The sequence below is a fragment of the Macadamia integrifolia genome, unplaced genomic scaffold, assembly GCF_013358625.1.
Source record: "Macadamia integrifolia cultivar HAES 741 unplaced genomic scaffold, SCU_Mint_v3 scaffold151, whole genome shotgun sequence".
Lineage (NCBI taxonomy): Eukaryota > Viridiplantae > Streptophyta > Magnoliopsida > Proteales > Proteaceae > Macadamia > Macadamia integrifolia.
In genome coordinates, this window is record NW_024868240.1 from 549,036 (window position 1) to 621,124 (window position 72,089).

The following is a 72,089-nucleotide window of genomic DNA, read 5'->3' on the forward strand; positions in this document are numbered from 1 at the left end:
CCGATCTGCTAGCCGTTAGATATAGAAGGCTCCCAATCATGCCTCTATATCTAGTAACATCCTCAGAAATACCGTCTTCATCTTTGGTCAGTTTCAAGGATGAGCTCATCGAAGTGTCTGAAGACTTTTGACTGTTGATGTCAAATTTCTTTAGAAGCTCCTTAGTGTATTTACTTTGATTTATCAAAATTCCATTATCAGATTGTTTTATTTGAAGTCCAAGGAAGAAGTTTAATTCTCCCATCACACTCATTTCAAATTCATTGCTCATTATGCTACTGAACTCAGTACACATAGTCTCATTAGATGAGCCAAAGATGATATCATCCACATAAATCTGAACTGTGAGTTTGTCATCCTTCAAGTTCTTCATGAACAGGGTAGTGTTAATCCTCCCCCTTGAGAAGCCACTTTCTATTAAGAAGGTGCTTAATCTCTCATACCAAGCTCTAGGAGCTTGTTTGAGGTCATAAAAGGCTTTCTCAAGTCTAAACACATGGTTTGGAAACTTTGGATTTTCAAAACTAGGGGGTTGAGCTACATACACTTCCTCTTGAATATAACCATTCAAGAAGATACTTTTTATATCCATTTGATACAATTTAAAGTTCTTATGGCATGCAAAAGCTAGTACCATTCTAATGGATTCTAGTCTTGCTATAGGGGCAAAGGTTTCATCATAGTCAATTCCTTCCTGTTGGTTATATCCTTTAGCAACTTGTCTGGCTTTGTTCATTACAATATTACTATCTTCATCCAGTTTATTCCGAAAGACCCACTTGGCACCAATGATGGTGTGGTGGTCAAGTTTTGGAACTAGTTCCCAAACCTTACTTTTTCCAAACTGGTGAAGCTCTTCTTGTATGACAACAATCCAGTCACTATCCTTAAGTGCTTCTTCTATATTCTTGGGTTCAATCTTGGAGATAAATGCAGTGTGGTTGCATATCTGATAAGATTTAGATCTGATTTGGATTCCTTGGTCCAAATCACCTATTATAGCATCTAAGGGATGGTTCCTATGGGGTATGAAGTCCCTAGGTAAAGATTCTATTTTTTCAATAGAAACATCTTTTCCCTTAGGTTCTTCAAGAGAAATAACATCCACTTTGTTCTTTAAAACATTAATAGCAACATCATCATCATCATCAACAAGAGGCTCATACATAGTATTAGGCAAAGATTCATCAAATCTAACATTCATAGATTCTTCAACCATTAGAGATCTTTTGTTAAAGACTCTATATGCTCTACTGTTGAGGGAGTATCCTAAGAATATTCCTTCATCAGATTTTGCATCAAACTTTCCATGGTGGTCTTTAGCGTTTAGGATGAAACACTTACAACCAAACACCTAAAGTAATCTACCTTAGGTAGTTTACCAAAATATAACTCATAGGGGGTTTTGAAAAGTAAGGGTCTAAGAATAATTCTATTAAGCACATAACAAGTAGTATTAACGGCTTCAACCCATAAGGATTTGGGTAAGGAGTACTCATTGAGTATAGTCCTAGTCGTCTCTTGTAGTGACTTGTTTTTTCTTTCAATAACCTCATTAGATTGAGGTGTCCTAGGAGCGGAGAAGTTATGGCCAATGCCATGTTTGTTGCAATATACATCAAATTGATATATATTATCAAACTCTCCTCTATGGTCACTCCTAATAGAGGTTACTGTACAACCCTTTTAATTTTGTAATCTGTTGCATAAGGTTACAAACTCATCAAATGTCATTTTTATTTCTAAGAAAGATAGTCCAAGTAAATCTTGAGTAGTCACCCACAATAACAAAAGTATATAATTTACCATTTAAACTAGAAACATTGATAGGACCAAACAAATCCAAGTGAAGGAGTTCCAAAGGCCTTGAGGAAGAAACAATGTTCATAGCCTTATGGGATACCTTGGTTTGTTTGCCCTTTTGACATGCATCATAGAAATTATCTTTATTGAACTTGATCTTAGGAAGATTTCTAACAAGGGCCTTGGATGCAATTGTTTGGATTAACTTGACATTTACATGTCCAAGTCTTCTATGCCATAATAAAGACTCACTATGGTTAGAAACCAAGCAAGTATTCAAGGGGCTTGTTTCCTCTAGCATGCATACATATACATTGTTCTTCCTAGATATTTTTAGGATTAGATCATTATTTGCATCTCTCTACATAGCAGTGAGATACATCAAAACCTAAATTATAACCTATTCCACATGATTGACTCACGCTAAGTAGGTTATAGTTTAGGTTTACGACATAGTATACATTTGAGGTAGAAATACCACCAAACTTGATCTTCCCAGTTCTAGCAATTTTTCCTCTGCTGTCATCTCCAAATGAGACCCATCCTCCATCGTAGTTCCGTAGGTTTGAGAATAAGTTTCTATTGGATGCCATGTGCTTGGAGCATCCACTGTCAATCACCCACTCGACTTATTCTTTATTCTTCAAGCAAACCTACAACAAAAGATCAATTGTATATTCGTCCCCATAATCTCATGGGTCCATCATTGTTAGTGTCAAATGTCCCTATTGGGACCCAAGTGGTCTTGTATCTTTTAGGTCTCTGATTTTGTCTTTTAGATGACCTTGGATTCCTTTGAGTCCTCTGAGATTCATATGATCCATAAGACCCTTGAGGTGTATAGGACCTTTAAGGTTTGTAGGTCCTTTGGGATTGGTATTTCTCATAAGGTCTATATGACTCTTGAGGGTAGGTTCTTTGGGGATGCCTATAGGACCTTTCAATAGAGTATCCCCTTTGAGGTTAGGGTCTATATTTAGGTCTAGGTTCCTCCTAAGGCCTATATTTCCTTCTTTGAGGTGTGTAGTAGTAGGCATGGTTTACCTTGGTCCTTGGTCTCTCATTTTAAGAGGTTGTGGATTTTATCTTCTTGGTATTACATTGAGTTGAATGCTCTGTTTTGTTACAGAGGCCACACTTGACATAGGATGTGGATGCTTGATTACCTTCACTCCTTGGATTCTCCTTCTGCTTTTCTTTTCTCCTTGATGGGTTTTGTCTATAACCCAGTCCTTCTCTTTCATTAGGAAATTTCCTTTGAGATCCAAGTGGGTTATCAAGGTTCTTTTATCCTTGGCTAAAGTTGCAAAGAGTAGAGTTTAACTTTGAGTTCTCTTCCTCAAATTCACTCACTTTGGAGGTCAAGGCATCCACTCTCTTATTAAGTGTGTCAACTTCTTTTTCTAGTTTGTGTTTTTTCATTTCTAATTTAAGACTCTCTTTATATAAGTCCTCAAAGGCTTCTTGAAGTCCTTCGTTAGAATCATTTTCTAGAGTTTCAATTTGAGTTTGACGGTTTACCTCTTGTTTTTCATCTCTAAGAGTCATCAAGGCTAGGTTGGTAATTTCTTCTTCTGAATCACTCTTTTCTTCATCACTTGAATCAAATGTGGCAGCTATGCTTTCTTCTTTATCTTATGTGGGCATTCAGTTCTGAAGTAGCCATGTTTCCTACAATAAAAACATAATAGATCTTTTTTGTCAGACGAAGATTCTTTAGTTTTGTTTTTAACCTTACCTTTTTCACCATAGGATTTGTCTCCATAGGTTTTTCCTTTATATGGAATTCTTCCCTTCTTCTTGAGAAACTTGTTGCATTTCCTTGTGATGAGCAATATCTTATTTTCTATGTCGAAGTCTTCCTCATCATCATCATCACTTACCTCTTCAATGCTTTGAGAGGATTTTAGTTCTATGGTCTTGCTCCTGACTTCTAAAATTTACTTATCAGCTTGCAGCTCAACTTCATGGGTTTGTAAAGAACCCAACAAGTAGTCGAGGGGGACCCTTGTGAGGTCCTTTGCTTCTTCAATTACAGTTTTCTTAGGTCTCCATGTATTTGGTAGAGATCTTAGTATTATTCTCACTTTTTTAATAGTAGTGTAGGTCTTTCCTAGACTCTTAAGACTATTTACAATGTTGGTAAAGCGTGTAAACATCTCAGAGATGGTTTCACTTTTATACATCGTAAATGATTCATAATTTGAAATTAATTTGTCTACTTTTCTTTCCTTTACTTCCTCTCTGCCTTCATGAGTAACTACGAGCATGTCCCAAATTTCTTTGGCTGATTCACATACTGTGACTCAGTTGAATTCTTCTTCGTTGAGAGCGCACTAGAGGAAGGTGATTGCCCTAAAATTGTATTGGATGAGGGTAACATCATCGGCCATCCATTCCTTTTCTTCCTTGGGTACCATCTTCCCTTCAACTTCTTTGGTAATGACGTAAGATCCTTCTTCTATGGCTCTCCATATGAAGATGTTATGACAGCACACAAAGTTCTTAAATCTGCATTTTTAAAAGGAGAAATTTGTTCCATTAAAGTAAGGGAGTCTTGAGGCATTTATGCCCCTTGGTGGTCCTTGGGATGTGGCCATGGTCTTTGACTCACGTTAAGACTAAAATAGTCCTAAAACTTTGAGCTTCCACTCTGATACCAATTGAAATAACCTAAATGGGGTGAATAGGTTATGCTAGTGAAATTTAAAATCTTTTCAAATTTCTCAAGTGTGATTGTAAAAATAAATGAAGAATAAAAAAAAACAATCACACTGCACCAAGATTTATAGTGGTTCGACTCAACTTGAGTCTAGTCCACTCCTTACAAGTTTCACTTGTAAGGTATTCCACTAGCTCTCCCTTTCAATATAGCAAGTAGGGAAGAAAACCTTTACGAAATCTTGTTTAGGACAAGAGTATCCTTATAATCTCTTTTAAGGCAGAGAGACACCTTTTACAATCCTATTTAACGGTGGAGAGACACCTAGCTCTTTTAAGAATAAAAGGATCCTTACATAATCCTAATTACAATCTAGAAAAATATAAAAGCAACAATTTAAATAAGTGGAATAGAATTGTTCGAGTTTATCTCGTGCGGTGCATGCAAAATGAATATGCAAAGTGAATGATTGAATGCACCTTTTGTAGTCTCCCTTGAGTATAGAAAGGTGAAGGAAACTTTACTACAATCTTGAGTTCTTGAAGAACGTGTTTGACTTCAGTCCGTGAACTCAATAAAATAACAGTTAATCCTCACAAATGACTTTGATATGATTGCTAAGAGATTTCTTAATTGTTAATTATTAAAGTCATTAGTGGGGTATTTATATAGGCAGAGACTAGGCTTAATTAAGGTAAAAAAATCACCCAACTTGGAAGGAGAATAATCTCTAACGGATAGAAATTTTCTCAATCGGCAGTTGCCGCTTCCAAGTCCAATTGTACAAAAGTAACTATTAGACTCAAAATATAGCTGTTATATAGCCGTTGGGGGTGTTTAGAGGTGAATCAACAGTTATCGTTTCCATCTGGTAGTTGTTGGATGCCCTCTATAGGCTAAATCAGAGAGGACCATTTGATCAGAAATTGATTTGGCAAATCGGTTCAATTTCTGGTTAAATCCGACAGTTGTCAATGCCATCTCGTAATTTTTGGATGGTCTTTGTTACCATTCTCCGATAAAAATACTACTCACAGAGACCAGGGGGTAGTTGCCGCTTCGATCTGATAGTTGCCGGTTGGTCTCTGTTTTATGTTTTGACTGCCCAACAGTCACACAAAGAGTGTCCAATGCCTTAGGTTGTTTCTTATGTCTTTTCTAACACTAAAATGCATAGTGCAGTGCGTGTTAGTGTGTGTAAATTACAACCTAATCTAGAGGTCTTCAAGTCTTGAACTCTTCAAGTCTTCTAATCTTCAATTGTTCAAGTCTTCTAGTCATCAATTCTTTAAGTCTTCAACTTTTCAATCATGTAACTAGAGTCTTCCTTTCAATCACTTTATGCCATATCATGTTTGAGCTTCAATGGGTGTACGCTTATATCCTGAAATCAAGTGTCTTGGTTGTGGGCCTTTACATGACACTAGAAAGTTAGCTATTAAAGCATTACTAGTTTGTTATCATCAAAACCATTACGGAGAGGGATATTCATAACAATAGGAACAAAAATATTGAGATTGATAGACATTTCATCAAAGAGAAGCTTGACCAAGGGACTTTCTACATTCCCTTTATTAGTAATGCAAATCAGTTAGCTGATGTGTTTATGAAGATTGTTCATTGTAAGGCATTTCATCCTATCGTCTCCATATTGGGCATGTATGATATATTTGCACCAACTTGAGGGGGAGTGTTAAGATGACTATAGTTAGTTTTATTCTTACCTTAGTTAAGTTTTATTAGTTACTATTTACTATAGTAAATCTTTCGAATAAGGAAGCTTAGTCAGCGTATCTTGTAGATAGGGACGCTTAGTCAGCGTGATCCTACTTCCCTTATTTGATTTATTGTATTCTTCTTATAAATAAGAAATACTGTCATTACTGACAAGTCAAATCATTCTCTAAATCTTTGATTCTCAACTAATAAGCCTATTGGTAATTAAGAGTTGAATTCTAAATGACTCACTTTGATAAATTTTTGACTTCTCATCTACCAATCATTCCCTTTTGGCTAATGAGTCATTCACATCATCATAGACTTTGTCCATGACTTTCTATACAAGTGTCTTAGTGTAGTAGGCATTACATTTTGTCACCCTTGATGATGACCTTGAGGATGACTATGATCTCGGTATCTCTCTCTCTATGAGTTTTTTGTCCCCCACCTTTGCGTTAACATTTTTGGCATTGTTGGAAAATCAGGATTTTCAACTCCACTCGCTCTCCTTGCAACATGACAAGTCGAGCGGGTCATACCTGGTCATAAAATTTTTAAGAGGGGAACTTTGATCACCACTATAATGTCTTCAACCATTAATTAATTACAAACAATCTACAGACAGTCTAGGATGGGGTGGATTCACAATTGAGTCTTGTGACTTGGGAGGAACTTGTCACCTGTCAAGCAGAGGCCTTTTGTAACTGAGCAATTTAGCAAGGGTAGAATAATCAAGAGAGCTCCAACGGACTAATGGGCTTGAAGATGGGAATCGTTTCCTACAACTCTCTTATCCCCTTCTCCTCCAACCTTAATAGCCCCAATAATACAAATACTCACTTCCCAATCCCTCCTTCCCTGACATGGGTTCAGTTTGGGATCATCTCTCTTATTCTCCTTCAATCTATAATGACAGAACTAGCAAATCTGTTGCAACTCAGTCCAATTTCGATTGCTCCCTACCAAGGACCAGATTTTGGGGTTTTAGACAACGTTCTCTGTAATGGCTGACTTATGCAAGGTTCTTTGACAAAACCCCCTGTTACCATCACCCTGCTTCAGGCACTCATCAACTCTAACATTGAAATCCTCCCCTTTGAGTCTATTCTCAATGTACAGAGTACGGGAAGTAGTGAATCATGACTCACGATTTGAAGTTCGACTATTATTGGACTAAGTATGCATTTTTATAAGACTTGACGAGTAACCTATGACTCGGGTATAAAAAACAATTCTTGTGTGACCCAGTTCAACTTGGGCTGAGTCTGTTCATTTTTTAATACTAGTCGAGTTTACATGACTCTTGACCAGGTTTTGTATTTTTTTTTAACTTGACTCGATCAACTCGCCCGAGTTAGAACCTGGTTTACCAACAATAGTTTCTAGACCCTCTAGGGTGTGTTTTGATGCATAACTTGGGACGTAATTCCTCTCATATACAATTATATAATTTTACCACATGTTCCTAGAATCAAAAATTAAACAATAATAAATCAACAATGATCACTCAAAGAAGACAAAAGATTGAAGAGTTTCGAAGGCCCAAAGAACACTTTGAAGATCCGAAGAATACTTTGGATCTTATGAAGATCCGAAGAACACTTTAGATCTTATGTAGATCTCTCCAAAGACTTAAAAATCCTCAAGGGGGGAAAGGGGAGGAGAGATGGCAGAGCTTCTCTCTCTAGGCTGCTCACTTAGAGGATTGGATGTTGTGGTGTTGTGTTGTGTGTTGTGAAAAACCAAAGGGAGGGGGTATTTATAAGATTCTTGAACCAATGGGGAGAGAAAGGGAATTCCCTTGGCCAATGGTAGAAAAAAGTGGTTCTTTTGAGCCAATGGGGATGAAAAAAAAAATTTGGGCCAATGGGGTGGGAGATGGTTTTTTGGACTAATAGGAAGAGTGAGTCTTTTTTTTGGGCCAATGAGGTGAGAATGTTCCTTTTTGGGCCAATAAGAGGTTGCGGAGTAGGATATGCTAGTTGGACAAGGTAGGGTGCACAAGTAGGTGAAGAGAAAATTTCTTCACCCATCGGGTTGGCAAAACATGTATTCTGACCATTGACGGTGGCACACAAGGTTGGGCTGGGGTGTTTGATATATGTATGGGTGTGCGAGGGGGCCGACCGTGGTGCACTGCACATGGCAGGCATGGGTGCGAAAGGGATGGCTGGCAACAGGTGCATGGGGGTGGCACAATAGGGGCACATGGCATGGCATAAGAGGGCACGCAGCATGGCACGTAGGGGCGCAAGCTAGCATGGCAGGCGTACAGGGGCGCAGCATGGCACACAAGGGTGCATGGTATAGAATGCAAGGGCGCAGCCTGGCACGGTAGGGATGCATGAAATGGCAGGCGGGGACGTAGGTTGGCACTGCAGGGATGCACGTGGGATGGCAAAATGGGGGCGCAAGGCATGGCAGGTGGGGGCACGTGGCATGGCACGTTGGGGCACACAGGCTAGCACGACGGGTGCCTGCGGCATGGCATGTAGGGGCGTGCGACACGGCACATGGGGGCATGCAATATGACACGACACGGAATGTAGGGTCACGTGATATGGCACTACAGGCGTATACGATATGGCACACGGGGGCACGCAGGTTAGCGGGCGGGTGTGCGGCATATAGGGCTAGCCTACTAGCGAAAAAATATAATTTTCTAGGGAAGATTACGGGAGATATGACCGTCCAATTTTGATGTACTATATATCCTTGGATTCGTATTTTTGAGTACTATCAATCCATATGGTCATCCTGACCAAATTCCTTCGTATATAAAAAGCCAAAATTAGACCCTCTTTTCCCCTGCACGGGATTTCTGAGGTTTTTTAGGTAGGGAATGTTTATGGTTTCCTTAATCCATTATCATCTCTATCGATCAGAATCAAGAAGTCATGTCCAAGATCCGTAATTCATCATAGTCAAAGGAGGTGACAAAATTGGGTGTCTACAGAATGCCCCTCTTTGGCCGAGGCCTGTGCCAAAGACCGAAGGGCAAAGAAAAGAACGACCACATTTTGTCACCCGGAGCATATACTGCCGTCATTTTGTTTATTAATGATGGAGTTGAAAAATACAACAAGTAATGTCTTTTAACTACTTTGGAGTTTGAGACTTACCTGGGCTACCGATTTACAGGAACAAAATTCATTGCTCTTTTAATCCTGCAAAAGACGTTAGTATTTAATCTTTGTCTTTTTTCCTTTATTGGGCTTCCATGTGCCAGTCCAAGGAAATCTTTGATGAGATCGGGACACTCGGAGCCTATTCAAAGAGATTGGGCCACTTGGGGTCGGGTAAATGCAATTGGGCCACCTAGGGTTGGTTTAATGAAATTGGGCCACCTGGGGTCAGGTAAATGCAATTGGACCAACTAAGGCCAATTCAATGAAATTGAGCTACCTGGGGCTAGTCAATGTAATTGGTCCACCTGGGGCCAGGTCAATGAAATTGGGCCACCTGGGGCCAGGTCAATGAAATTGGGCCACCTGGGGCCAGGTCAATGAAATTGGGCCACCTGGGGCCGGGTCAATGAAATTGGGCCACCTGGGGCCGGTTCAATGAAATTGGAATCCTTCATTTAAGCCCTTGAATCTTGAAAACTTGGCTCTCGATTTAGAATCTTTGAACTTTGATTTTTTGACTTTGATTTGGAATTTGAGCTTTGATTCTTTTGACTTTAATTTCATCTTCCACTTTTACCTACCAATTTCACCTTCCATTTTCATGTGTTTTTATCTACCAAGTAGATTTTATTTTCCATGTGATTTTAATTTTTACCTACCATAAAAAATATTTTGAATTTTTTTTTTGGTGGTAAGAACTTTTGAATTGCACCTTGGAATTAGAATCTCAAAAAAAAAAAAAAAAAAAAAAAAAAAATTGGAGGACGAATATTCTAACCAGAAAATGGTCCCCCCCTCCTATTCACTCACTATTCCGAGTTTGTTGAGTTGGCAACGATTTGTGATTGAGTGAGCTCAGGTTTTGGAATCTTCTCGAAGATCTGAACCTTTTTGCATTTTTTCGGGTTACTTGGAATTTTTACCGAAGATCTTCAAATTTTCCTTTGAAGTTCTTCATCTTCCTTTTGAAGATCTTCATAGTTCTTGAGGAAGGAGTCATTTATAGAATTTGACATCTTTTTGGGTTGCTTCGTAAATTATGAAACTTCCTAGGATTCTTTGTGATTTTAGAAAATATGGCTGAGAGAAGAAAGAGAAAGACTTGTGGAGAGGTCCAGTTGGATGGTTGTAGTAACTCTTCTCAAGGGGATTAGGGCCTTGCGGACTGGTACTCCTGACAAACACTTCACAACACTCGGAATCATGTCTGTAACTCAGTATGGGGTTCATGGGTAAGTCCTTGTATTTTATTATTATTATTGTATATATTTTTTTAATTTTTTTATTCATTCATTATTGTTTTGCTTTCTCCTATCATTCATTTTTTATCATTTATTATTATTTAAAAAAAAAAGTATGATGGGGAAGTACCATTGACCTTGGCAAGATATGGTCATCCTAATACATCTCGGGATTGGTACAGGATGCTCCCCTATATAGTGAGGAAGATGGTTAACTCATCATACCTGAGTCGATTGGCTTCCATAGAGACTAGGAAGTTCAGTCCTACATTGGCAGAGGCCCTAATGGAGCAGTGGTGGCTGAGTACTTACTTCTTCCATATTCCTATCGATGAGATTACTATCATGCCCTTGTGCTTCTATGCCTTAATAGGTGCACCATTTGGGGGGAGGCCCTTGACCCTTCTTGAGACTCTAACAGTTGGGGAGTTTATGGACTTGACAAGCATAAACATCTGGGGTGATCAGAGATATATCCGTTTTGGCGAGATCACTGCTCGTTGGTGGAGGATCAGCTTGGGGGTAAACCTTGGTAAACTGGCACAGGTGACCCGTTCTTTCCTTTTGTTCACCATGTGTCAATGCCTCTTTGGTGACCTCTAGGGTAGGATAGACATTCACATGGTTGCCTTCTTCTAGAATCTCCAGGACGTGGACACCTGGGATTGGGCGGGGCTGGTTATGCATATTTGCTGCGGTCTCTGGATCTGTTATCATATAAGGACCGAGGTATCAAGGGAGTGGGCTACATCCTCCAAGTAATCTCTTATTTTTGTACTCATTTCTTTTCATTTGGTTCATTTTTTCACTTTGATTTTTTAAATCAGCCCTGGTGCTATGAGCATCTGGAAATTATGGCTCCCATACTGAAGGACCCTCAAGCATTGCCCTTTCCCATAGCTATGAGATGGGGAAATAGTCGAGTACGCAAGGTCCAGTGCTATCCTCCAAGGACTATCACCCATTCCCTCTTGAATGTCTTGTAGAGGTAAGCCATGCTTTGTCATTAAATTTTCTTATGTCCTGTGCTGTACTTATTTTTTCTTGAATTTACAGGTCACTTAGCGACCATTCCATCCTCTCATGTTCCCGGACCTTGATGAAGTTACTCGGGCTAGATACTTATCAGAGAATCGAGTCCTATTCAGGGGGACATGAGGCCATGCCTGGTATTTAGGAGAGAGGGTCATACCCCAATGGTCTGATACTGATGCATGGTTCTCTCCTTGTCTTTCTCCACCAACCATGCATTGTCCAAAGTGCATTCCTGAGGACCAAATCGAGAGACTTGCCAATGGAATATGGGATGATTCATTCCTTGAGTCAAATTGGGATTACAAGACTTTCCTTGAGGAAGAGACTATTTGCACCCCTCTTGTTCCTGACGGTCCAGGGGTATGTTGCTCTTCCTTAAGTATCACCTTTAGTCTTCAATTCCTTTTAGCCTTGATCAATGATCTTTCAGGGGAGAACACGGCCTGTAGACCTTTCTACCATTCAATCACATGTTAGTGCTATTGGTCCATCCCAAGCCGAACCTTCTACTAGTGCGGGTGGATCCCTTAGGATAGCCACTATTCCATTTCACAGCTTCCTAGGTTGGCCATATCCCAACACAACCAATCCCAGCATCCCCCATCTTTCGAAGTAGAGGACAGACATAGATGCTTCTCTCGGGCTACCTATTCCATATGATTATGTGAATATCCAATCATCTGTCGTTTGCTTAGCTTTCGACCTTCCTTGGCTGATATGTTCCTTCTCAAGTGTCTCCAGAGGTTTATACCGAGATTCAGAGGAAGCATCAGGGCTTGTGTGAGGTGGTGATCGACAAGGTACTTTTCCCCTTCTCTCTTCTTTTTCTTCTTTTTTTCTTACCCTTTTCTTGACCATCTCTCATATTCCTTAGGATGGAAGGATTGTTGCCTTAGAGGACCAAGTCAACTTCTATCAGTAGGAGAACACTCAACTACAAGCACAGATTCAAGATCTAACCCGAAGGTTGGCGGATTCGGGATTGACACCCACGGATTCCTCGCCATTTTATGAGGCATCTCTGAGTATGGTTTAGATGAGGAATTTGACTCTTAGGGATCTGTTCCTATAGTTCCTGCAAGCACAAACACATATACATCTCTTTTTTTCTTTTTCCCTCCCCCTGTATATTCACTTTTTTTTTTTTTTTTTTTTTAGCATTTTTAGGAATGAAAACCAATCTTTGGCGCAAAGAAAATTTCTTTTTATTTATGGTTTGGAATGTTTAGGCATAATTAATTTCTCAACTCAAGTCTTCAATAGAACAATCGGGGTAATATGAAAATCCAAATATTTCCTAATTTTACTACTAAGTGAATTACAAGAAAATAACTTTTCTACAATAAACGGGATAGATAGGTAACAATATAAGTAGACAATTCTTGGTATGGGTAAAAGTTCACCAACTCCTTGGGATCATCTGCTTTCAGTCTATACTGTTTGCTAATGTAAGTGGGCAAGTAAAAAGACGTATGAGTAAATCCCATCAACTTGATGCAATTGTATCCAGGGGTCTTCATTAGAAAATCATCCTGTGGCCTCCCTGGGCATCTCCATATAATGTCCTTAGTAGTTCTTCCTTGTAGGTATTCCTCCCAATCAACAATGTGTTTGAATTCTAAGACTTCCCTTTTGTCTTGGTAGCAAAGAGCTCTGGGTTGGCATTCTTTTGATGGCCTAGTCAACCTAAGTTTCATAAGGAGCCAAATTTGAAAAATTATAGGACTTCCTTGATACCAATCAAGTCCAAATCTATGGCTATGGCTCATGTCATCAAATCCCTTGAGCAATTCTGTAAGGACCGTAGGGATGATATCACCTCCTTAGATGGAGATAAACATATTACGATCTTTGTTGATAAACATATTACGATCTTTGTTGATGGATTCCTCCCAATGATAGATACTAAATGAAGAGCCTGGCTACCTTCAGAATGTCGATCTTCCCATATCTAATGAATTGCTTCACTTCCTCCTCATTCCATCCGAAGAAATCCTAAATTTCCTTTGAGTAATCTTTCTTCAAAGAAGGTTGTATTAACCTGCCCATAGGTGGAGATAGCATACAAACTCAGAATTCTTCGAGAGTCGAGCAGATCTCAACTAATCCAAATTGAAAGACATGAAGATTGGTATCCCAATGCTGAGGCACTTGTCAAAGCAGATTGTGATGTAGCTCAATGCACCCAATCCCATTGAGCATGGATGTACTTGTAGCTTCAAGCAGACCTGGTGCCATTATGTTTATGTCCAAGGTCCACTTTCTCAATGTCTCATCCAATGAGTCCATGACTTTTCCTACAACCATCACAAACAAAAGGAAAGGCGATTATTTACCAAGTATCACTCATTAGCTATTAACACAACCAAACCTTCACCACTATTGCATTAAACACACTCTTTTTTTTTTACTAATCAAGGATGGGGAATGAACTGGCCCTGACATACTAAAGCCAAGTGGTAACTTTCACGAGATGGAGTTCTGGATAAAAATCTAGAGGACCATAGGTAGATGACGGATGCCTAATGGCCTTGCATGCCAAAGTACGATTCTTGGGGGACACAAACTATGATGATCTTTTGGATACTTTGATTATTAATCTAGGAACCACTTTATTGCTTTGAGATGGTTGAGACCGCACTTGCACATGTTAAGTTGCCTACGTATCCTTTGGGAGGAATCAGGTCTAACGTAGTTCGGGGCTATTAGCCCTTTTAGACATAATATCTCTTGAATTGATCCATGTTGACTAGTCCAGGTATTTCTTCATTGTTGGGATCTATGAGTTTCACAGCCTTGCCTAGTAGAATCTCTTTGACAGTGAATAGGCCATTCCAGTTAGGCCTGAGTTTTCCTTTTGGGTCATAAATTGGGACTTTTTGTTCTCAAAGAACAAGTTTACCTTCTTCTATGTGACGGGGCTTCACATTCTTGTTGAAGGCCCTTGCCATTCTCAGTTGATACTTCTTCAGCTTATCCATGGCCTTCATACATCTTTTGTCGTGAAAGTTGAGCTCATCATGTCTGTCCTTCACTCATTCTCCATCAGGTAACTGACTATCTAGGAGCACCCTTAGGGATGGTATTAGGATTTTCACAGGTAGAACTGCCTCAACCCCATATACCAAAGAGAAAGGAGTTGCCCCTTTTAAGGACCGTACAGAGGTCGAATATGCCCACAAAGCAAGTGGCAACTTGTTCGCCCAATCCTTGTGTGTCTCAGCCATTTTCTGTAAGATCACCTTGATAATCTTGTTAGCTACTTCTACTGCCCCATTGGTCTGTGGCCTGTAAGTGGTAGAGCGATGCCTTCTGATACCTAACTTTGTGTAGATTTTATCAATTTTGCCCCAAAAATGGGATTCATGATCCGATATCAACTCTTGAGGTATTCCATATCAGAAAATGATATTTTCTTCGATGAATTTCACAACTTAGAAGATGTGAGGATTGCATATGATTGAGCTTCTACCCACTTGGTGAAATAATCAATGGCTACCAAAATGAAGTCGTGTCCATTGGATGCTTTGGAGTTAATCTTCCCAATGATGTCAATGCCCCAAGTAGAGAATGGCCAAAGAGAACTAAGTGAGTGCAACTCCGTTGGTGGGATATGTATGATATTGGCAAATTTGTGACATTTCTTAACAAAACTCATGCAGTCTGCTTCTATTGTGTTCTAATAATATCCCACCCTAAGGATCTTTTTAGCTAGCATCTTGGTATTCATGTGTGGTCCACAAAGGCCTTGATGAATTTCCTTTATGATGATTGTGGCTTGGTCTTCATCCACACACATCAACTGTATTCCATCATAGGACCTCTTATACAACAAGTCTTCTTGAAGAATAAATTGGGTGGCATATCTTCTCAGAAATTTCTTTTCTCTTTCTGTGGCTTCAACTGGGTATTTCCTTTTGCTGATAAAATCCATAATATGACCAAACCAAGATCGCCCATCTATAGTGAGAGAGTTCATCGAGTTCTTGTAAATGGGCCTGCTTCTTTGTTCCACCAAGAATGGTCAAACCCTAGCCATAAGATTGCATTCCACTAAGGAAGCCAAGGTTGCAAAGGCATCGGTGAACCGGTTGTTGTCCCTTTGGAAGTATTCAAAAGAGATCTTCTCAAAGTGTCCAATGACCTCCTCCAGATGTTCTTAATACGGTTTTAATTTCTCATCTCTGGTCTTCCACTTTCCCTGTGTCTGACAAATAACAATAGATGAATTGCCGTATACCTTGATTCTTTTTACCCCAATGGTTAGGGCAGTTTCAAGTTCCAATGTACAAGCTTCATATTCAGAAATGTTATTGATACATAGAAAATCAAGGCAGAATGATGAAGGCAACTAAAGACCATCAGGAGTGATGAGTAATATTTCTGCACCACACCCCTTTTGATTAGCTACTCCATCAAAGGATAATTTCCATTCATTAGTTGTGTCTTCTTCTTCTATTGCTGTGATTTCTTTATCAGAAAAGGCATCATCTAAGGCCCTTCCATCTTTTGTCGGGTGGGCAGCCAAATGATCAGCTATAGCTTGCCCCTTAATAGATTTCTGAGTAACATAGGTGAAGCCAAATTTTGATAACAACAACAACCATTGGGACATCCTTCCTGTTAGAGGTGGTTTCTCAAGGAGGTACTTGATTGGATCCATCCTTGAGATCAAACGTACTAGATAAGCTACCATATAGTGTCGCAACCTTTTCGTTACCCAAATTAGTGCAGCACAAGTTTTTTCTAAAGATGTGTACCATGTCTCATATTCCAGGAACTTCTTGCTAAGGTAATATATGGCATGCTCTGCCCCCTTTTCTATCTCTTTTTGAGCTTGCAACGAGCCCAAGGAATATTCTCTCACTGATAAGTATAACAGAAGTAGTTCTCCTTCCACTGGTGGCATTAATACCAGCGGGTTCATAAGATACCCTTTGATCTTATCAAAAGCTTGTTGGCATTGGTCATTCCACTCTGTGGGCTGATCCTTCTTCAACAATTTGAAGATTGGTTCGCAGATTGTAGTGAACTGAGTTATGAATCTGTTGATATACTAGATGTGACCCAGAAATCCTCGTATCTGCTTCTCAGTGTGAGGTATAGGCATTTCTTGGATTACTTTGATCTTGACAGGGTCGACCTCGATGCCTCTTTTACTCACCAAGAACCATAATGATTTTTATGTTATTGGCCCAAAGACACACTTTTGAGGGTTTAACCTCTGCTGATACTTCTTGATTCTTTCAAAGAATCGTCTTTATGCAGGAATGTGCCCTTGTCGATCCTTCGACTTCACTATCATGTCATCCACGTAAACTTCCACATCCTTGTTCATCATATCATGCAATATAGCTGTAGCTACTCTTTGGTAAGTTGCCCTAGCATTCTTCAATCCAAAAGGCATTACCTTGAAAAAATAGGTTCCCCATAGAGTAGTGAAGGCTGTTTTCTCACGATCCTCGGGGTTCATGCTTACTTGGTTGTATCTCGAGAATCCATCCATAAATGATAACAAGGTATACCCCACCATGTTATCCACCAATACATCAATGTGAGGTAATGGTAAGTCATCTTTAGGGCTTACCTTGTCAAGATCCCAAAATTCTATGCACATTTGTACCTTTCCATCCTTCTTTGGCACTGGTACAATGTTGGCCAACCATTGGGGGCATTTTAACATTTGTAAGAACCTCGCATTCCATTGCTTTAATACTTCTTTCCTGATCTTTTCACTCTATTTTGGATGCATCCTTCTGAGCTTCTGCTTGACTGGCTTTGCCCCAGGGTAGGTCAGCAATCGATGTTGCATGATGTTGGGATCGATACCAGGTATATCCTCATAAGACCAAGCAAAGACCTCGATGAATTCTTTCAGAAGACTAATCATCTGTTCTGCTTCTCCGTCATCAAGGGTAGTGTCAATTTTACCTCTTGAAGGCATTGGTCGGTTCCTAGATTAATAACTCGAGTATCCTCACGACTGGGTTGGGCTTTCCTTGGTTTGCATTGTTTTATTAACTCTTGATATTTTTTAATATCATCATCAGAAAAAGGAGGCAAATCATACTCGGAATCAGAAATTTCATTTATGAAAGAAGAAGTAACAAACTCGAAATACACAGACTCTGGGCTCTCCTCAAGAGGGGAGGTCAACACAAAATCATAAATAGAAGACTCAACAACTAACTCGACTACAGACTCGATAACTGGCTTGATACTTTTATCAATGGTATTCAAGGTGGTTGACTCAGTAGTATGAGTAAACTTGAAGTCTTCTCCAATGCTTGTCCAGTTTAGGAGTGGGTCAACGGCTCGATGGATGAGCAGATGCGGCAAAGGACCTTCTTTTTCTAGAAAAGTCACTACCATCTCTTCATAGGTGCTGACATCAGATACTCGTTTCTTCACAAAGATGAGCTGATCCAACTCACATTCTCTAAAGCCGACCTTCTTGAGGGGTGAGGATTGCTAGAGACTGCTCAATCCTGTTTTTCTGAAGTCCAATTTTTTGATCCTACTGATTAAAGCCATCCCTACTCCTTGGTCACATTTCAGACAACCATCACAGATCTTCCCGTTGCAGTTGATTTGGGCATAGTGCATGCAGACCATCATTCTTTATGCTCTCCTTTGCTTTTCATAAGTGCTTCTTCCTCTGAAAGGTCTGGGCTTGAGCTCATATAACTCCTGAGCTCGTGGTTTTTTCATAACAGAACATATGTGACGTTTCAGATCGATGGGAAGTTGTAGACTCCAGATGAGTTTTATCTTCTTTTCCCATTCCCTCTTTAAGAGTATTTGGGGACTTGGCAATTCCTTTGATCGGATCAGTGTTATGGGCTTGTTAGAGGATAACCCATCTTTAATCAGTGCTATTTCCACTATTCTGGTGATGCAACTATCTTAACCATTCTTTGGCTAGCATTTGCTGTTGTTCTACCTTATGTGTTATCTAGTCGAACTCATCTTAGAAGAATACTTCAAACCTTGGTTGCATCTTTGCAATGATTTTATCAAACCATGGCTCAACATTTTATAAAAGGAAAAATCTTCTCCTTCCCTTACGAAGTACCCATTGAGAGTGGGGTAGTAAGAGGTGGAGATTTTTTTAGTCATCCTTAGTACCTTCTACTCTTTGCTGCCATTCTTGCTCCTTGGTCCAGGGGTTTGAGGAATGTACCCAAGACCACTCTTTCCTTTGCTAACCACCGAAGTAGGTAATTTTGAGACACCCTGATGATACTTTCCTAATCCCATCCCTGGAAAGTATTGCATGTTCCTCACCATTTGGTTCACCGGAGGACTCCATATAGCTTCATAGTTTGCCAAAATCTTTTCATCTGGCATTTCCTTGGTGAATGCTACACAAGTTTCTTTTATTTCAAAACCACTAAGTTGAACTTCCTGGTCTTGTTCTTCTCCATTTTTAATGTCGGCTAAGGTGTTCAACACTTTGGGATCTCCGGCTACTGTAATCACCTTTCCCCCATGAATGAATTTAATTTTCTGATGGAGACTAGAGGACACTGCGTTTGCATGATGTAGCCAAGGCCTTCCTAAGCGCATGTTGAAAGATGTCAGTATATCAATGATCTGAAAATCAATATCAAACTTTACTGGGCCAATTACTACGGCGATGGTGAGGATGCCAAGGATTTTTCTCTTAGTGTTGTCATATGTCCATATAGTTTGTGTTGATGGCCTCATCTCTTCCAAGTTGACACCAATACTCTTTGCCGATCTCAAGGGTAGAACATTCAAAGTAGACCAGTTGTCAATGAGAACCTGGGAAACCACCTTGTCCAGACATTCTACCGTGATGTGTAGAGTTTTATTGTGTTGGGCTCCTTTGGGGAGTTTAGAGTTTGAGAACATCAATGGTCATACTGTATATATTGCCCCTACTATGTGTGAGAGGTGTACCAGATATATCTAGATTGACACTTGCACATTAGTGAGAGACTTCAAGACTGCTTCACGGTGTGTGGAGGAAGCCATCAACAATTCCCAAATCAAGATATTAGCTGGGGACTTCTTGAGCTGGGCTAAGATTGGATTCTCCAATTCTTTCTTCAAGCCACTAGTTCTTGACTGTTCTACGGCTAGGGCCTTGCCCTTGTAGTCTCTTCCACTTCGAGTTTCCATCACATTGGTAGGTTTCTTCACGGAGATCTCAGTGGGATAGCAATCTTCATCATCACTGTTTGTTATGGTAACTATCCCTACTATGGGGTCATCTTCCTCTTTCGATTCTTCTTCCCTACTTGGGGTGGGAGTTTGAGGTCCTCCACAAATATCCATAGCCCTGGCTCGTACCTTCTTAACTGTATTGGAAAGTCGTGCCACTGTTGTATCTATCACTTCTATAGGTGTGGAATGTCCCCCAATTTTTTTAAGGATTATTAACTGCTCAATGTAGCATTGTTTACTGATGGCTACTTCACCTAACATCTGATCAATCTCATCAACCTCGAGTTTGATGTCAACCAAATGATTATATACATAAGCCATATGTTCTGCTACAGGATTTGTTTCACCTTCAACAGTGATCTCATACCCTTCAATATCTTTTAAATCTGATGCTGGATCTTCCCTTCTATATGGATCATGAGTGCCGGCTGAATAGCATCTGTGGGATCAAACATCGGGTCATCTTCGCCAATTGCATACACAGAATATCCTCCCAGATCCCTAGGTGAGTAGTGTCTTGATTCATCATCATCATCATTGTGCCAAGGCCTTTGGTAGTCATCCCAATCTGGGTACACATCATCGCCTTGAGAATCAGAGTCATCTCTATCATTCTCATCCTCACTTTTGTCCTTATCATCATCGTTATCATCCTCTTCTTCACTGATTTCCCCCTCACTTGGTTCTTCATCAGATTGCTCTTAACCATCAAATTCCCCTGCGTCCAAATGTTCGTAGTATTCAGAGCATATGGATTGAAAAAATTTCATAGGGTCAGACTTGGTCTCTTTAGATCGAAGATGGATTAGGCCAGACTAAGCATTTTTCATGTCACTCCCGATGTGGATTAGGGAGGTGTGCTCTTTGATTTGTTTTCCCACTGGAAATGCCATTACTACTCTGAGGAGATCATCTGTGACTTCTTCAATGTTATCCAGATTGTCCTCTTAGGGTACGGTGGGCTGAATTAGAGAAGTGGGATCACCATCCTGGTCTTCTCCTAAAGCATTCACTGATCCTGTTGATGAGGTCATCTTTGGGGAGTCTGGTAGGGCAAGCATATCCTTCCAACTGTACCCATCTATCCATCCTTCTTTTGGGTTATATACCGATCCTTGAGAATGAGATTGGTATGAAGGTGATAAGGAAAATGAGGCGGGCTGATATGAAGGTGATGTGATGTGAGAGGTAGGGTATAAAGATTGGGGGTGATAAGATGAGGAAACTCATTCTCCTTGATGATGTGGTGAAGGTTGATGATATGGTGGAGGTTGGTAATATGGTGGAGGTAGGTAGTATGATGAAGGTTGGTAATATGGTGAATGTTGGAGATATGGTGCGGTAGATTTTTTTGTTGATGAGGAAGAATAAATGGTGGATGTCTGATCTTTTGATCCTTCTTCTGATGACCCTTCTCTTTCAGAAGTCCTCATGACTTTGGCCCTTTGACTCATGACTTTCCTTTAAGGATGGGCATTCATGTGATTCTTCCAAGCTTAGGATACAATGAGTTGAGTGGGATCACTCTCCATTGCTTCTTCACCTAGGTTGTCCACATGATCATATAACATGGGGTGACGAAAATTCTTATCCAACTGATACATGTGAATGGCCCTTTGGAAGGATTCGCTCTCCTTTTGGCAAGCATTTTTTATGAACCCACGAATGTGCCCTATCAATTCTAGAGGAAGGGACAACCTTTGCACAAGCTGGAACTTCTCTTGCCATTCAACATACATCTCCTCTTGATATTTCTTGGCATCCCTAATAAAATGAGTTGGATCATAGAACTTAGGATCTTAATTTTTCCAGTCACTCATTGTTGCCAACATGTTGACGGTTCCATAGTCTAGGTGCAAGTTGATATTAACATTAGGAGATTGCTTAACCTTAACTTTAATGGTCCCATTGTCTACCAAATCTTGGATTACATGTTGGAGACCTATGCATCTTTCAGTGTTATGCCCCTTTTGAGTGTGATAAGCACAATATTCATGATCTCTGTACCAAACTGGGTGAGGGTTGCTAATTACTCTTGGAGCTACTATCCCTAGCAATCCTTATTTCTTTAGCTTTTTATACACTACTATGATGGGCATTCCCAAATCAGTAAACTGTCTCCTTGGGTGAGAAGCCTTTTGAGCAGGGGCATCTGCTTGTATCATGAATGTTTGTGGAGAGGTGATAGGTGAGGCTAACTGTTGGACCGTGCCTACCATATTGCTTCGAGACCCTTTCCACGTCTAACTCTGGTATTCTTTCCTGCATCTTGGGGGGATCCTTTATACTGAGCTTCCCTTAGGATTCTGTTTTCCACACGTGTATCAGTGGCCATCAAGGCATCAAAAGTTTGTAGATGTTGATAGTGAAGGACATCACAGTAAGGCTTTGAAAAAATTTCAATTAACATCTCCACTTGTTCTGCTTCTAAAGGCCAGTCTGCCATCTTAGCGGTCTTATCCCTAAACCTCATCAAGAAGGCGGTGAATCCTTCTCTAGGTTGTTGTCTCAATGTCTCAAAGCTACCAACGTTTCACAACCACTTTGGTGTTGTATAAATACTGCTTGGTGAAGGCTTTCACCACTATTGTCCAATTATAAGTTTGGAAATACTCCAACTGGGTGAGCCACCTTAGTGCTGGTCCTGATAGGGTTAACATGAAGGCTTGCTCCATCTGGTTGTCCACAAGTTGCCATGACTTGGCGATGCTAAAGAAGACTTTGAGATGAGCCTTAAGGTCCCCTGACCTCTTAAATATATCGGTTTGCCATTTGAACTTCTCGGGAATCCTTGCCCTAGAAAAGAAATTCATTTCATCAGAATCCACTATTTGGCTTTTCGAACTCTTTTTCGTTCGGAACACATTTTCAAATTTCTCCAATTGCTCTCTAACTTTTCTTTCTCTCTTTGTCTCTGGAGGTTCCATTTGGACATGCACTACAAACTCTTCTTCTTTATCTTCAATTACTACCTTGGGAGGAGGGACCTTGGAATAGGCCCCTCGTTGACCATTTGGACGGGTAGGTGAAGCTCCTCTTCGACCGGTTGGCCTGATTTGCTCTAGTTCTCTTGAGTCAACTCAGGAAGAATTCCCACGATGGCTCATAGGTCCTTTCTGATCCAACTCTCCTGTAGCTTATGCTGGTTCAGTCCAGGGAGGGTTTTGGAGTGCATACAGTATCTGTGCTATTCCTCTCTTGACCTTGGCCATTTCTGTCTGCAAGGTCTCCATGGGGTGGACCAATACTTCCCTGGGTGATTTAGGATCATGTGGATCCATGTGAACTGGGTTGTAATCACTTAGCAGTAGACAATCTTGAAGAGACAACGGAGGTGATACTGGACTTAATCTAGTCAACCGGTTACCCTGACGTGTCCAACTGGACCGTGGAGAATACTTTGAGGTGTGGAATTGTGCCTGGACCAAAAGTGACTTATTTTAGGATTCTTGTATCCCCAAACCCCTTATTCACTCATTCACTAGATTAAGAACCAATGATCCATCCAAAGTTAGTCTGCTTAATGACAAGGAGTGGGTAGGGGTTAATACCCCTAGTCCACTCAATGTCATAAGTAGGAAGTATACACAAATGGCTTGACCAGAATACTCTTATTAAGACATTCTTTGCCAATAAAGTCATGATTTCCTTAATCTTATCCCACTAGATGACTTCCTCCTAGTTTCCTCGGGTTTTTTAGATAATTCAACATTTCATAGGACTTTGACAGAAATCAGCCTGGATCACGTATGCCAAATCATCCATATTTCATTTCTAAGGAGGAAGGACACCTTTTATTCGAAACCCACTTAGGAGAGCATTTCTTTATGACTAGAATGTATCATAGGAAAATTCCTTTTCAAGACCACAAACAAATTCTACAGATCAGCTTATGTTGTTCCTAACATTCTTCATCTATTTCCTACATGATGTGAGCATGTGGTGGATGCAATAGGACCGATAAGGCTTCCTTAACAGGATCTATATACGCAAGGTACATGATCCTTTTGATATACCCGTGGGTACAAGATCAAGGGAATGACTTCCTTGCCCATTACTCGTGACTACACATGAGGTTAAGTAATTGGCTATGGGGTGGTGGAATCGTGAGTTATTGTGTGCAAAAGTGTAATGCTGGAATATCATTATTTGATCTCAGAATGTCATAAAGTGCACAAACCTCCCTGAGGTTGCTGGCATAATTATGAACATGCTCACCGTTTAACAATATTCCACATCCTTGTACAAGAAGTGGCTGCCATTTGCTTTTAGAGTACTCTCCATGACATGCACTGACCTCCCCGAGGGTGTGGGTATGACAGGAAGTCCCTCGCCAAATGATTTCACTTTGAGCATGATGCATGATGTGGTTAGCGAGTACAAATACAAACATGGGATTAGCCAAACACGTTTTCAAACAGATGTGGTGAAAATATTCTTGTATTTAATGGTAGCATCTACTGTCAGAAGCTTGACATTTATCTCCAGTAGAGTCCCCACTGTGAGGGTAGCGCCCGAAAAATGAGAGATCCTTCTCCTCCTTTATTGGGGAGGGAAAAGACTTTAAGTTGTGTTCCATCCTCTCTCCTCTGTTTCTCTTCCATGTGGGAGGGGTGTGTCATGTGTGTTTACCCGTGGGCCCCATACCATCATATCACCGCTTGGAGATACGTGGGGTCCTATTTCATGGGAGTGTAAAATTCGTCATTCGAGACGGGGATTTGATGATGGGCCAATTCACTGATCGAAATCATATAAAAGGGTTTGGATTCTCCACTTGGGATTATGGGCCTAGGACCCAGGGGTGGACCCAATTCCTGAGAAAAGGGCCCGAAAGTTGGTCTGGTCTAGAGATTTAGGGTTAGTGTCAGGTTGTAAAGTTGGGAAGGTGTTAGGCACCCAATCTATCCGATTTAATTGGTCTTCCTACTAGATTCTTTAGAATAAACATTTTCCACAATTATTCCTATTCCGCATGTATGGCTAAATTATCATACGTATGTACATTAACTAAATTTAAATGATCATATACACTAAAACATTATCAATATGAAGTCTACATTATGCTAATTTGGGTAAGAAATTATACCTATGCTTAAACTCTGTTTTGGGTCAAGGGGGTGGGACCCCGATTAGTGCCGGCATGAGCTGTTTTTTGGATTCTACTAGCTCATGGGAAGATGGTCTTAACCTCTAACTTCCTTTCTCGAGAGACATTGACTGTGGTGATATTTGGACAGAGTTTCGACTAGGAACAGTTACTTTCAGGTGTTAGGTTGGGATATTGATTTGATGGAGCTTTCATTGAGAATAGGCTATGGGAGGGCTAGGCTGAGGTGGCACTCTAGCAGAGCTTCCGTAGGGGATAGGTTAATCCCAGGGATATAGGAACTTGAAAGGCCTGAAGAACACTTTAAAGTTCTAAAGAATGCTTCGGATCTTACGAAGATCTCTACGAAGACTAGAAGAACCTCAAGAGGGGGTGGGAGACTAAGGGAAATTTTTCCGACATAAAATCTCGCTCAAAAAAGACAAAGGATTGAAGAGTTTTGAAGGCCCGAAGAACATTTCGAAGATCTGAAGTTCTTTGGATCTTATGAAGATCTCTTCGAAGACTTGAAAATTTTTAAGGGGGGACAGGGGAGGAGAGAGGGCAGAGCTTCTCTCTCTAGGATGCTCACTTGGAGGCTTGAATGTTGTGGTGTTGTCTTGTGTTGTGTGTTGTGAAAAACCAAAGGGAGAGGGTATTTATAGGATTCTTGAACCAATGGGGAGAGAAATGGAATTCCATTGACCAATGGTAGAAAAAAGTGGTTCTTTTAAGCCAATGGGGATGAAAAATGAAAATTTGGGCCAATGGGGTGGGAGATGGTTTTTTGGACTAATAGGAAGAGTAAGTCTTTTTTTGGGGCCAATGAAGTGAGAATATTCCTTTTTGGGCCAACATGAGATTGTGGAGTAGGATATGCTAACTAGACAAGGTAGGGTGCACAAGTGGGTGAAGAGAAAATTTTTTCACCCATAAGGTCGGTGGAACATATATTCCAGCCATTGATGGCGGCACACAAGGTTGGGCTGGGGTATTCGGTGTATGGATGGGTGCATGTGGGGGCTAGCCACGGTGCACAACATATGACAGGCATGGGTGCGAAAGGGTAGGCAGACAACGGGTCACGGGGTTGGCACGATGGGGGTGCACAGCATGGCACACGGGGGTGCAGGCTATCACTGCAGGGGCATGTGGCATGGCACGCAGGGGCGAGGCTTGCATGACATGTGGGGGCACTTGACAGGGCATGCCGGGGCATAGGCTGGCATAGTAGGGGGCCCACGGGCTGGCACAATGGGGGCACCCAGCATGGCATGCAGGGGCACGCAGGTTGGTGGGCAGGCACGAGAGGCATGAGGGGTTGTCCAGTGCACGTGGTATGCGGGGCTAGCCTGCTTGCTGGCTGGTTGGCTGGCTAGTGCGCGCGACGTGCATGTGAAAAGATATGATTTTCCAGGGAAGATTATTGGAGATCCGACGGTTCGATTTTTATGTACTATACATCGTTGGAATCATATTTCTGAGTGTTATGCATCCATATAGTCATCCTGACTGAATTCCTTCATATATAAAAGTCAAAATTGGACCCTCTTTTCTCCCACATGGGATTTCTGAGGTTTTTTAGGTAGGGGATGTTTCTGGTTTCCTTAATCAATTATCATCTCTATTGATCGGAAGCAAGAAGTCACGTCGAAGATCTATAATTCATCATAGCCAGAGGGGGTGACAAAATTGGGTGTCTACAGTTAGGCAAGCCCATATTATGGCTAAGGAATTCCTGCAAAAGTCTTCGAGAAAGTGGGACTAAGATTGGGATAGCAGCCTAGCCAAAAGAAGCCTTTTAGGATAATCGGATGACCTAGCCGGCTAACTCGGTTACACCCCCAGAGATAGAAAATGCTCAAATAAGGTTATTTTGAGGTGAGGCTCACGGCTGCCTACCCGTATGCCCCGAAACCCTTCCAATCGGTGTCCCTACCTACCCAGTAATTGATTAATGGACATGTGCCCCGTGGAGGTGTGCCAACACCATCCAACAAGTGACTAATGCCATTTGGCCAAAACCATTTATTAGCCAAACAGGCGTTAGTAATAAATGAGTCTATTTAAAGCCCAACCACCATTCACTTGCTCATTTACTCATGTACAAGTGAAGGAGGAAAGAGAAGAAGGATAGGAAGAAGAAGAGGAAGGAGAAAGAGAAGAAGAAAGAGGGAGTTGAGGAAGGAGCTTCTCCTCCAAGCATTTTGTACAAGCATTTTGTCTCCCTTTTCCCTCTATAGAATCATAAACCTAGCTAAGAAAAGGACCCTTTATACATTATACACAAAATGTGGGCATTGAGAAAATGGAACTCTTACCTACATAACCTAACTAGGTTCATCCTAACATATGGGTATAAGAACATGAAAGTGGGTGCCTAGTTTGGGGAAAACACCATTTTGAAACCAAAGAAAGGCTGGAGGTCGAATCCCTCATCATAGAAACTAGGGTTTCATGCCCTAAGGGAAGTAGGATGACCATGGGAAGGAAGAACCATGGTTAGGGAGCCAAATGGGAAGAAAATCCCCATTCTAGGCCAACTGGCTGACCCAATTGGTCAACCTGAAACCATAAGCCTATTACATCATCTGGTTAATTGTGCTCAAGTCTGTACACTCTTGGATTCATCATCTGATTGACATCAGCCAGTTGGGATCATCATCTGGTCCCATCATCCGGTTACAGTGACTTTGGCCTATGTCTTGGGAACCACTTGGGGATCTTTGTAGGGTTTTGTTTAGGGGTTGTAAAGGAATAAAATATGATATTTATGCATGTTTTGCACTAGGTTAACCTAACCCAAGTAGGAGGATACAAGGTGCTACAAGAGTGTTTGATTTCCTAAGTTCAAGATCAACTTAGGTGAGTGGGTGTTTTGGCTTAATTTATGGAATGTTTATGTCTTTAATTTCATTTTTGAATATCCAGAACGGTTTTCATGCATGTTGTGTATTGAAATCATGACTAGGCATGTGTTATGTAAAAGGAGCATGGGTGTTTGAGAATGTGGATGTGGAATGTGAAGAGCATGGTGAGGCCGAAAGAGGAATTCCAGTACTGTGTGATATGGGTTTGTGAGTATGGATTGATGTGTTTGCATTCATATTAGTATGCATGGCTAGAGATCGCATCACTGGTGTTACAATCCCTTACCAATAGGGGACAAAGTATTGGCTAATCCTAGGGAGCAGATCTGAGTTTTGTTCCAGAATGTCAAGTTCGATGTACGATGTGTGAATGTCGTACACGGACTCTGCACAATGTGTACTGTATAGTTAGGGGGATTACTCCTAAGGGCTTACCATGTACGAAAGTACAAATATAGGGACCAGTATACTCCTACTTGCAACTAGCTTATATCACCGAGGGACTGATGTTACTGGTGAAGAGGGATACCACCTACGTTGCATAGCACTCAACCAACTCTATTGGACTTAGCATCATTTCCTAGGTTATTAACTAAAATGAATTCATATTGCATTAATGGACTTGGTTGAGCATAGCATGGCATTAATGTTGGTATGTGTGTGCTTGTATCCCCCCACCCCTCTTTGGGCTTGTGAAGCTAATCCAACATTGTTTTTTCTTTTTTAGATGTTGATTTAGGTGCATAGGAACCTGAGCAGATCAAGGCTCTGGTCATCATAGTTGGTGAGTTGTGTGTACAGGGAAAGATGGAGCACGACCAGGACTATGGCTGTGAGAGCTGTGCCTTTGGGCATCTATTGGGATGATGTATGTTATCTCATATTCTTTTTTATTCTTTTTGTGTAATTATCTTGTTTCATTATAGTATTGTATTTATTTGATGGTGAGCTTGGAAACAAGGTCTGTAACTAACTATGGCCACATTTTAGCAGCTCATCAGTTTGTAACTATAGTATGACTTTAATTATGTTATGTGATTCTGGTAGATTATCTTGGATGTTATGCATTATTAAAGAATTGTGTCTATTATCCCAGAGGATTAGCTAGCCACTGGATGGTGTCCAAGTTAAACAACCTTGGTTATGGAGGTGGAGTGTGATAGATTCTTTTGCTTGGAAGCTCTGTATCCCTAAGAGTAATGACTACATTGGGGACTGAACTGCCTACAATTCCCTCAGGGGCTCCTTAGGCCCTAAAATCAGAGACAGAGAAGTAAAAGGTGCTTATAATCCACTAATACACACACACCACACACACACACCCCACAGAGTGAGAGAGAGATAGACAAAGAGAGAGAGAGAGAGAGAGAGAGAGCATTAGCTACTCCTTGAGCTAGGAGGCCACATAGTAGTGGTTCATGTGGAGCGAAGAGGCTATGCCTTCAACCTTTGCCTGAGGTTAGGATCTAGTATATTCGTCCCCTTTATCTTTTAGTAGTTTTGTTGAGTAGTTTTGCATGCTTAATGTAGTATAATGAAGCCTAGCTTAGTACAATGTAGTGTAGCGTAATATAGTGTAGTATGATGTAGCATCGTATAATATACATTTGCATTAAATAAGAGGGATTAAATTAGTTTAATTGATATTAGTGAAATTATTGAAGTAGTCGCTTTGAGTATGAGTATTAATGATATAGTAGTATAGATTAGTTAGCCAAATGTAGTCAAACATGTGTGTTTAAGATGTATACTTTGGGGAGAATATTTAAACTTTAGCATGTACTAGACCATATGAAATCAAACCCATTCCTTTCCCCCGACTAGAGATTAGACCACCACTTTTAGTTCCTAGGCCCCATATCCTAAATGGTGACTTTTTCATGTTATTCCAACCCCCAATCGCCACAAGAAAAGGTTAAGTCGTAGACTTTCCTACCTCCTACACTTGGCCAACACTCAAACCTAGTGAGATCAACTCTTGCTTTAAGTTATTTGTCCAAAGAGGAATGGTAGAGGGATAGTAAATTTAGTTTCTCACTACTAAATTAGTATATAGTCAATGTGTTCTACATACTCCCCATAAACATGATTTCTTCTAAGGTTTGAAGATATCCATGTAATCCATTGTCAAATTTATTAAACTAGACTTGTAAAAGAGTAGAAGAATAAACATTGTTTCTATCTATGAATCATAAGAGCACTCAAGAATTTTCTATAAATCATTGAGATGATTTACAAATAACTATTCTATCAAATATAAGTAAAAACATAATAGTAAATGCAATAATGCACTTCATAATCTGGGAGTTTAGAGTAAACATATATCTTCCTTGCCTAGTTAAACGAATTTGCTCCAAACCATGAATTCTCCATCAACTATCTTGGTCGGATGAGAGGTATTGTAATACCCTAGATTCAGAAACCCTCAGTCCTAGAGATGACCTTTAGTGAATAAAAACCAAAGATAAAGTTTTAGAAAATGGGAACCTAGAGTGAAATGGTGTAGATGGAGAGATAAGTGTAGAGATGGAAAGCGAGGAGAATAGGATGGTTTTCAGATGTGAGGAAGGTCCCACACATGATAGAGTAGCATGGGCAGAAGGCAGGTTAGTAGGGAAGCCCATAACAAATAACCGGTGGGATAGGCCCTGGCGGCCAGCCGATTTGATTGACAGAATGCCCAGATTTGAATTTTTTTCTTGGTGGGCCCCACTACTCTGAGAGGTCATTCCACCGATTCTCTGCCATGTGTAGGGACATGTTAGAGGGTTGTTATGCAACAAATTTCATATCAAACCCATTACCCTACAAGTAATTATTAAATTTTAAACACTTAGGAAAAAATGAGTTTTTCTTAAAGTGATTCACCTAACAGACCCTAAGGTCTATTTCGCTTATAAAAGGGGGGAGAGTCTACTATTTCTCTTCTCTTAGCTGCTGTGAAACAAAAAGAAACTAGAGAAGGAGAAAGAAAGGAGGAAGAAAAAGGAAGGAAGAGAGAGAGAGAGAGTGCATGTGTGTGGCTGCTCCTCTCTGTTGCTCTCTCTACTGCTACTGTCCTCTACTACTATTGCTACTGTACTACCCATTTCACTTGATGCCAGTAGTGTAAAGATGCTTCCTAAGGATGCTGCCATAGTTGGAAAAGATATCTGGAGCTGGACAGCTGCATGTGACCTTGCCTGCACCTCTCGGGAACTCCAAAAAGGTAATTACGCTAAACCCATCCCTGTGATTTGAGCTAGAATAGGAATCGGACAGCAGTAGGGTAGGTCTATAAATGGAATTAGATAAGGGAAATTGTCTGTGGGACCTCAGTATGGCCTTCCATAGTAAAAGCCTCAACTTCTAGACCCAATTGGAACCCAAATTGGCTGAGGGTTTGTCCCAGAAACCCTAAACCATAGGGCTTTCTCCAATAAAGTGAATTTAATTGTAATTGGAGGTGATATTGACCCCTACATGATTCCAATATTACCCAGGGATAGGCAGAATAGTGTTGTTGGGTCTGTATTAGCTCTAGATGCCCGATGCATTGTGGGTATGTGACCCGATGTGCATAGAAATGATTATATGATACAAGGATATGATTTATGGTTCAAGAATGGACAAATTATCTGAAGGAAAAAAGGGGGTTACTTATAAATGACAGTATTGACCCTGCTTGTACTTAGGAGCGCATCCCAGTGCATTTATGAGTTATGAACAATACAAGCAGATCCTATTAGGTAAGAGGAACCTAATGCCTATAGGTCTGTTCCAATAGTCTAGGAACAAACATTTTGGTCATGTAGGTTGGATCAATGACTTACATAGACTTTGGAAAGCTAGACTGGTAACTAGCCTAGTCAGCTGGGATGAAATACCAACCTGGGGTCGGTGTGTTACTTATCAGTGGAGTATGGATTTTAGAATACAAATCCAACTGAGATTCGAGAAGCAAGATTTGTGTAAGATTAATAATAAAAAAAATTTAACTCAAATATGAATTGGTTACTTAGGAACCTACAATGTACCCGATGAGGACATGCGTGATCAGGAATTTGTCGAAGAACACCAGATTTGGGAAATGAGGTGAGTGGGTGTTTGGTTTATTTTATGGAGTGTTTCTTATATGTTTTGGTTTTATTGCACGTGTATATGGTGATATCTATGTTATGGTTTTATTTTATATAAAATTATATAATTTCACATGATGCATACTTTACCGACTTGGATGTGATCGAAATTTGTGGATGATTATTGTGATAGTGGATGGTAATGGGTGTAAGATTGATGGACTGAGGCATGGTGTGGCCAAGGTTCTGTCCAGTATCGTGGGCTCAGAGATCAATCTTACATCTATGGCCACAGATGATTATGATGGATACTTTGGTTGTGTTGGATGCATGTAGAGGCATATGGCTAGGATCACATCCCAGTGCTATAACCACTTACTAATAGGGTTGAGGTATTGGTTAATCCCACTTGGTTGTAGGTCGTGGAGGACTATTATGCCCAGATACGACGTACTATATCCTGAGAGGGCATAGCATGGTATGACATACTGTACTCATGACTGTCGGATACATGGGGGACCAAGGCATTGACCAGGACCATGTTGTCAAGGGTTACTATTTAGGGGTTAGCTGGGGACCGAGGCTTTGACCAAGACTGGTTGACATCTGCTTGCAACTAGCTTGTATCCCTAAGGCCCAACGTACAGGGTAAGGGATGCTACCTATGTTGCTTATAGTACTTATACCCATAAACATTGAGACCTAGTAATTAGATGAAAAACTTATATATTAATAAATGAATCATGTGGATCTTGCATATGCAGTCTGTGGTATGATATTGTGAGCTTATCTTGGCATTCATGATTGGTATGTGTGTGCTTGCATGTTCGCCCCTCATTGGGCTATATAGCTCACCCTGTTGATATCTTCTTTTTAGATACTGGAGTTAGAAATTTGGCTAGGCAGAGATAGTTTGGATATGCAAGTATATTGCTAGACACTTGCAGGGGTTGTTGACTAAATTAATGTTGTACATGATGTATTATCACACAATTGGTTGTAAGATTGTAAATATTCATAGTACTTGTGAATTGATTTATGAATTTGTAATTATAATATTTGATATCACAGTAGCCTGTCACCACACTTAATTATGTTTTCTTGATTTTTATACGCGTACTCTGATTAAGTAGTTGACTTCTAAGGTGGGTTTTGGTTACCTTACTGCATTTGTAATCCTAGGTATTGTCAGGCTGACTGGGTTGAGAATCCAGTGCCACGTACCTTAGCCATATTTGGGGCAGGGTGTGACAGGTATCTATTTTTATCCGCCACACGTCTTGATCATATGATTCAAGATGTCTTCGTAGATTTCTCCAATGCTTATAATCGATCATTAAAGTATGGTGGTTGATCTACAACTTGATTCTTCATCATAGGATCCAATACTATTCTAGAACTTCTTAAATCTTTTTTTAAAGAACCTTACTTTGATACCACTTGTTGGATCAAATGGCAACACCTAAGAGGGGATGAATTGGGTATGAAATTTTTCTCTTCCATTGAAATCATCTCAAAGCTTTAAGTGATCACTTGTTCCATAATCATAATCAAAACTAAATCTCATTAACAATATCTTGAGTGATAAAACTCATTTATGATCAACCTCAAGCATCATGGAAGATCAAAAGACTAACACCTTTTGTAGATGTTGATTTAGGATTAAATATATTTCATATATTATTGCATAATACTTTACCAATGTTATTCACAAGTGAAGGTTAACACTTAAATGCACAAAGGAAATATTTGCAATGTACTGATTATAATTAAGGTGGGAATTTAAATGTAAGTATGTAAAGGAAGTTTATGGCAAAATGAACTAGAGAGAAGTAAAGAAACTTACACAAAAAAGAGATTAAAGAGGTATTGAAAGACACTAAATTTTATCATAATTCAGATACTTCTCAATCCTACATCCACTCCCACAATCAACTTGACTATAGATTTTCTCCACTAGTTGATTAGTTTCTTAGGCAAAAGTCAAGCCCTTACATCAATCAATCATAGTCCATCAAATTGGGACCTATACTTCTACAGCTAAGAATTTCTTTCATGCAATCACAGTCCCTCGGATTTTATATCTAAGCTAGTAGCCAAAGATTTTCTTAACACAACTACAATCCATCAAGTTGTGCACCTAGGTCAGTAGTTAAGGATTTTTTCATGTAGTCCACATACATCCGTGAGTTTAGTCCAAGCCTACCAACTTTTACAACAAATAACATTTTTCTTCAAGTATGAAGTTGCATCCTTTAAGTATCTACATCTTCATAAGATCATCTTTTACCAATTTTTTTAACATGATATCTCTATAGAGCTCTCTATCTTATTAGAACTCATAACTTTAGATGAAACATTGAAGTATTTATAGCTATGACTTAAGCCCTTTCACAGGCACCTAACTAGCCATTAAACTATATGTTAGAATCAAGTCAATTAAATTGATTTGAATTTAAGTTCAAGAACTTTAATAAAAAGTAATTAAACTTCATTATCAACCAAAGACTTCCCTTAAGTTCTAAGGAAACTAGTCACCAGGCTCTCTTGAACATCATTAAGCTACCTTGAGAGCTTCACGCTTGATTATCCGCAAAAACTTTTTCATTTAATGATTCAAACTGTCACTTTTAAATCAATAAATATATGTTCACAGTTAACTGCGCACCACCACGGTTGATGCAAAAACATAAAACTCAGCTAACCAAGCTTCTATTAGATGGACAATCACACAGATGATCGTCGCTATTATCTGCAAGTTATACCTAGAGTTTTCATTAAGCTCTATCAGCCGCAGCTTCACACGGATGACCATGGACAACAAGATATATTTGTACTCTAGTTTAAACCACCTAGGTTTTTGGACTTTTACTTAGGTTTTACTATCTTATGGGTTTTTTCATGATCTTCCTCAAATCCTTACATTAAGATTACATAAAATATTGTATTTAAAGAACAATTAATTTTGATCTTCATGAAAGACTTTATCTTCATATGTTGATGTAAACTTTGAAGTTCTTCTTTGTCTTTCATAGGTTGTAGATATTTGTAGCAATTCTTCATATCCTTCAACATACTTTGCTTTTATCTACAAGGATTATCCTCATTAGAATTGGTTTCACTGCTCTTCGCATGTCTCGTACATATCTTAGAACATCAAAAGCCAAGGATTGGGTCTCATTGCTCTTCTCATGCCTTACACATCAACAATAGTTTTCATATCTAGAACATATATATCCAACTGATAGAACTATTTAGATTTAACATAACATCTTACCTGAGTTCTAACACTAGCTCTACCTATTTCAACACTCCCTACAAGTTTGTATAATTTTTTAATCACTTGTATTTACATCACAGTCATAGACCCTCTTAAAACCCAAAAACCTTTTCTTTCAAATGAGCATCTAAAATCTCTCTAATCCAATGTTCCCAGAGAAATCATATTCTTTATTAGATTCAACACATGCTCACCTCAATCAAAGTTCGCACCATCCCATCAAACATGTGAATTTATATAGTAAAGATGTTACACCCGTGCCCTAACCCGGTCTAATTTGAATTTTCATGATAGGTCTCGGACCGGAAGTGGGAAGTACCACCGGGTATTGGCTCGTGGCAGCCCAGTGTCAAAGAGGGAAGGATGACCCCACCTTCCACTGTATCTCCTATCTATCCAACTGGCAGGGATTCAAGCTTCTCGATTGTAGACAGTAAGTGACCCGACACCCAATTCACAAATCCCGGCACACACCAAAATTGTTGGAAGACCATGTACACAATCTAGGGCAACTAACCGTGCAAGACCTGACTGGAGGACAACAAGCAGTTAAGACACATTGCTGCTATGACCACCAGAAACAGCCTGAGCCTATTTTTGCTGACTTGTTTTCACTAGCCAGTTAGGCTACTAGTTGGGTTTCGATGCTCGTGGGTTCCACCACCCACATCGTGAACAACCCCAGATGATTCCAAATACTCCCCCACACCTTTCTTATGACACGTGCACCCTACGAACCAAAGGAGTTGGGTCCACGTGCCCTAAATCGCATAATAACCTACTTTGACCAGATAGGGTCCAACCAAACGGACCCTAGTGAGAGACTTACTATATAAGTGGGAAGTTATTTTCATTTCCAATTTTCTCAATTGCCCAAAATTTGGAAGAGGAAAAGGAGAGAAGAGAAAGGAAGAGAAAGGAGGTCGAAGAAGAAGAAGAAAAGGCTTGGGGCTCACACTTGCTCCCGGCTATGTGCATCCTTACCGGAGGTAAGTGCTACATCTCTACCACTCTCTCTCTTCATTTTGAGCTAGGGAAAGCTAGGTATAGATGGAATCTTGGCCCACATACCTTCTAGAGCTCGGGGATTATGTATTTCACCTCCTCGATGCTATTGCCGAGCTCAAACCAAGACCGGTGAGCTCCGGCAACAAGTTAGACCAAATGTCCATCTAGGGTTTCAATCGTTCGATCGACATGTCTCCCAAATGGCCCAGTGGAATTGGGATTTTAATGGCTTAAAATGATGCTGGGAACATTCCCCCACAAACTCCATGGAGCATATCCTGAAGATCGGGCCCGAGCCAAAAAGCCCCAAATCTCACAAGCAACTTCTGTACTTCCAGTGGAAACACTGGGTCTATTTCTGCTAACTATTTCTGTTGACATGTTTCCGGTGAAAAGTGACTATTTTTAGTGACTATTTTTGGTGACAGTATTGTCAATGTGGGACCTTGTCTGTGCCCTTTGGGGGTAACCCCTGTGGGACCCTTATGATGTTTCTGACACATAATAACACTCGATTATACTTGTGTCTAGGACAGAGACTCGCACATACCCTGAGGTCCGTAGCGAATTAAACAACCGGTGGCCATACTTGAACCCCAATCCACACAAGCATAATCAAGGTGAGCGATTGTTACTTTTCTTTAATGAAATGTTTACAATATTAATGACTATTCACATGCGATCTTATATTTAAATTATCATTTTATTATTGACATGTTTAGGTTGACGAACATGATTTTGATAACTAGGTCCGTTCAATTGTATTGGAAATGATAATTATGATATGAGATGTATATTGATATCTGTGCCGAGATCCGGTGTGGCCGAGGTGGTTCTGGTACCTTGATCATCGCGTGGTTGTTGTATGCATATGATGGGGTCCGGTGTGGCCGAGGTGGTTTCGGTACCGTGATCGTCGTGTGTTTGTTGTATTCATGCATTGATGATGTGCATTAGATTAGTTGTAGTCTCAGATTGCACTTTGTGGCCGATGGTGATCTCGATATCAAGCACTCCAGAACAATATTTGGAAATAGATACGCTTCGTGATCGATGGGAATCCCGGTGTTGCATAGTCCATACTCAACTGTTTATATATGCTAGATTAGGTATACAATCGCGGGTTACACTTTATGGATGATGGTAATCCCGGTATCGTGTTTCCCGGGACTGTACTTGGAGATGGATTATATTTTGTGGCCGATGGTGATCTCTATATCGTGTAATCTATACTAACTATATCATTATATAAGGCATGTAGGAAATCTATGGTTAGGCATTAGTCCCTATGCTACGTCCCCTTGCCAACAGGGGATATGGTGTTGTATAACCTAATGGTGGTATGTTCGATGAACCTTTCCAGAATACCACACTCGTGGTACGATGTGATTATTGCCAGGGGTGAGAACTAGTCCAGCATGGCCGATGGTGATTCCAGTGCTGTGACTGCCAGGAGGGGGTTATCAGGGTTTGTTGGGTGACCAATGGATGCATACCGAGATTGATAGGCTCCTAATTATGGCTAGGGTTTGTATCGCTATATAGTCGATGGCAGTTCTGAGACCAGGGATAGAGCCTAATGTGCCGTAGTAGTATTTACCAGACTTAGTTGTATTGTTAGGTGGATAACAAAATAAATGAATTGCATCATGAGCATCATGGACTATATGTTTAATTCCTATAATCATGCATCATGAATTATTTATATGACTACCTTTGCTTGGTTGTGCATGAACCCCACCCCTCACTGAGCGAGTTGGAAAGCTAAATCCATGTATATGCCCCCTTTTAGATGATGATGCAGGTACCGTTTTACCTATAGCATGTGACCCGTTACCCTCTAGGCCGGAGTATGGTGTGAGCGACTGGTGGATACCAGAAGCAGAGGAGCACGACCAAGACTATGCTTGTGACCATTGTGCTTACGCCGCACCCTAAGGAGCACAGTGCTTTTTTGGTGATTTTGATACTGAATGATACTATTGGTATTCTTTTGGGCTTATGTATGTATAAGTCATGATTAATTGTAAATGGATAAACTTAGTTATGGATATTTACATTATCACTAGATGTTCCCCATTTTACTTATGATTCCACTATTATACTAATACTACATGTATAATATATAACAAACTAATTTCCGATTGAACACATATGAAATGATCAACATAAATATGAAATACAATTTACAATTTTCGTACCAAATGAAGTAGTGAGAATGAATTCTTCATCACTCCATGACCCTTCCACAACAATAGAATTTGATAATTTATCTATATCCTCTTTGTCCTCTTTTTTATCCTCCTTATTTTTAGATAATTCTTCTTTATATAACTTTCATCTCAATAATATCTTTGTGACCTTTCGACTTAAAGTGACCCTTATACTTGTCAAACTCTTCATACCTTTTATTTGATTTGCGCCTATTCTGACTATCATATGTAATCAAAGCACTATTATCCTCTAACATCCTTCACAACTATTTTTCACTGTCTCATCCATCACCAAAATAGCATTAACTGTGTCATGTTTGAGAGTATTCTTACCAAAATGTAGTGTCACTACAACAAATATCATTTTTGGTAGCAGATTTTTCCATCGTAAAAAATAACAAACACTGTAACTATATCCATCGCTAATAATGTTGTTGTGGAAACTTATGTTGAGTAATATATTAGGTGATATTTGTTTTTTCGTCACTAATATTCATTTACTATAATAGAATTATTACTTCCAATTTACTGTGATAGAATTATTACTTCCATCACCATAAATTGAATATCATATATATATATATATATATCATACTATTATATAAGTGCATGAACTCATACTTTGTTGTTGATTATTTTTTGACTAATTTACCCTTCTTGTTTATTTAAATACCCTCTATCTTTTGTTATTTTTTCTTTCTCATAAATTATCGGTACACTTCGTAATTATAATTTTCTTAATATTCTAATACTTTTCTCATCTCCTCTTTGTTCTCTCCACCCTCCACCCTCCCTCTCCCGTGTTTCTCCTCTTTCACTAATTTTTTTATTCATGCTTAGCAGAATCAATACAATGAGTCATTACAAAAGAAGAGACTATATAGAAACATAGTTCTCTATAAATCCTCATTTTTTTTCCTGTGAAATCACCTCTTTGCAAACCCTAACATTAGCAATACAATGAATCATTGCATAGTAAATGACTCTATAGAGGACAATAGCAACATAACAAGTATCTTTCTCTCTTTGAAAAGAAAATTTCTCAATGATTTAATGAACATGGCCTGGTTTGAAGACTCATTAGGTTTTCAACATTTTTTTTTATCTAGTCTTGGATCAAAGTGAAGTCTCCGCCATCCTTGCCTCTGTCCTTACAGAGAACAATAGCCAACCAAATGAAAGTTCACACATTAAGAATCTCTTTGTGTTAATTCTTTAGAAACCCTCATTTTTACTTTGCCCCTCGAAACCACCTCTTCTTAAACCCTAACAACAGTAAACATCTAACATCTCTCTCTCTCTCTCTCTCAAAAAAAAAAAAAAAAAAAAAATTTTTAGTGATCTAATGAACATAACCTAGTTTTGAAGGCTCATTGGATTTTCAGGAATTTTTTTTTATCCAGTCTCGGATCAGAGTGAAGCCTCTGTCATTCATACCTCTATCTTTGCAGAGAACAATGGCCAACCAGGTGAAGTTCACACAATAAGAATCTCTCTATGTCTTGGTTTTATTCTCTCTCTTCTCTATATGCAAATCATGATTTTTACCGCATCATTGTTTTACCTGTTTAATAAGTAAATAATTAGGAAAAATAAGAAAATGGGTTGGCTTAACGGCTCTACAAATTTTTTGTTATTACAAAGGGAATATATTCCAAATATCACTCAAAATTTCTATTCATTGATGAAATGATCCTTCAGCTCATTCATAATTAGATTGTAACTCATGATATTTGATTTTTCTCATTTGATGACCTCTTATGCTCTTGAAAACATGTTTATTTACTCTAGATAACAACAATTACACTGGAAATAAGTATATTGATCTTGTCTTGATATTTTATCTTACTAAATTTTGCTGACTATAATAATACCATTGTTGGATTGTCACTTTTATTGAATGTGACAATGACTGAACCACTTGGTAAATTTGGAAAATTGATCATGAATTTTTTTTTTTTTTTTTTGATAATTGTTAACAAATGGTGGATGTTGGTGATTAAGTTACCTTACATACAACATGTATGAACATTTTTTTTTTCTTATTTAGTTTAATTGGTCATTATTTTATAGTGAAGAAGGAAAAAAATTTTGTGATTGAGTTATTTTCTTATAGGAGAAACACTACAAGATGAGACAGTTAATGTGGAGCATTTACTTGCACTTAAGAGTGGTAGCAATAGAATTACTTGATCCTAATATATATCTTTTTTCGAATATAATATCATAGATGTCTCAGTACTTTTTCAATCTTTAAGGTTGTTTTATTTCAATTTATCGAGTTTTGGCTTTTATAACTGACATCTTATCTCTTGTTTGTTTTTAATAGTTTTATTAAAAAATAATTTTTATAAAAATTGAGAGAATCAGAATAATCCCTTTGCAATGAAACATAAGACTATAGGCCCAAGATCCCTTAGTCTTTGTAGAGGGTTAGAAACAAGATGAGACACAAATTTTTTTTCTGCATGTTTTTCCCCTAGTTCTCACCATTGCTTGATCTAGGCCCTCCTCTCATGCTTCTTGACCCACAACTCTTCATTTTTTTTATATAACTCAAGCACCCCTACTCGTTTGTTTGTCATTATCCAGTTTTACTTTCCCACTTTGCTACAATTATAGACATTCACGGCGTATGAATAATCTAATAAATAGTATAACAAAGTTGTTTTTGTACATTTGTTTTATTGGTAGTTCAATCAAGACGAGGATATATGAATATAGTTGTAATGGGTTTACCAAAATTGATAAATAGTAATTGAAATCAGGGAGGACTTCTTATATTAGAAAGTGTGAAGTCTATATACACTTATGATTCACCTGGAATGCAAATTGATATTTATTTTTGTAGGAACTGAATTTTCAAGAAGTTTCAATCCTCTCTCTCTCTCTCTCTCTCTCTCTCTCTCTCTCTCTCTCTCTCTCTCTCTCTCTCTCTCTCTCTGCAAAACAAGTTGAAAATCCAAGATCATAATTTTCTCCTGCTATCTTTTTATTGCATACATTATTAATGGAAGTATTTTGTCTTTATTCCGTATTCCTATGACAACTGAAAAGTCCTTCTTTTTCTTTTTGCTTCTTAATGAACACGGATTGGGAGAGGAATAATGTTAAAAATATATTCAGTACATTAATTTCTGTGTATTTAGAAGTTTAATAGTCAAGGAGTGTAAGTTCTTGAAGCTGTAGCTGATTACTAAGTGCCTTGATATATAATAGAGTTAAAGTTTCTCAAGTTATTTTGTAGATTCCACTGAAAAACGTACTTTCGCATATACAAAGGAAGTCTTTTGTATCAATTTTAAGAATTGTATTCAATCATAAGTTCCTGGCATATTTATTATATATAGCTTTGGGGGAACTTTCTGACTAGTCCTCTTAGAACTTAAAAATTCATTTTGAAATCTGCAATAGTAACTAAAGTTGTTGACTAAGTAGCTCCAATGTATTTGCTTTCATATAGCATAGCAGATATGAAATAAATAAGACTGAAAAGAAGGTGTTGTAGTAGTCTCAAACATTGTTGCTCCACAACTGCCTTGCTTTTTTCTCCATTTAGCTTCATTAAGTTTTACCTTGATGTAGGTTATAAAAGTGAACTTAGTTTAATGACCTACAAGGGTCATCATAGTTTAGTGACCTGCAAGGGTCATCTATTGTCATAGTACCTAATATAATAATAATAATATGACTCCAATAGAATTTTTGAAATTCCTTAACAAAGTAATATAGATTGGAATTACTGGTTTCTCATTTTAGCCATCAGTCCCTTCCATATACACACGGTAGACTTTCAGCCATCAGGTCATCAATAATTGCAGTTAACACTACCTTCTTTTAGGAATTAGGATTTGTATTACTAATTTCACATTTACTTCTTTAGTTCCTCATCTTTGATTCCTTTGACCTTAATAACTATAGAAATTGTACATAAAAATAATTCTTCTTAGAGGGAAATTGTCACTCACAATAAACACCTTACCAAAGATAAAAATACAAACATAAATATCATAGTGATAGGTCACTCCCATCACAAATCCTTGGCCAAATTAGCTCTTATTTGCTAATTCATCTGCCATATCATTAGTATTTCCTAGATTCAGTTAAAGTAAGTGAGCTCTAGGAAACACATTTGATCATAAACATCCGTATGATTTTTTTTGTACATGTATAGCCATCACACCATGTAAGTTGCTTTCATATATGCTAGATGTTGATTTAACTGGGTCAAAATCAAATGGCAATCCCCTTTAATTTATAACAACTGCTTCAGTAATTGATATAAATCTATATTAGCATTCCTTTCTTATGCTCCTCCCATCACTCTCTCTGATCTCTAATTTTATTTAATTATTTTAGAAGATTGAGAAAGTCTTGAAGGAAAATGTGATCTGAAGTATGTGGGAAACTCAAACGAAGAAGAAATTTTTTTTATGAATGAGAAGAGTCTTGACCAGTATAAAGAGTTATAAGCAAAACCCATTTGTTTTCCAAACAAGCCTCAGTTAACTTTAGTTACCATATAACAAGTTGTTAAAAAAAAACTAATTATTTCCCCAAACAAGCTTTTGTGAATTAAGTTTCTATAAATAGAGCCATTAGCCCATTCATTTCATTTCCTACAAGTTAAAAATAAAAGGAGAAGAGAAGGGAGAAAGGAGAAGAAGAAGAAGGAGGAGGAAAGCAATGGAGAAGGAGGTTGGAGCAAGAGAGGGATCATTTCCACTCACTCCACATTAGGGTGAGTTAGAACTCTCCCCTACCTCTATTGTATGCTTGCTCCTCTCTCTCTTTTACCCCATTTTCTTCACCCAAGCTAAATAAAGAACCCTAACTGAAATCCCCTCGACCCACCCACTCAATCTACTAATTGAGTTGGGGATTTTGTGTAGGAGACCTAGTATAGCTAACTAAACCACTCACTATTGTGAGTGGAGACCTCCCATATGAAAAGCCCCAATTTAAGCAACCAAAACCCTAGAAATTGGGCAATTGACTAAATCCCCTATAATCACCCATCCTAACCTAATCCTATGTTGTGGGACGATGTTGTACACCTAAAATAGTGGTTTGGGGTGATCATAAATGAAATTGAAGGCCAATGCATAAATCCCTAACCGAATTCCCCCCCCCAAAAAAAAAAGGGAACCTGAACCTCAAATTGAGAAATTAATCAAGTCTGTTATAATTTACCACCCCATCTCAACTATAAGTTGGGGAATTGGTGAAGGAGACCTAGACTAAGGGAATGAGGTAACCACATTTGGGTCTAGGTACACAATGCATGAAAACCTCAATTTGATTTCCTAAAATTTAGGAACCCAAACCCTAAATTGGGAAATTGGACAAACCTCTAGAATCTAAGCCTCATAGATGACCAATCACATCATTCCTAATCTAATTAGTGTGTTATGTATTACATGCATGATTTCAAACCCTAGAACACTGACCCTAACATGTAGAACCTACCTAAAATAGATAAACCATGGGGTGGGGGTATGATCAACACCATAAGAAGAGAATTAGGAGTATATATAACTTGACGTAAAAAACCTTTATGTTCCTATGAATAGAGACGTCAAGCGGTGAGGTAACTCAGCACAAAGTCATCGACAGTACACAACTCATATGGATAAGAGGTGAGCCGGTGTTGTGAACTATTTTATGCAGTGTTAATAACATGTTATCTATGCATGTGCTTATGAGATTTGCATTATACACCTATTACTATTTGAACATTGAATTGTGCATATTGGTGTTGATATTTTTGTTGATGTTGGTGTATGTGTATGTGTGTGTTTGAGTGTTGATGTTGATTAATGGAATGTAGGGTAGCCAAAGGTTGGGTTCTGGCATTGTTTGCCCATAAAGTGTGTGAGTATGATTGTGATGTGATATATTTTCATGTTAGATTGCATCGAGCTAGGAGGGGTCGTTGCTTGGATCAATGGCAAAGGGCTCTTTCTGCCTGTGCAGTGGCACAGGTTCAAGTCCTGGGAACTAGCCTCTCTGGAAAGGCGGTAAGGTTGTCTACCTATATACCCTCCCAAAACCCTGCTTAAGTGCGGGAAGCCTTTGTGCACTGGGTAACAACCTTTTTTATTGCTTCAAGCTAGGAGAATAACTTAGGTGCTACAACCCCTTGCCAATAGGGGAAAGGTATTAGCTAATCCCACCGTTCGATGGACCAAGGTTGGAAGAATTTTCGGTGACCAAGGTGGGGGTACCAGTGTTGTGACAAACCCTTCACATAATGTTGGATTCCGTATTATGGTATACCCTTCATACAGTGTTGGATTTGATGATGAGGTATATATGAGAAATTATTAATATGGAATTTATCTGGTACTGAAGTAGCCGTAGCCATATAGGGACTAGTATTCTCTTGATTTGCAGCTAGCTTGTATCCTTGGGAACCGATAAAGTATATTCATAATTGGAGATACCACCCACGTTGCAGTAATACTAAACACAATATGGACTTAGAAACTGTCAACTAGGCTTATGCGATAACAAACTAGATCATGACATTACATTTATTTTAAACATATTCATTTGGTGTTGTTGAGCATCCTTCTTGTTGTTGCATTTCATATATGGTTATGTTTTTCTTACATGACACTGTTCACTGGGCTTCGTGGAAGCTACCCATTTATTGTAATGTTTTTAGATGGTGAACCAAGGAACCTTCTCGAGGCTGTTGTCATGGCGCCTGCTCTATACGATGACGAACTATCAGTCGAGGAGCTAGCAGCACATGAAGCTAATTGTGTGTGTGATGATTGTGCCTTCGGGGCACCCTAAAGATGATAGTAGTCATCTTCGCCTTTTGATTCTTTTGTGTACATACTTGCTGTAATCCTAGGGGTAATACTGTAATTATTTTCTGATAGGAGCAAACTTTCTTTTGTGTAAGTATAGTGCATATCAATAGAATTCACCAGTTGTATCTATCTAACTGATTAGTGTTATATATTATAGATTTTAGATTTATTTCATATTTGTGATCTTAAAGTACTGCATCAGAGATCCTGGATGAATTATGGATACAATTATGTGTCCAGGTCACCAACGTTTAAGTAAGTGAAGGTGGGGTGTGATATGGAAAGGTATAAGAAGAAGAGAAGGGAGAAAGAAGAAGGAGAGAGAAAGAAGAAGAAAGAGAGAGAAGGAGGAGGTTGGAGCAAGGGAGGAGATCACCTCCACTCACTACACATCAAGGTGAGTTAAAGTCTCTCCCTCTACCTCTATTGTATACTTGCTCTTTCTTTCTCTTTCTCTCCCTCCCTCTATTACCCCATTCTCCACCTAAGCTAATTAGGAACCCCAATTGAAATCCCCATGTCCCATCTACTTGATTTACAAATTAAGTTGGGGATTTGGGGTTGGATACCTAATCTAGCTAATTGAACCACTCACATATGAGTATGGAGACCTCCCACATGAAAAATCCAACTTGAATCCCCAAATTAGACAACCTAAATCTGGTCAAATCCTCTATGATCTACCACCCTAACCTAACTATAAATTGGGAAAATGATGTAATACACCGAGAATAGGAGATTAGGATGATCATAGGTGAAATTGGAGACCACTACATGGAACCCTAGCTACAATTTCCCAAATATTTGGATAACCTAAACCCCAAATTGGGGAAAATAATCAAAACCGTTATGATCTACCACCCTAACTCAACTATAGATTTAGGAATTGATATAAGACACATATATTAGTGGATGTAGGTGATAACATTTGGGTTTAGAGACCCAATGTATGCAAACCCTAACCAATTCTCCCTAAATTGAGTAACCCAAAACCTTAAATTAGGGAAAATGATCAAACCTCTAAAATATATGTAACATATATGACTAATTACATCATTGCTAAAATGATTAGTGTGTGCATGTGTTGCATGAATGAAATCTAACCCTAGAATACTATTCTTTACCAAAAAAAAAACCCTAGAATACTACCCTAACATGTATAACTTACCTAGCATGTGCAAACAATGTGGTGGGGGTGTAATCAACACCATAAAAGGAATTAGAGGCATATATAGCTTTGACCTAAAACTTCATTTTGTTTCCTATGAATAGAACCGTAAATCAGTGAAGCTATACGATGCGAGGTCATCAATAGTATACGGGTCGTAGAGACGAGAGGTGAGTGGGTGTTGTATTTTATTTTACGGAGTGTTTACTTTTAATTTATTTATGCATGATTATGTTGTTTGCTTAAATCTATGTTATATGTAAATTCCTTAAGTTAAAGTATATGTTTTGTGTGTGTGTTAATGGTTTGACGTTGTTATCTCATTGAGAATGGATGTATGTAAAAGTTCTTGTGGGGCATACGATGGCCGAGGGTGGTTTTCAGCACCGTGTTTTTGTATATGGATTATGGATGATTGATAATTGAGCACCCCATGTAGTATGCCTATGGTTAGTATATCAGACCCAGGTGCTACAACCCATTGCCAGTAGGGGAAAGGTATTGGCTAATCCCATTCATCTGACGTGGCCAAGGTTGTTTCTTGTGTCAAGACAAACCCTTCATGGCCGATGGTAATTCCGGTGTTGTTTTTTATAGGGGTTATTAATAGGGGCTTACCTAGTACCGAAGTATACATGTAGGGATCGGTATGCTCCTAACTTGCAATTAATTTGTATCGCTAGGTGACTGATGGCGCATTCTGGGATCAAGGATACCACCTATATTGCAGTAGCACAAAGACCCCATCTAGACTTAGTTTTGATATTAGGATTGTGTGATAACACTCTTACATTTCAACCTTCCGAGACCAGGGATACCACTAGTAGCACTAAGACTGCATCTGGACTTAGTTTTGATGTTAAGCTTGTGTGATAATAATCTTACATTCCAACCATTACCACATTACTATTGTGATGTGATGTACTTATATAATAGATTGCAATGGACTAGGCTAACAGACCCGGGTGCTACAACCCTTTGTCATCAGGGAAATGGTATTAGCTAATCCCACTTATGGTAGGTCTGACAATCCAATTTTAGAATATCATGTCCGCGGTATGAGGTGATTGGTGCCAGAGTGGCCATGCTCGGAAGTGGCCAATGGTGATTTTGGTGTCGTGGTAAGTAGGAGGTTATTAATAGGGGTTTATCAGGCAACCTAGGTGTGCATGTAGGGAACGGTATGCTCTTGACTCATAACTAGCTTATATTGTTAGGTGACTGATGGGAATTCTGAGACCAAAGATACCACCTATGTTGCAGTAGCAATAAGACCCTATCTAAACTTAGTTTTGATGATTAGAATTGTATGATAATAATTGGATCATATTTTGCATTCATTTAATCTTGTTGATACATGTTGTTGCATCACACTTGATTGTGCTTACTTGCATTTCCCACCCCTCGCCGGGCTTTAGGAAAGCTCACCCCATTTGTTGTATTTTTTTTTCGATGTTGATTCAGGCATTCCCTCCGATGCCATTGTGGAGACTCTAACACTGCTTGGAGATGAGTTGTGGCTAGAGGAGCTGGCAAAGCATGAGCAAGGTTGTGTTTGTGATGATTGTGCCTACGAGGCACACTAAGGATGATAGATGTCATTTTTACCTTTTGATTCTTTTGTGTAGATATCTGATGTAATACTAGGCATAGTACATATAATTACAGATTGACAGGAATTCACTTTTTGTGTAAATATCATACATATCACTAGAAATTCACAAATTGTACTATTTTACTGTTTATTAAAAACATTGGATTTTAGTTCATTTCATATATTTGTGATCTTAAAGTATTGCATCGGGATTCTAGTTGGATTAATGGATATGAGAGCATGTCTAAGTCATAAGCCTTTAGGTAAGTGAAGGTGGGGTGTGACATAATTAATGATTAAATAAAAAAGCAATTTTATCCATCACATAGCAAAAAGGAAATTATCATATGTCTTGAAAATTTTGGTTTCCACCATACTTGAAGCCAACAACATGGTATACCATGTGGAAGCAGCTCTCCTTGCATACCACATACAAGCTGCTAAGAAATTAAGCAACTATATAGAATGACGTTAGCCGACACTTAGGGCTCTTAAAAATCAAAACTAGTAAAGTCAAAGCATTGAAATACCTGTAGACTTGGAAGCTATAAAAAAAAAAACTTAAACCACCTCTCGGCCCCTCTGCCATTGACTTCTAACATAACACCCTTTGTTTTTTATTTTCTCAATCTTTGCTAGTACTGCAAAGAGGTGGGAGAGAGTTGCAAAAAAGGGGGTTTGAGCGGAGATTCCATAAAAAAGAGATTTTTTTCACCTATATAAGAATTCCACAGAATTGGGGTGTGTCTAGTAAATAGAGGGGGGCTGTTGAGAAGGGGGTTGGGGTAAGGCAAAGGAGGATATTTGATAGTGAGAACAAGAGGGATTTACTGCAAGAATGTAGGGTTAGGGTTCGACTGGATGTAGAGAGAGAGAGAGAGAGAGAGAGCATACCTGCCTAACCATTTTTTGTGACGGTAAATCAATAATAGTTGTCTAAAATCTATTTTCCATGACAAAATTTTCTTTTACCGTGGTCTAAAATTTTGTTTCTGCATGGTAATAATGTACCTGTCACCAAAAATATCATCCCCACAGTTAGTGCTATTTTTCTTCCGTGGCAATAACAATCTTGTTGTTGTCCAAAATAAATTTTCTGTGATAGTACTTTTACCACCATTGTTTAACATAGTGTTTGCAACGAATATACAGCCATAATCTTAGAATACAATAATAGGCAACGGTAAATATGTTGCCATAATGAAAGAGAATATTAGACGAGTGAGTTAATTTTGTTGTCGCCAAAAATGACAATAGGCGACAGAATTTATATTACCGCCGCTAAACACCATAGCTAAAAGTATCATTTCTTGTAATGTGCAGTCATAATGTGATCAAATCAAGAAGGTAATGAAGCTAACATGAGAACTACCTTGTCCTCCTCTTCAATCTTAACATCTAGAGTCGATATGTCATTATCCTGTTGAACACATCTAAGTGTACTTCAAATTTCACTCCCTTTGAAAATTGAAGGCTATAAAATACATGAGAACTACTTTTTTTTTTTTTCACAATTGGTGAGCTACAAACTTGGTACGAGCCATAAACTCGGACGTCTTAAGCTCGACTCCCACTAGGCATACCTTGGGCCACTCACACGGGGGTGTTTAGTGCTCTTCACTACTTTCAGTGATAGTTGAATGGTTCTCATTCAACCTTGATATGACCCGGTCCATGCGGTTGTGGGGTCAGTATGGACCCAAGGGACTAGTCAGGCCGAAGACCTAGATACCCGTCGTTAGCAAAATAATAATAATAATAATAATAATAATAAACAATCGAAATTTTACTTGCACTCTAGCGTTGCCAAGACTTCCTCTTGATCTGCTAACTCGATGGCCTTATGAAGAGTGTTATCTACAAGATACAATTGTGTTGTGTTGTTTTCTAGATCCCTCAACTCTTGCTACTCATCTTCCTACATCTTTTTTGACTTTTTCAATTTCTTCCCAAGACTCTTATTTTCCCCTCCTATGTAAGAATATTCTTCACCCGTTGTTGTCATATATAAGTCATTATGTCTATTAAAGCATTCTTTGGAGAAGTTTGAACCTTCACCACCATGCAATTTACATGATTTCTGCCATCCATAACCATTATCAACCTCAAAGTATTTGATTAATATTGATGTTGAACAAATTTGCACAATCTACACACAGTGAAATTTTCCCGATCTGTCACTTCCACTAAGTTTGAAACATCAAAAAATCATAGGAACACCTCCATACCACACAAATTTCACTACCCACTTTCTCTAATCCATGTTCGACTACGCCCTTTTTCACTTTATTTCCCTCAAGTGGTTGTGTTCCCACCACTTTTACCCTTTTTTCTTTTAATAACAATAATGTGGATTGGTTTCAAAAACCTTTCCTTCGTTATACCTAGGGCTACAAACCCTTCTTGAACTTCTTGCCAAATTTCTTCCTTACACGAATAGAAAGACTCACCTCGTACTTTATTAACAAAAAACTGATCAACACACACTGAAATTTGTTACTCGACTGGACAACTTAGGAAAGAGAATGCAAGCTCCACAGTGACCGAATTTCTTGGACTTGTAGCACCTTAGATCAACGACAAGTACAGTCCTACCTTTGTCTTCTTCCTCTCTCCTTAAGCATCACTTATTTCCTAGATCTCCACGCACCACTTGGGATGATCTCGAGCCTTGTTTGCATATCACTTGTTTGGGAGGAGTGCGTAACTACAAGAAAGAAACCAAGTATACAGTTACACACAGCAAAAGGCATTTAACATTATTCGACCTATGTTGGTTAATTTATGATTTTAACACATTTAATACAACCGTACCGTATTTCAAGGTTTATTTACTCTTCCTTTATCGCAAAACAAAAACAAAAAAAAAAAAAAAATTTTATGAAGTTTTTTTTTTTTTTTGGTAGACGAGAGTACACTCCATTGAAAATATATTTAACACATATTTAGTTTTTAAACACACAAAAAAAGTGAGGTTGTGTTTTATATGCATTCTTGGATTGCATTCAGTACCAAGAACGTGTTCTGGATGGTAAATAACGTTGTTTAGTCAGCATTCCATTCTCAAATTTTTGAAATGTGACTTAGAATACAGCCTATTATGGAATGAAAAATTTTCACATTCCAATTCTCGTTCTCTAGCTCTAGTAATCAAATTAAGAACTCATGATGGAGCCAAGCTCTCCTACAAACATAATCGATGACATTGATGGTTTCTTTGTGGTATCAGTGTGAGTTGAAGATCCAAAATTCGACCTATAACCAAAATCTGATCTCTCATCTTGGTCAGAGCTTGTGGTACTATAATGGCCGCCCCTGTAATGATCTTTTTCTCTCTTGGTTCCTTCATCCTTTTTCTCTTTATTGTCGAGGTCGTGGTGATGGTCACCTTCATCTTTTGGTCAGCCGTAGAAGTCAAAATTGGGAGGTGAGTGTCACATCCCACCTCCACTTACCTGAAGGCTAGTGACATGGACACACAACTGTATCCACAATCTATCCAGGATCTCTAATGCATAATGTCACAAAGTTATATATGAAATAAATCTAAAATCCATAATATATAATAATGATCAGTAAGATAACATAGTTCGTGAATTCTATTGATATGTACCATATTTACACAAAAGAATGTTTACTCTTACCAGAACATAATTATAATATTACCCCTAGGGTTACATCAAGTATGTACAAAAAAGAATCAAAACAAGAAGACAACTACTATCATTTTCAGGGTGCCCCGTAGGCATAGCCATTACACACATAATTCGTCTAGTGTGCATCCAATTCCTCGACCCATAGATCTTCTCCATATAAAGTTGGCTCCCCAACAGTAGTTAGGTGTGTCAATAGGACGGTACGGCTAGGTTTCGGTATGGGTTGAATCGGTTTTGGTGTGGGAATGGTGAAATCAAAACTGAACCAAGAAGGAAACTTTGGTTTCGGTTTGGTTTCGATTTCGATGCGTTTTGGTTCTGGTTTGTCTTTAGTTTCTTACATTGATTTGTAATCGGGTTGGTTCGATTTCTGGTCCGATTTGGATTTGACTTTCTATATAAATGTATACAAAACTATGTAAAACTTGGTGTTTTAAAATGGATTTTAGGCTATTTTCGGTTTGTTACTGGTTTGGTTTCGTTTCAATTCGCAGTTTCGATTTCATCCATTTTCAGCGTAGTTCGGTTGATCTTAGGGTTGTAATACTCCAAACTGAACCATTAAAGCTTTGGTTTGGTCTGACCTGGGCAATTATCGGTTCGATCCGGCCTATTTTATCGGTTCAGTTTAAGTTTTGGCACCCCCTAACAGTAGCCTCTGAAAGGTTCCCTAGATCACCATCTAAAAACAATGAAACAAATGGTGTGACCTTCCACGAAGCCCAGTGACGGGTGGACATACAAAAAAAAACACAATCATATACGAAATGCAAAGATAAAACAATGCTTAACAACATCAAATGAATGTGTATTAGATTAATGCAATGTCATGATTCGGTTTATTATTACATAAGCCTAGTCAAAAGATTCTAAGTCTATATTGGGTTTTAGTGCTACTACAACATAGGTGGTATCCCAGGTCACGAAGGTCTGTTATCGGTCTCTCGAAGATACAAGCTAGTTGCGATTCAGAAGCATACCTGTACCGACATGGCTACTTCGATACCCGAAAAACCCCTATTAATAATCCCACACGTATACCTCATCACAGAATCCGATATCGTGTGAAGAGTATACCACAACACCGAATCCAACATCGCGTGAGGGTTTGTCACGACGTCGATACTTCCACCTTGGTCACCGAAAATTCCCCCATCCTCGGTTCGACGGACGGTGGGATTAGTCAATACCTATCCCCTTATTGGCAAGGGTTATAGCACCTGGGTTATTCTCCTAGCCCGATGCAATCTAACATGAATCTATATCACATCACAATCATACTCACACACTCTGTGGGCATGCAGTGCCGGGAATCCAACTTTTGGTCACCTTGCACCCCAACACTCGCTCTAACTCTATGGGCATATAGTGTCGAAATCCAACCTTTGCCCACCCTGCATCCCATCCATCAGCACATACATACACCAACGCCAACACACAATCTCACTCTGTGGACATGCTATGTTGGAATCCAACCTTTAGCCATCCTGCATCCCATCCATCCACCAATACACACACACACACACACACACCAACACCAACATCAACATCATTATGCACTTTCAAATTCTTAACTGTAACAGATTCATAATGCACATGTTCATGATCATACGCAAGGAAAATATGTTATAAATACTCCTTAAATATTCATAATACCCACTCACTTTGTGTTCCTACTTGTTGTGTATTGCCGATGGTTTTGTGTCACGAAGCCTCAACGTTTGCCAGTTCCATTCCTATGAAACACAAGGTTCTTGGTCAATGTTCAAGCATAGGGAAGATCTCCCTAAGGATCAGCTAACCACCCAAATAGCGGGTTAATTTAGGGTTTTTGGGTGGTTCACCAGTGGATGCTCACCGGATAGAGGTGGCCCACTGGTGAGTTCATCGGCTGATGGATCTGAAGGTCCAACAAAATCTCTACAAGCTCCACTGGTAGATGCTCACTAGGTGATGGTGATCCACCGGGGAATGGATCCGAGGGGTTCATAAAACCTATAGGATGTCCCCAGTGGATGCTCATCGGTTGATGGTGATCCACCGGTGGGCATCAGCTGGTGGAAACAAATCTCGGACAGCTAGTGAAGATAAATTTGGGACTTCTCTGCCCAGATCTGGTCCAAGGCCATTAGGGTCCTTTATGTGACTATGTTTGTGTCTAATTCCCTATGTGGTGAAGGTCCCATCCCCAAACTCATTTTACCCTTTTTTGATTTACTTACAAATTTGGGTTTGTGAATTCTAGGGTTAGTTCATGTAGGGAGTACCCACACACACCACCTAGTCTATGAATAGTGTAATTAATTACTAAGACCACTTAGATTATAGGGATTTGACCATGTTCCCCAAATTTAGTGTTTAAGTTGCTATAAATTGGGGAAATCGGTTTGGGTTTCATGTATATGGTCTCTAAACCCAAACATGACCATCTAAAACCTTTAGTTTAGGTGCAATACACCCTTTCCCCAACCTAGGGTTAGGTTATGATGTTTGATTAGAGGGAATTTGGTCAGTTGCCCAATTTCTATGGTTTTGGTTTGCCTAATTTGAGGCTCTACACTCAAATGTGAGTGGTTGGATTGCTATATTAGATCCCCTCCTCCAAAATCCCCAACTCAATTAGTAGATTAGGTAGATGGGTCGAGGGATTTCAGTTAGGGTTACCTAATTAGCTATAACACCCTAACTCTGATTCTCTACCCTACTTGTGGACAAGCAAGGATACCAGGCAGAGAAGGCCAATATTGGCTTGGCTGGCAGCAGTGGAATGCCAAGAAGGGAAAAGTGATCCCACTTGTACCTGTACAACATGCCAACAATGTTGGAAGAATCAACAAGAAATGTGGGCCAACAGGTAGTATACAACCTATACAAGGGTTAGGTGTGATAGGAAATTGGCCAAACTAAAAGGGATTGGTTTTAGCCCAACCGGTGGGAGAGCTTGGAATTAACAGGCCGACCGGTTGGCTTGGTAGAATCAGCATTGTAGATTTTTTGGGTCCCACACACCACTTTTAAATGAGAATCCTTTCCCCTCTAACATTCTAGTGATATTATAACTGAACATTATAGAGTATATATATATATATATATATGTATATATATATATGTAAGAGTCATTTTCCACCAAGGGGCCATAAGCCAAGTTGGTGGAGAGACTTATAAAAGGATAAGGGTATTCGGTGGAGACTCATTTGATCCTCTGAAACCCTAAAACAGCAAGAGGAAAAAGGGAGAAAGAAGAAGGAGAAGAAAGAAAGAGAAGAAAGAAGGGAAGAGTGGGAGATTAAGGAAGAACTACTTCATCTAAGACATACTTTGGATCAATTGTATTCCAAGTAAATATTGTTTTTCATTTATTAGAGTATATGTTAAATATGAAGTAGGGTTTCGAATTATTCTAATTAGAACTTCTTCATAAGCTAGAGTTTCATCAATTCTTTTATTAACAAGTTAGGGATTTCACTAAATAGGGATAATTATAGTAAACCCTAATCAAAAGATGGGTATTTTCCTTCTTGATCTCACTTTAACAGTAATTAAAGTGAATTATTGCTGTACATAGTGAAGATTATTGGGAATTTTGAATTACATGAGCAGAAATTTGGAGTATGGGAGTAATCCTGAAGTTATTTCAGCTCTCTTTGCAATTCTGCTGAAATCTGGAATTTACCCATGAAAACAGAATTTATTAGACCTAGAATTCTAGATTAAATGGCCAATTGAAGAAGGAATTGGAGAAATACACCTTCCCTATAGAATTTGGACCTTATAAAATAGAGAAATCCCAGGTTAAAACATATTAGAACCTGAAGGGAACTTGGTAGAATTGAATTCTGCAAATTTGGGGCAACCGGTGGGAGACCACAGACCAGCCGATCAGCTCCAGTGTCTCCAGTCGATTAGGCTTCCAGAGACCAGAATGATTCCAAAATTGGTCTGAAACTTGTTGGGCTTACTAAGGACCTATGAAATCACATAATTAAGAACAGTGTGCCTAATTCTAGAAATAAAAGAGGTCGTAAAGTGACTTAAGAAGAAAAGGGATTAGAGACAGAAATAATATTGGTTGGAATAGATTGATTTAAAGTTTAATTTTATTTTAATTATTTACATATGATATGGTTTTAGGACATTGGACTAGCATTATGGGAGTTTGTTCAGTACAGATAGGAAATTCACCTAACTCTGAACACCAAAATGAGTGGGTGCCCTGATCTTTTTTATGGAGTGTTTCTTATTTTCCTTTATGCCTGCATTCTATATTCATGCATTCTTGTATGTGTATGTGCATTATACTTTTATTCTGGAAATCTCTATATGGTGGACTTGAGTTGAGAAAGGTGAGACATGTAAGATGGGTCACGGCAAGTGCCCAAGATTTGCATGCATATGATAAATGGTTGTGCATCATATAGAAATGCTAGGTTAGGATATCACCGCCCCAAGTGCTACAACCCCTTGTCAGTAAGGGGATAGGTACTGACTAATCCCGACATATGTGGCTGCTTGATCAGTAGTGCACTTTCTGTGGTATGACGTACTATACCTGAGACGGATGAGGGCATAATACAATGTACTATATGCCTGATTTTATTTTATGGGGTTACTAATTAGGGGTTAGCCGGTGGACCAAGGCTCTGACTAGGACTGGATGACTCCTGCCTACAATGAGCTTGTATTCCTGAGCCCAACATACAGGATAAGGAATACCACCTACCTTGCGTAGCTCCGTACCACTTATTATCAAACCTAGTAACGGACTAGGGAGTAGTGAAATAAGTAAATGGATTCATGAGCATCATTTGACTGAGTGGAGCATGTATTACATCATTTGCACTGTGTGTGCTTACTTGCCCCACCCCCTCACTGAGCATGACGTGCTCACCCCCCATGATTTATTCTTTTTAGATGACGAAGGTGGTATTTTGCCAACTCCCGGCAATAATTATGATGTAATGGCCATGGATCACTTGGCCTATATTCAAGAAGATGAATTCGACCACGGACCCTCCTATGACTGTGACTACTGTGCCTATGGAGGCCAGTATTACTGAGGAGTAGATTTACCATTGACTATTCTTTTTGTGTATAGACGTGCTTCTGTGAGGACTTCACTTTTTGCTAGTTTGAGCTCACTGAAGGATTAGGTTACATGGGATTCATTATATTTTGTGTATATATATTCTTTTGGTTATAAATTATTCTGGATGACTGTAATATATGGATAACTATAAATTATGATATCACCTAAACACACTAGATGGCTATGGATTCTATTTTGTAAGTCTGATAGATGTGAGACCTCATATATGTAGTTGTGCATTGTGGTGCTGTTAACTGCTTGGAGTCCGGATCCTGGGGAAAAATAGGCTAACTCGATGCGGTGAGGTGTCCAATGCCAGCATACCTATGTCGTATTGAGGGCACAATGTGACAATAGCTAGGTTAAAAAATAAGGTAAGAGAAAGAGAGAGAAAGCATAGCATTCATGAGAAATAGAGAGAGAGAAATTCATCTTCAATGGGGTCGGTGAGGGGAGGCAATCTCCCTTGCTCTTCTTCTTCTTCTTCTCCTTTCTCTTACTCTTAGTTTGGTAGAATGAAATGAATGAGCAAGTAGCTCTATTAATAGTAACTTGAGTCACTTAGAGTCAATTTGGAAAATAAATGAGTTTCACTCATTACTGGGTTAATTCCTCATTTGGCACTAGCAAACCCACCTTGAAGTGATCCAACACATTAATCCACTCCCTAGTAAGTTCTACCAACTATTGGAGGTGGTTTGAGGTGCACGGGTGTGAGGGCTTGAGCCCCACGACCATTTAATCCAATTATGGCCAGTACCTTCACCAAAGGTGTTCATCGACAGGTGTCCATCAGCCGGTGTGTACTGTTTTGGTCCACTTTGGGTGGAACAGATCCTATTGGTTGTGTGGAGGTTCCTTAGGTGCTTGCAAGTGCATGGGCCCTTTCTTGGTACATCTCATTACTAGAGTTTTGGTATTTCCCCTCAATGACAGAGGACTTACATTGGCTTCTTCTTCAATGGTTTAAACCCTTCTAATACTTAGAACATGAGTAGGATGTGCATGTGGGGTCATCCTTCCTTCTCGGCAGAAGACTGTTGCTACCCAAAACTCATTGGTACTAGCATTCGCTTATGCTTCATCTGCATTTAGTCATAAGGAGAAAATTTAGGGCACGAGTATCACAGTGTGCAAGGTAGAAGTTCTCCCAACTGCAAATAGAGAATTTAGAAAAAATCGATGTATCTATGAATATCTACTACAATAAATATGGAAATAAATCCCCATAAAACAAAGTGGCAGAGATTCTCCTCTCCTCTACTACGAACAGAGATCAGTCCCTTCCTATGGGCATAAAACCACAAAATGAATTATGAAGGCAGTAACCTACAAGAACACAACATCATTTCTAAAGTATAATAATCTAATTCTTTAAGAGACCGAAGAGTGACAAAGATGAGAGACAAGCAAAGAATGGTGCCTGACATATGCAGCACAACCCTTGTTCCATTATCCATGAAAGGCACAAGAGCCAAAGCCTCTTAAGCCAAAAGCATACAGTTGCGGAGAAGATGTTCATAAACACGCAAAGGAACACAGTAGCCATGGAAGTGTTGATCTAGGCCATTGTTGAGATATTTAGAAGAACTCTTTAGGTTAAATGAGTGTTGTTCAACGACTCCAAGTCATAAGAACCTGCACAACACAGATTAAAGGCTAGCCCAAAGGAGACTCCGGGACCAGGCTTCGATGCCCAAGTTAGATCTAGAGGTACTCATTCTTATATTCAGTATTCAGTCGATTGAGAGCCTTACCAGTAGGGCTGAGTGCCTCTTATATAGGTGATATGAGTCTTTCCCGTTGGTCGAGAGACTCAAGCATGTGTCCACGGGCCTTCCCCCTATTGGAGGGATTATCCTTCATCATAGCTGACCTGGCCAGGATCATAACGGTTAACTCAACCTGGGTTAGCTTCCCACAATGGCTAACCGGACCATTGTTAGATCTCCTAACGGCTAACTCAATCGTGGTGAGACCAAGGTTAAGTAGCTTGGGGGTTAAGCAATTCCACATGACCATAGTTAGTGACCAGGGGTTAGGTAACCGCCTAATCCTGGTTAGGTTTCTTAAGTACGGTCATGAGGGTGGAGCTTCCCTCGGGAGTAGGTCGGGAGGTCGGGAGGTCTCTTTTGTAGGGTGAGGCTCTCCGTTTAAGCTCATGTTAAGGAGACTGGGGTGGGACCACCCAACCATTGACTAGTCAACCAATGTATATGGTATATCATATGCCCCTCACTCCTCGAGCTCCTAGCATAGGAGTTTGGGGAGTATCAATATATTTAAATGGTATATAATATACCCCCCACTCCTCGATCTTCTATCATTGGAGCTCAGGGAGTAACCTTTGTGGTCGCAATGGACTGGGTGTACAGGTTTTGATGCTCCCTCAGGTTCCTCTTTTTCCTTGGAATTCCCACCTTCGACGGTGGTCACATGATTGCTATTGCCGACTTGCCATAATGGGGGTTTAATCAAGGGTGGACGTGTTAGACTGGTACTGGTGTGGATGATTGGGTCATAGATCGATTAGATTTTCACCATCTAGGGCGTTGATTGTGTTCTATCTAACAGGTATCACTTTGTGTGGAGGAACTTGTGTTTTCTTCTAGGTTTTGAATTGGCATGCTTCAGTTAATCAAACGTTGCCTTGCTCTATAATCGAGGCATCGGTGAGAAGGTAGATATAAGGCTCCATTGTGTACTTCTCTCTTTAGTTTCACCTTCACTGGACCATTTTTTAGTGTTGTACTATTGACAAGGCTTTCATCGTCCTCAACGCTATCTAATCTTCCTCCTCTAGTTGTCAAGTTTCAGAAACCTAGTAAGCCTACTCCTGCCATCCTTTTCTTTGTATAGTACCCTGGTTTATGGGATCCCAGATGTCAGAGTCTTCTTCTTTTGAAAAATCCTTTGAGTCTGTAGTCAGGATGCCCTGTGAGTATGTTAGGGTCCATAATGATGGATGTTGTACTTCAACAAAGAAGCCCGTTGTGCCGAAGAGGGCACAACAAAGTTCTTCTCTGGGGGTTCGTGACCCCATTGTCGGTCTTTCAGTGGGTGAAGTTGCCTCTAAAGTCTCCCCAGTAGACTTGGAGAAGTTTCACAGGGTGTACCACATTCCAGCCTCCGTGGAACTTCATGTTCCAGAGGTGTTAAAGAGGGAAAATCATCCCCACAAAGGGGGGATCAGTATATATGAGGCTACCCTCATAGATGGCCTCCATTTCCCTTTCACCCTTTCATTTGTCAAGTGCTGAGACATTATGGGCTTGTACCTACCCAGTTGGTACCCAACTCTTGGATGAGTTTATTAGGGTTTTATATACGGTTGAGAGACCTGAAGATAGAACCCAACCTCTGTTTGTTCATTTCAGTATAGTGTCTCTTTGCCCATAATGCATTCCCTGGGTGGTTTTACTTTCGACGTCGGAAGAATGAGTACTAGATCATCAATGGTATACCATCCTCCGCCTCCCAATGGAAGGACATCTTCTTTTTTGTCCGTCCTCTCCAGCCGTATAACATTCCGACCAAGTGGTCATTACTAAACATGACTAGGGAGAATAAGAGGCCCACTCTCCAAGCTAATGAAGAGGAGAACATGATGTTTTTGACCATCATGCTCAGGTGGTCCTCACGTCGCAGTTGTTCCTTGTGAGGTTTGGTTTGAGTCTAGGTAAGTTTCCCAGAAGTCCATTAGACTATTCCTGTTATAATGTTTCTTTATTCCTTTTTTAATGTTTGCTGCATTTTCTTTGTAGCTCCCCTAGATCCGAATTTCATGATTAACATAATGGATCTCATGCTCGAAACAGAAGCCACTCAAGGGCAAGGTGTTAGTGGTAATCCTTTGGCCAAGGAGCAGGATAGCCAACATGAGCATAACGCTCCCACGGAGGTGAATTTGGGCCGTGTTCCAGAATAGGAGCATCTTGAAGCCTCTGACGACCAGCTCCCACTATTTATGGTTACAGCGAAGAAGCATAGGCATGAGGGAGAGGTTGCCAGTGGCTCACAGATTGCTATAATGACTTTAACACAAAGTATCAATCTGCCTCTCGATCACCGAGTTTGGAAATAATGGGGGTGGGTGAGGAGAACGTAGGTGTCGGGGATACGCCTGCTACATCTACTCAAGTAGCAGATTTTGGAACCTCTGGTAGCCTACAAAAGAGACGGTGGAAGGACAAGGGTAAGATGCTAGTGGCAGTTATTGGGGAAATCTATGTTCCCTAGTATGGGCTTCTTGTGAGCAGTCCATTCATGATGATCCAGCAGCATACGTGGCTCATTGTGATGGAGAGCTCGCTACCAAAGGACAAAGAAGCACACAAAGGGAAGGGGTTTCCCAAGCTTCTTGACCAAGGTTTTACCCATTTGGCAAAGGTAAAGGTTTAATCCCAATCTATCTTTGGGTTATTTGATCGTCTATATATGGTGAATTTTACATCTTTCTGTGTCGTCTATAGGGTCAGGCATTGTTCAGTGAAATTTTCAGTCGGTTCGCTTTTGAAGGTTAAGGTTCCCCCACGGTCATCAGGCAATCCTAGCCCAAGCAAAGGGGAGACCAATCAACATAATCCTTAGGTCACCCAGGAGGCTGCTGTTCGAACCACCATTTCCGTTTCGTCCTCCTCCCTTCCTTGTTTTGACTCCGTCGGAAGGACCTCCTGTTAGCTTGCCTCCGTCAGAGAATACTTCTAAAATTGACCTTCCTACTGTTGACCCTCGTACTATTCCTACCACCGACCTTCCTGCTGCTGACCTTCTTGCTATTGTTCCTACTGCTGGCTCCCTTCCTGTTGTTGTTCTAGATGCCACTAACACTCTTCTTTAGAATGATCCCCCTGAAGATATCGAATTGCCTGCTACTGAGAATTATGTGTATGTTTTTTTCTTTTTGGTTTGTAAAGCCTTTGTATTTTATTTTTGGTTTGTAAAGCCTTTGTACTTTGAGTTGTAATGAATGGTAATCATTATCCAAAATTTTGGTGTTCTTGTCTCTTATTTTCTGCTAAGTGTTGGGGCTCATACCATGGTGAGGGTGTATTGGATGTTTGTGGTTGTACCATAATTTGGGGTCGCAATACTTAAGTCTTTAGGCATGCTTGAGCTTTCGTTTGCTCAATATACCCAAGTCTTAGGTATGCTTGAGCTCCCATATGTTAGGGATGCTCGAGTCTTAAGTATGCTTGAGCTCCCCTCTATTGGGGATGCTCAAGTCTTAAGCATGCTTGAGCTCCCATCTGTTGGAGATTCTCAAGTCTTAGGCATGCTCGAGCTCCCATCTGTTGGGGACGCTCGAGTCTTAAGCATGCTTGAGCTCCCATCTGTTGGAGATACTTAAGTCTTAGGTATGCTCGAGCTCCCATCTATTGGAGATACTCAAGTCTTAGGCATGCTCAAGCTCCCATCTGTTGGGGACGCTCGAGTCTTAAACATGCTTGAGCACCCATCTATTGGAGATTCTTAAGTCTTAGGCATGCTCGAGCTCCCATCTGTTGGGGACGCTCAAGTCTTAAAGACACTTGATATAGTATAGAGAGGATGGGTCGAATATTCGTAGAAGTTTTCATTGAGGTATGGGCTTTGGCCTCTTCTTGGAACACATAAAACATGAAAGGATAATGAATATTTAACTAATGAACTCACAGCTAAAACACACTCATGGGCTTTATGGAGAAATTGTTGATGGTTTATTGGTAGAATTTTTGAGGTTCGCAAAATTCCATGCTCTTTCAACCTCTTTTCCTCCCATCGTCAATAGGTGATAAGAGCCTGGCTTAACTATCTTTGTAATGAGGTAAGGTCCTTCCCAGTTGGGAGATAACTTACCCTAATGCCTAGGATCTAACAGTTTTGATCATCGTAGCACCAGGTCACCCATCTGGAAGTGTCACTCGGTGACCCTTGAATTATAGTGTCTTGCTACTCACTGCTAGTATACTGCCATCTTTTGCTGTGATTGGTCCCTCAACTCATCCAGTAAGTCAAAGTTGTTTTCAAGCCCCTCATTGTTCATTTGTGCATTGTATGTATGTACCTGCAGTGACACTGCCCTAACCTTTATCGGACTAAGTACCTCTGTGCCATATATCAGCGAGTACGACATTTCTCCTTTGGCGGCCCTTTCTGTTGTTCTATGGGCCTAAATTATGCTCAATAGTTCTTCTACCCATCTCCCCTTTACATCTTCGAGCCGCTTCTTAAGTCCTTGGAGGAGGGTCCTATTGGCATTTTCTGTTAGCCCATTTGTCTGGGGATACCCTACCACCGTTTTCCTGTGGTCGATCACCAGTTCAATGCACAATTTCTTAAAGCTCTTGTTGTCAAATTTCTTAAAATTGTCGGTGATCAACACACGAGGTATTCCAAAGTGGAAAACAACTAATTTTTTGAAAAAGGTTGATGTCTTTGCTTCTGTAATGGTTGCTAAAGGTTCGGCCTCGATCCATTTGGTGAAGTAATCCACAACTACAATCCAAACTTCAGTTGTTTGGCGGCAATAAGGAAGGGTCCTAGTATGTCCATTCCCCACATGGCAAAGGATGTTGAACTACTCAAGGTGCTTAATTTTGTTGCTGGTTGGTGGGGAACTGGAGCAAAGTATTGACACTTTGAGCATTTCTTGGCGTACTCCAAGGAGTCCTTTGTCATTCTTGGCCACTAGAACCCCAGTCACAATATTTTGTGGACCAAGGCCCTCCTGCCGAGGGGCTGACCACAGATTCCTTTGTGGACCTCCTTCATTGTGTACTGTGCATCCCTTGGACCGAGACATTTGAGGAGGGGCCTAGCAAAAGATCTCCTGAGTAAAGACCTATCCTCTACTGCTATAAACCTGGTCGATCTGTGTTGGACTTTTCGAGCTTCCTTGGGGTCTGGTGGTAACACTCCTTCCCTCAAATAGGATATTATGGGGGTCATCCAGTTCTTTTCTTCGTCGATCCGTATTGCTTCTTATTGGTCAAGCTAAAATGAGGGATGACTTCGACATAAATTGGCAGGGTAATGTCCAAGTATGGTGAAGTCGCCAGCTTCAATAGTGCATCCGCCAAGGTATTCTCTGTGTGCGCAATCCTCTTTATACTCATTGCCTCAAAGGTTGCTAACAAGCCTTTTACCATCTTCACATATTCCCCCATTCGATTTACCCAAGCTTTATACTCCCCCCGTATTTGGCACATGACCAGTTGAGAGTCACTGTGAACTGACAGTCTTCATACTTTTAATGATTTTGCAAGTCTAATACTAGCTAAGAGAGCTTTATACTCTACATCGTTGTTAGATGCTCAAAAGGAAAAATGGAGAGCACACTGTACTTGGAAGCCATTGAGACTAATCAGGATCGCCCCTGCACCATTACATTTTGAGCCTGTTGAACCGTCTACAAATAGGCTCCAAGGAGTGAAGGCCTCTTGGTCAGTTTCACTCCTGTTGTGCTTGTTCACTATCATCTTGTTCGACCGTGCACTCAACTAGAAAACCTGCTAGTGCCTGAGCTTTTATTACTGCTCTCGGGTTGAATGCGATGTCAAACTCACTCAACTCGATGGCCCAACTGATCATTCTACCCGAGGATTTAGAGCTTTGGAATGTCTTTCTCAGCGGTTGGTCAGTCAGCACCATGATGGTATGGGCTTGAAAATAAGGCTGAAGCTTATGTGCGGCAGTTACCAAGGCGTATGATGTCCTCTCGACCTTTATATACCTCATCTCTGTGTCTGTTAGCTTTGCCCACATAATAAATCAACTTTTGATGCTTTTCTTCTTCCTTTAGGAGGACTGCACTCACTGCAACTAGAGAGACACCTAGATATAGTTGTAGATCGTCTCCGTTTATCGGTTTAGACAGCAGAGTGGGAGAGGAAAGGTATTTTTTGAGTTCTTCAAAAGGGTCTTGGCAACTCGATGTCCATTCAAACTTTTTGGATCCTTCAAAAGTTTAAAAGAATGAAAGGTACCTGTTACCTGCCTTAGAAATAAATCGACCAAGGGCTACAAGTCTTCCCATTAGTTTCTGTACCTCCTTGACTGTCTTTGGTGGTGCCATCTCCAGCATTGTGTGTATCTTGTCTGGGTTTACCTCTATACCTTTGCTCAAGACCATGAATCCTAGAAATTTTCACGAGGTGACACCAAACGTGCACTTGCTCGGATTAAGCTTTATACCATATCTTCTCAGGACTTCAATTGCCTCCTCCAGATCAGTTACATGGTTGGGTGCCTTCTTGCTTTTCACCTGCATGTCGACCACATAGACTTTCATATTCCTTCCAATTATGGACTTGAAAATACGATTTACCAATCGTTGGTATGTCACACCAGCATTCTTCAGGCCGAAAGGCATGACCTCGAAGCAGTAAAGCCCCTTATCAGTGACAAACGTGGTCTTTGGCTGACCCACCTTGCTCATTTTAATTTTTTTGTACCCAAAGTAGGCATCTAAAAAGATCATGAGGTCATATCCCGCAGTGCATCGATTAGGAGATCTACTCTCGGCAATTGGTAGTCGTCCTTTGGGCAAGCTCTGTTGTGATCAATGAAGTTGACGCACATGCGCCATTTCCCACTAGACTTCTTCATCAGTACTACATTTTCCACCCACTCAGGGTACCAAATCTCTTTGATAAATCCTACTTTGAGGAGCGTCTCCACCTCTTCTTCAATAGCTACTTGTCTGTCTAGTGCAAAGGTTCTCCTCCTCTATTTGATTGGTCAACACATCGGGTCCATACTTAGCTTGTGCTCAATCACCCTTCTGTCGATGCCCATCATGTCCATTGGTGACCATACGAATAGATCAGCATTCCTCCTTAACAATGCTATCAGCCTTTCTTGCTCCTTGCTCGGTAAAGATGCTCCTAGGAAAAGTTATTTAGAGGTGTCTGTGTCAGAAAGGCTTATGTGAATCAACTCGTCTGCTGGCTCACCTCTTTTAGCTTTTGTTTCCCTTCTTTGATTATCTACCTCAACCATGAGCATGTCCTTCTGCTTCTAGGTGTCTCTCAAGGTATTGATATAGAATCTTTGTGATTCCACCTACTCACCACGACAATCTCCCATCCGCTTCTCGGTGGATAACTTCATCCTGAGGAGGTAGGTCGAAACTATTGCTTTAAGGTTGCTGAGACTTGGTCTTCCCAAAATGACATTATAAGCCAAGGGGGGTGTTGACCACCAAGAAATTCACCATGGTAGATTTTGGAAATTCACTTGTTCCTGCTCTGATCTGGAGTTCCATCATCCTTTTTAGTTGTATAGGTGATCCTGAGAACCCATATAGTGGAGTGTTGATCGACTTTTGATGTTTCTCATCAATCTCCATCCTTCGGAATGCTTCTCAGAAAATGATATCAGTCGAGCTACTGTTGTCAACCAGGACTCTTTCTACTATAAAAGCTCCTATACGGAGATTTATGGCCATGGCATCATCATGAGGGAACTCTACTCCCTTTGAGTCTTCATCACCAAAGGTGATGACATGGTCATTTCTGGCCTTCTTGGTCGGGTGCTCAGTATAAGACACTCCTTGAGCGTAACTCTTCCTTGTTGTCTTAGAGCCCCCACTATATGCAAGTCCTCCTGAGATTGTTTGTAACAACTCAAGCCGACAGATCAGCGTGGTGATCACGTGATCGAGTGGTTTTTCTTTCAGTACTTCGTCGTAACCCTCCTAACTACCAGGACTAGAATGCCTTTGATGTTAGTATCGAGTATCATCCTGGCGTGTCTCCCAGTGGTTTGGCCTATCTTTCTACTGTAGAGCCCCTCTTCTTCGATCAGGGCCACTGTCATGATTTGCAGTAAATCTCCTTAGAAACCATTTCTTAATGAGTTCCTCTATTGCGACCATGAGATCTCAACAACGGTTAGTCGAGTGACTATGATCCTTATGATAAGCATAGTACCAGCGCCGGTCATGACCCTCAGAGGGTGTGTTCAACCTTCTCGAGACTTTCAACTTTTCCCTTTCCTCCGTACTAGCGTTTATTAATACATAGGCCCTCGAGGAATTGAGGATGGTGTACCCTTTAAAACTCCTTCGAGGGTCTTATAGTGCACTGCTCTCTAAACCCGATTTATTGTCTGATTGATTCGGTTTAGTCATGCAGGGTCCAAATTGGTAAGGGTTGAGTAGGTGCCTTATGCTATATGATGGCAAGGGTGAGTACGAATGCAAGGTGGCCGGACAAATTTAAGCCAGTGTCCGATGTAGTTCGCACGCTTAAGCCATGCCCTTGCAAAATTCATAAGGCTATATACGAGTAGGGAAGGTAAGTTGTCGTATTAAATGATGAGAATTTGGTTCACGATAAGTGACGGGAATAAAATACACGTTGAGAATCGATTCCCACCGAAATCCAACAAGATTGGCCATGTTTTGGCCAATAGGTGGGTAGTCACAGGTGGGTACGACCCTCCCGTGCAACCCACCTATAAGGAAAATGTGGGTCCCAACAATCCCAACTTGGGTGATCACGCATATTTCGAGTTTCCCGTCGTAATGGAGTCATGTGTATTCGGTACTTTTGACTACTTCGCTCAGCATCACGGTTTAATGAGATTCAGGTCATAGGGTGTCAAACCCAAACGCACCCTAGTCGATATTTATGACCCAACTATAAATAGCATTTACTCTTCTCCCATTAATTGTTCAGCAAGGCTGGTGGAGAGAAGTAAAGAGGAGAGAGAAGAAAAAGGAAGAGAAGGAACAGAAGGGAAAAAGTGTGGGGGAAGTACTCCTCGTTCGTTGCCAAAGTCGTACCTCACCATTTCGACGTCGGTAAGGTGATTAGAACCTTGAGAGTTACAATTCAAGGTAGGTAAGTGTAAAATCCCTTGAATCTTGTGATTCTTGTGTGGTCAAATCAAAGAGTTAAGAGAGAGTTTATGTGTTGTCCTTGAAGGTTTTTAAGAAGGAATAAACAGGATTTGAAGGCTTTCAAGTGATATTTTGAGTTTAAGGAAGAATCTTGGGTTTTGGGGTTTTCTTGAGCTTGAAGGTACGATTTGTTCCCAATCTCGATTTGAACCTAGATCTATGTTGTACTCATGTAAATGGCGTCTTAAATGTGTAGAAAATGTGAAGGAATCAACCCTTTGGGTTCCCAAAGGTTGGGTGAAGAGGGAAAATAGAGCAGTAAGAACCTGCTAGACACTGGTGGGTGGCACCGATGGGTAACCAGACCCACCAGTGAGATCCACCGATCTTGGCTGGGCCTCGGGTCCTACCGATGGGTAGGATCGGCAGGCACCTAAACACACCTGTGACACCCACAAGTCTTGGCTGGGCCTCCGGTCCTACCAACGGGTAGGACTAATGGGTACCTAGACCCATCGGTAGCACCCGTCAGTGTGGTCTAGGTGTTGCCTTCATGGGTGGCTTGCACAGATGGATCCTCATACCCACCTATATGACCCACCTGTGGTCCAATAAGCTCCGTTTGAGCTCGAACTTCATCAACAGCCTCCTTTGCATTTAACATGTTGTGACCATGTCTTTCATTATTTTATGGTCCCGGAACGGATGTACTCTAAGCTTCTTTTCTATGTTAGGTTTTTGTGACCCTTGTCTTCGCACGTCGGATCTCACTCGTACCAAGTGTGCACATCTTGTACATGAATAGGTAAGTGGGAAGGGGACATTAATCTTATTTTGGAGTGTTTATTGCATCATTTTCATTATGTATATTATCTTGCCATTCATGAATGCCATCTTCATGCATATGTCTTGTTTACTGCAAGATACATTTATGAATCGTTATGATGTATCTTTAAAATTTCAAATACTTGTTACTTGCTTTGAATTATGAGCATGGATTTTTTTCAAATATTGGATGGTAATAAATTGTTAGATATGTGATGAATTGCTAGATTAGACGTCGTAGTTGGCTTAGAAATGAAGGTATTGGTGTGCCATGGAATGGGACGCGGATGCACTATGTAGTCATACTATCTCATATAGATGCATTGAGTTTAGGTTGGCATTCCCTCATACTACGACCCTTCCCAACAAGGGTTTATGTGTTAGGTTATCACTGGGGGAAACTGTCGATCGTGGACCGCCGTGGTGATTAGAAGTTTGCCTGACTAATCATTAGGATAGTTGAAAACCTTAGTGATATACTCAGAGGGCCAAGCGTACTGGATTTATTTTTTGTTGTAGTTCGGCCACGATTCACTTTTATGCTATGGTACATCCATGATTTACTTTTTCAAGTACTCATGGCCGGCCCTCTCCGACAACCCTATGGGTGTATCACGGGATAGAGAACGTGTCTCATGCCCAGGGCATACACACACTGTGGTTGTGAGTAGCACGTAACCTATAACTTAGCATTGTTGCCTAGGCGATTAGGCCTAAAATGAATAACATTCATAGAGGATCATTTGAAATGTGGCTACTTGCTTGTGTTTTTCTTTCTATTTACTGAGCTAGTGAGTCACCCCTTGTATATACCCCTTTTTAGATGATTTTACAGGTTTCCCCATTGAGGAGCAAGAGCCGAGGCCCACCATCAAGCTTCCAGTAGAGGACTGGTGGGTTCTGAAAGGTTTCAGGCACAGTGCCAGGTGCACGTGAGAGGGCTGCGTTGCAGGGCAACAGCAGTGATTACCCATCATCACCCTTTTGATTTTTTTGCTATTTTTCCCTTTTGTGCTCTAGATATTTAAATTGTTATTTTCTTGTGTAATCATCATGCCTGCGGACTCACATGTATATATATATATATATTATGTATAACAATTTTGGTATCAAGAGTAGTGGGGAATTTACAATATATATGATAAGTCTTCCGCTGAATTATGTAATTATATTCCCATATCTTGTGTTGCATGTTGTATTGTGGTTTACTACATCAGATGATCCTGGTGATTCTTGGGTTACCCAGAGGTCACACGGTCACAGGTCCAGTTCTATGTGAATGGGCATGACAGGTCTGTTCGATCACTAGATCTATGGCCCTTATACTTATAGCCTTGCCCCTTCTCGTTTTGTTTGAAACTCTTTTTTCGATCATCTTGGAGATTTGCACCTCACTGGTTGGCAGTAAGTTCTTTTGCATTGCTATACTTGTGGATCTTCACCCTTAAGTGTGCCAGTTTTAGGTTCAGACTTGGAGAGAGAGAACTTTAGTCGCTCTTCCAAGATCCCACTTTTCAAAGCCAAGAACTCCACAGTAGGATCAAGGTCCTTGACTTCGAGTTTTTCCAAGTTGAACTTGCAAACGAACTATCGGAGAGTCTCACCAAGTTGCTGCTTCACATCCATGATGTCCGACGAGGTCGTTTGACACACTTTGCTCCCCATAAAATAATCTATGAACTTCTTGCTAAGCTGCTTCAAGTCACATACCGACCCTGGTTCCAAGCACAAGAACCAGGTCATAGCTAGGTCTTGGAGAGACACTAGGAACACCCTACACAGAATAGCTTCTGAAGCCCCCTGAATGCGCATGATCTCCTCGAAAAGGGGACTTTCATCAAACTTCTCGAGGTCATCCACTTCCTTCCCATCATCACCTTCTGCCATTCTATCGACCTTCGCTTGCAACTCCCTGAACTAGCATTCAAGAGGCGTTTTTAGTGGTTCAACTCGAGTGCGACATCCTTGATCTTGGTTAGGTCATTTGTATTCAGCTTTTTACCCAGCCTTTGTACTCCTACCATTAGCTTCCTCTCTCCTGTGGGGGGGTGGGGAGTTCATCTCACCGCTCCTTCCGGGGTGATTCGTGTAATTGCGACTGTCGGGGTCCTCCTCTCTTCTTTTCTTGGGGAGAGGTTGCGCTCCTTCCTTCCCCCCGGGTGCTTTCTTTTACCGAGCTGGACGTGCTGGTAGCAACCTTCTTTGAATTCTTCTTTTCCCGGGTATGGTGACTGGGCTCACCTGCTTGCAGCTGCTTGCCAAAGTTTCTACAGGCCTCTCGAATCAGCTTTACTAAGTTACTTACTTGGCCTTGTAGTTCGTCAAACTGTTATGTTGTCACAGGAGGTGGTGGAATTGCTCCGAGTCTTGAATTTGTTAGTGCAGGGACATTCACTACATCATCTACAGTAGGGTCCTACTCTATCTCTCTCATCGCCTTCTGGTGATTTTCTTATGGTATTGGGCCCGAGGGCGGTACTCCTTTCTTCCAATAAGTTCAACTAGTTTCAACATTCAGCACCTCTCAATCGTACTGATAGTATGGGGATGGCTTGTTGCAAGTATTCCCACAGATGGCACCACTGTTGCTGCACGACTCCAAATCGCACAACCTACACAACACATATTAGAGGTTGGCCCAGAGGAGACTCCGAGACCAGGCTCTGATGCCCAAGTTAGATCCAAAGCTACTCATTCTTGCATTCAGTATTCAGTCGATTGAGAGTCTTACCTGTAGGGCTGGCAAAGTGCCTCTTATATAGGTGATATGAGTCTTTCTCATTGGTCGAGAGACTCAAGCGCATGTCCACAGGCCTTCCCCCTATTGGAGGGATTATCCTTCATCGTGGCTGACCTGGCCAGGATCATAACGGTTAACTCAACTTGGGTTAGCTTCCCACAACGGCTAACCTTACCATGGTTAGATCTCCTAACGGCTAACTCAATCATGGTGAGTCTAAGGTTAAGTAGCTTGGTTAAGCAATCCCACCTGACGATGGTTAGTGACCAGGGGTTAGATAACCGCTTAATCCTGGTTAGGTTTCTTAAGTAAGGTCACAAGGGTGGAGGCTTCCCTCGGGAGTAGGTCGGGAGGTCTCTGTTGCAGGGTGAGGAGCTCAGTTTAAGCTTGTGTTAAGGAGACTAGAATGCGACCACCTGACCATTGACCAGTCAACTAATGTATATGGTATATCATATGCCCCCTACTCCTCGAGCTCCTAGCATAGGAGTTTGGGGGAGTATCCATGTATTTAAATGGTATATCAATGAGAAAACAACAAAAGCAGAGTGAGATTCACTGAAAATTCGACGCTTTTTTTTGGGCTTCTATTCCCAAAAAAGTCATTGCTCATGAATTGTTCATTGAAATGCTAAACATGAATGTGGGAATTCTAGAATCATGAATGCATTTTTAGTGAAACATGTAGAACCAAACAATGTTTCTGTATTCTTAAGATGGGAATGTGCATTACCAGGAGAATGAATACCAAACATATCAACTTCAACCCTCGGGAGTAGGTAGGGAGGTCGGGAGGTCGAGAGGTCTCTATTGCAGGGTGAGGAGCTCAGTTTCAGCTCCTGTTAAGGAGACTAGAGTGTGACCACCCAACCATTGACCAGTCAACCAATGTATATGGTATATCATATGCCCCCTACTCTTTGAGCTCCTAGCATACGAGTTTGGGGAGTATCCATGTATTTAAATGGTATATCAGTGAGAAAACAACAAAAGCAAAGTGAGATTCACTGAAAATTCGACGCTTTTGTTTTTGGGCTACTATTCTCGAAAAAGTCATTGCTCATGAATT

General features: G+C 40.1%; 1 long non-coding RNA gene across 1 annotated transcript; it reads left to right on the top strand.

Moving 5' to 3' along the window:
* The first annotated feature begins 44,493 nt into the window (after window positions 1-44,493).
* LOC122064019 lies at window positions 44,494-48,060 on the top strand. Its single transcript, XR_006135548.1, has 2 exons — window positions 44,494-45,520; window positions 47,756-48,060. It is a non-coding gene; the product is annotated as an uncharacterized LOC122064019 (long non-coding RNA).
* The last annotated feature ends 24,029 nt before the right edge of the window (window positions 48,061-72,089 follow it).